Genomic DNA, 63,672 nt, shown 5'->3' on the forward strand with positions numbered 1-63,672 from the left:
TTCATATTATAACTAATTATTGTATGTTTAAAAATTCTTTTCGAGAATCTTTATTTACAGCAAAACAATCAGAACAAAGACACGTAATTATTGTTCAAACCATTTTTTTAAGTTGGGGTGCATGCAACCAAGTGAAAAGGAAGATACGTAATGAAATAGTGTAAATCTTAAGGATAGAATTATTCTATATCAAAACTTTCAACATCATTACAACTCCATTAAATATGGTATCGATTTAGCTTCAAACTTCTTTGGCCTCTAAATAAAAGTCAGATTATATCATGCAACGAATTGATTGTTTCCATAATAGTTATTACATTGCCTATTTATATCTGTCAAAGATACCCATTTATCCTAAAAAAAAATTATTTCAACGGAAAAAAAAAAAAAAAAAGAATCGAAGCTGGGCTTTCACATGTGATTGACCCAGAAAAGAAAAAAAGGCGGAAAGAAAAGAAAGGAGGCGAAGAGAGGGGGGAGTTACACTTACCAAATCAATTTTGAGACTGTAAAAATCTAGTGTGTGTATATATATATATATACAAATTGCAGAAGTGAGTAAAAGCAAAACAAAATCAAATTCAAAATCCAAAGTATCAACTATATACTCTATTCTTCCTACCCTTTGATGTGTATTAGACAATGAACAATGTCACTGCCAAAACTATACCAAAAAAAAAAACATTTTGTCACCTTGTATGGTCTTACACAAGAAAGTTGGCTAAGTTAACACCTAAACATCGTATACAGGCAAGCGCTCTGCTATAGAGACGCGGCAAATTGGACACTTCTTACACTTCTCCGAGCAAATACTGCAGTTCATGGAAATCAAGCATAAGGCCAAAGTATGAATACAATGCAAGAAATTGTCTCATTGACCATATCATCACATATTTGATCTTACCTGCAAAGCACACGATGCCTGCATGGGAGCAATACAACGCCAATCTCTCCCTCAAAACAAATTCTGCATAACACTTTCTCCTGGAAACAAAAGACATATATACGAAAATGTTGGCTAAATGAAACTTAATAATGAATCAAATCAAAGCAGTGACAACAACATTTCCATTTTAACCAAATGAATTTGGCTCCTACAAACCAAATAAACGGCTGAGATTATGATAAAATACATTCTCGTGACCATGTGAATAGCGAACAATGAAGTTATAATCTACTCTGTTATTTTTTCAATCAACGATTATAATTTCCTCATAATTACATGTTAGCTCAGCTATTAAAAAGTGCAACTAATAGTACTGTGTAATAGCTGCCACACTTTAATGATACACTAATGATAGTAAATAGAATTATAATTTATGATCATCAACCCAGCCATATTTCCACCATATTCATTAGACTAACAGGTTTTGATTTACAACACCAAAACACGGGCATGAATGTATAAAATAATACTTTGCTTCATCTGTAATATATAGTGTTTAGGCAACTAATCACTAAGATTTACTCAAGAGGACTTCTAATATAAAGAATATTGTTAGAAATAATATTAATTTATTATTATTAGAATAGTCTTGAATAGTCTAGATTGTGGGCTTGGCCCATTAGGTCTTTTAGTCTCTATAAATAGAGAGCCTCCTTGTACAGACTTACACACTTGAATATACAATATATTTCAGATTCAATTTGGTATCAGAGCTCTCGATCTGAGGGCTCTGCTTCCGCATATATATCTTTTCCTTTCTTTTTACTGCCGCGCATCATACCGGCAACCATCCTTTCACACCTAACCCTTATTTAGTCACAAATTTCTTGTCCTCAACCTCGTATCATCAGGAAAAAGATCCTCAGCCTCCGTTCATCGCCGGAAACCGCCACAAAACCACCGTCCGCCACTGTTCACCGCCGTCAGACTGCTTTTCCGGCGACTTTTTCAACCAACCACCACGCGATCAGGAGCGGCTCAGGGAGGCGACCCTGTCTGTCCAAGCCGCGTGTTGATCGGAGCATCCACGCGCCGCCACGCGCCGGTGGAAGTCTCCGGCGGCCGAACCACTGTTCCGACGCGTGAGCCACCGTCCGGCCACCGTTCCAGGCCGGACCACCACCATCTTGCTCGCCTCCTCACCCTCTTTCCAGATCTGGTCTCCGTTCGTTGTGGGTCCCATCCGTTTGAAAGATATCAGTGAAAAACCTGCTGTTTGGACACTTTTGTGCAACGTTTTTGCGCGATTTCTTGCTTTCTTGTAGTTCTTTGCTATTTTCTGGTCATCTCCTTTTTATTTTGTGATGGAGGGCTCAAATAATGCGTCCAAAAACACGACTGGCATCATCTCCGGTACTACCCCATCTCCATTCTTTTCTCGGGCCAGTGATTCCAATTGGAACAGTGGACGCGGTCGCAGACGTGGCCGCAGACAGAGGCCTCGTTGCAATTATTGCCAGAATCTTGGGCATTTTGAAGAACGCTGCTATAGGAAGTACCCTCATTTGAAGCCACCGTCTGTCAAATTTGCTCAAACTGATGTTATGCCACCTTCAACTGGATTAGTAACTCTTTCAAGTGCCGACTATGAGGCACTTCTCAAGAAGGTTTCTTCTCAGCATCCTACTCAAGACACTGGTAATCATGTTGCTTGTTTTTATCAATCATCTCTTGGACCCTGGATAATAGACTCAGGTGCTACTAATCATCTTTGTGGTAATAAAGATCTCTTCACTTCACTTTCTTATTCTAATAACCTACCCCCTGTCACTCTTGCTGATGGCACTAAGGCTCCTGCTCGTGGAATTGGGGAAGCCAACCCTACTCCCCTTTTAACTTTGAGTTCTGAATAACTAGAGATCTCTGAACTCCCTTTATTTGTATATAATAAACCTCTTCCTGGCGCCTTTTTAATATATCGGAGAATTCTAATAACTGCATCCCAATGGGAGTCACAGGGAGAATCAAGAAATTGACTTGCAACACTCACTGCGAAGGAGATATCTGGCCTTTTTATATGGCCTGAAGCAATCTCCTCGGGCCTGGTTTAGCCGCTTTAGTTCAGTTGTTGAATCCTTTGGATTAATCAGAAGCAAAGCCGATCATTTTGTCTTTTACCGGCATAGCTCTTCTGGCCAGTGCGTTTATCTCCTGGTCTATGTTGATGACATTATCATTACAGGCAGTGATCAGACCGGGATTGATCAGTTGAAAGAGCATTTATTCAATCAATTTCAGACCAAAGATCTTGGCAGACTTCGATATTTCTTGGGGATCGAAGTTGCACAGTCTAGGCGGGGCATTTCCATCTGTCAGAGGAAGTATGCACTGGATATCCTAGATGAGACTGGCATGTTAGGCTGTAAACCCATTGATACACCTATGGACCCCAATGTTAAGTTATTACCAGGACAGGGGGAGCCACTGCCAGATCCTAGTCGCTACCGCCGACTAGTTGGAAAATTGAATTATCTTACTGTGACAAGGCCAGATATCTCCTTCGCAGTGAGTGTTGCAAGTCAATTTCTTGATTCTCCCTGTGACTCCCATTGGGATGCAGTTATTAGAATTCTCCGATATATTAAAAAGGCGCCAGGAAGAGGTTTATTATATACAAATAAAGGGAGTTCAGAGATCTCTAGTTATTCAGATGCTGACTGGGCAGGTTCTCCTTCAGATAGACGATCCACCTCAGGGTATTGTGTTCTCTTCGGAGGAAATTTGATCTCTTGGAAGAGTAAGAAGCAAACTGTGGTCGCCAGATCCAGTGCGGAGGCAGAATATCGGGCAATGGCAAGCAACCTGTGAGCTCATCTAGCTGAGTCAATTGCTGAAGGAACTCCATCTCTGTGAACAAAGGCCTATGAAGCTCATTTGTGACAACCAAGCCGCTTTGCATATATCCTCTAACCCAGTCTTTCATGAGAGGACCAAGCATATAGAAATTGACTGTCATTTTGTTAGAGAAAAGATCCAGTCAAGGGAGATTGAGACAGCATTTGTCAATTCCAATGATCAACTTGCGGATGTATTCACTAAAGCTCTTAGAGGTCCCCGAATAGATCATATTTGTAACAAGCTGGGAGCTTTTGATATATACGCACCAGCTTGAGGGGGAGTGTTAGAAATAATATTAATTTATTATTATTAGAATAGTCTAGATTGTGGGCTTGGCCCATTAGGTCTTTTAGTCTCTATAAATAGAGAGCCTCCTTGTACAGACTTACACACTTGAATATACAATATATTTCAGATTCAATTAATATTATAAACGAATGATACCATTTACCATGTCAGCAGCATCCTAAATTGCATACGATGGTGACCCGTGCCATTGCGGATGGCTTCTTAACACATCATATAAGAACCCTTGGAAAATACACAGCGCAAGCACATGACTAAAAAAGTACGCAGAAGTTAGAAGTTTTACATTTTTAAGTCTTTCATACTCCTGTTGGCTGTATTTTGTAATTTCCGTCTGCTCACCAAGAGCTGCCTGAAGTCTCCAAACCTGACATTAGATAATTTTAAGCATGCTAATGAAGGAAATCATAGAGTTATTGACTTACTAAGAATTTTTGTGCATACTATTAAATCGATGAACATAATGAACTAAAACCTATGCAGATTGTTTCAACTTTCAACCATACTACACATGTCCATATCCATCTATATGAATAGATAGGAATATATTCCACCATAAATTTATATCTATATATATTATAAGAATCGTCATCACCTCCTCAGCAAGATCCTTTTTAGGCATTTTCTTAACAATCTCAGGAGGATAACCACAGAATGTATTATACCTGTGCAGTGGAAAGCCAAATGTACAAAGATCATTAGAAATAACTACTAGGTGAACATATATCAATAAATTGAAAATAGCTTAATGTATCTGTGTATCATAAGACAGAGCAAAAAGCCCTTCCTTGAATATGAAAACAAAGTTGCCAAGATATACCGAAAAATATGAAGCAAGTATAAACCAAATGTTAAAGCTCCTTTTAAGGTCAAAGCTTTTGTTTGGACAGCTATACTCAATAGTACTAATGACTAGTTGCGGGTTAGATGGCCTCGCATTGCTCTCTCTCGTGACATGTGTGTCCTGTGCAGATCTGCATCTGAAACCACGTCTCATTTATTTCTCCATTGCCCAGTTGTGCATTTCCTTTGGAATAAACTTGATTGGCATTTTTTGTGAGCAATGGATTTGCCATGGTTCATTGGATCAATTTCTACAAATTTACAAGGGTTTGGTAAGAAGGATAACAAAATCTTGTGGCAATGTTCTGTTTATGGTATTTTGTGGTTGGAAAGGAATACCTCCATCTTCAAGGGTGTTTCCTCTCCTCTGAATTTGTTATGGGATTAGAATCGTTTTCATGGTTTCTCTTTGGTGATCATCACGTGGTTTCTTTAAGGATATCAGTATTTCAGATATGCAAAGGGATTGGACAGCTCTCCTACAAAGACTGGCTTTTACTTGTTTCCTTTTTTTCTCTGTTTTTTCTCCTTTTGTATTATATTCGTTGGGATTTCTTATCCTCCAATCTTTTGTACTTCTATTTCTTTCTTTCTCTAGTAAAATTTCTTCTTTTAATAAAAAAATATATATTAAAATATTGACCATGGAAGTACTATCTGCTCCCATCAAAGCCGCTAAATCATAAGAGTTTCCATGCCCTCTAGTGAATTCCATTCTATCAAGGTGGTTACTATGAATCACATCTTTGTTGTAGTCACCTAAAATAAAATCCTGATGCAGCCTTTTGGGGCATACTTAACAGATTTTGTATTTCCTCTTTTTTGCTATTTTTCAAATATTATTCATATGTCAGATATCACAGGAGAAAAAAAAAATTACTCCAAGAGACATTGCAAGGGAATGTATGAGACACAACATATTAATTACATCAGTGATGGTACACGCTTAGGTTGCAGTCATGCTTACCCAGATGCTCCCTCATGGTACAATTGTGCCTGTTCTTCCCGACTCCCTTCATCAATTGACCACCAACCTAATAATCTGATTCCATGATTTGTCAGATGGAGTTTTAGCACATTACATGCGTATAGTAATTCAAGATCACAGCTGCTCTTTTTGAAAACTTTGATCCCAATAGACATTGGATTTGTCATCTCCAATCAGATAGCGGTAAAAATAACAAGGAAAGAAATTCAGATAGCAACCTTGAGGTTTGGAGATATTATGTTCAATTTGTGTACTGAACCAATAAGAGCATCTTTTTGAAAAATTTGACCCCAATATACATTGGATTTGTCAACTACATTCATAGTAGTGGTAAAAATAATACTATAGAATAAAATCAGATTACTCCGTGTCCCTTGGGGTTTGGAGACATCCTTGGGTAGACATCAATGACACATGTTCAGTTCGTGAACTGAACCAATAAGAGCATCCAGTTGGTTTGACCAATTCTACATGAAAGGACCCAAATTCAAAAAATTCAAACTACTTGTCACATTCTATTGGCTCAGTGCACAATACTTGGTATCTACCCAAGAATTTTCCCAGGGTTTGACACGATACCGCTTTGCAACCTCGTGGTTCTCAAAGAATCATTCTATCTTTGAGCTTCATATTCTTACCATATAACTGAGCTGTTTTTATCCAAATTTAACATAAAATAGCTTGTGGTTAATATCTGAAATACTAAATATTATTACTTGAATATTCGTGTATAAATGTTTATAATATATACTCTAAAGCAAATAATGACTTTCTTAATAAAGAGCTGATTCTAGGGAAACATATAAAAAGAAAATCAGACTTGTAATCTATCACATCTTCCCTATAATCTAACCTATCATAATCTATCTAATAAAAGGAGAAAACGAATCTACAATAATTAGACAATTCTTCAAACTATATTTACAACATGAATAGAATGTGGTAATCAAGGATTTGTTCGATTTGAAAAAAGCTGAGGGAAAGCAGTTTTATGTAGCAACATGTGCCACTCACATGTTAAATTTAGTTATAAATTGGACAAAAGAGCTCACAATTAAGTGATGACAGAATAAAGCTCAGGGAAACAGAATGACAAAATGAAATCAGACCAAACAACAGAGTTTAAATCTAAAGTTTTCCCTAATAATAATAAAAGATTATTAATTACCTAGAACCATGGCGCAAGAATCCCAAGCAATCATGAGCTGTTGAAGAAAGTCTAAAATATATTCCTCCACCAGCTCCACTTCGTACAATAAGCACAAGTTTCTCCACCAATTTAGATGCAGATAGCAGTACACCAGCACCTTGCAGTAGGAAAAGGGGAGAGAAAATAACGGGAAGAGATATATATACAGCACAAGCAGGTGTTCCCTGAAATGCAAAACAGCTCAGATCTCCAAATTCAACATTTCAAAGGCTGGCCAAGCACACAATTCAGTAACATTGCATACCTCTAAATGCATACAAAGAAGAATCTGGAATACAATAACTGGTACTTTCATGAAATGACCTCCTACATCTTGCAGGCTACACATTCTCTCCTGGTGTTGATTTTCCTCAGAAGAAACCATTAAACCACTGTTCCATTCAAGATATCTAATAGTAGTAGAAGCTGAACTGCCTTCTCTTGAATTTCTATGAATGACCGGATTAGACCACTTTGTACATACAAGAAAAGCAAAGCACTCGGCGATACTGCAGAATAATAGGCCAATAAAAACCTCATAAAATTTCAAGTCAACATTCTAAGAAACATAAAGCTAAACACCAAATACATTTTAGGGCTTAAGATAGAGAAACCTACGCAAAGTTAATAAATAAGTCCCACCAGCCCAGAGCACCTACATCACCTGTATTAGACAAGAAAAACAAAGAAAAAGACGAACTTATGCGTAAAAAATATGTCAATCCTATAAAAACAAGAGTAACCAAAATGTATTAGTAGTCACTTATATGTTATCACATATTCCGAAAAGGAAAAATTTCATGACATGGACTCCATTGCATTCTTTAATTAAAAAAATTATCCTGACATTGCATGATCATCCAGTGCTTGTCTTTATAGTAGGTATATAGAACATCCAGTCCAAAATAGTAGGTATGTAACGAATATTTCTGTAAATTAAAAAATTAAATTGTATTTAAAATGAATAAAGTTTTATGATATATTTCCCTTTTCTTTGTGAAAGATAGACAAAACGTGAATTGACTATTTTACAACATTGTTAGTGCCACTCAAATGATATATGATAACATAGGGGGAAAATAAAATAAACTTCTGCTTCACTGTTGAGCAATCATACCTAATTAACTCCAACTCATTAAATGGGCACTTAATTCAAAGAAAACCACATTTTCAAGGAGACTCAAGAAAACTGAAATTTGGTATTGTTTATTCTTTCTTTTTTGTGCATAACTAAAAGTCTTATCTTGTCAGGGAAACTACTGAAGAACGATAAAACAAAATATACCGTGTCAACTTTACAACAGCAGTATAAGACAATATTTCACAAGGGATCACAAGACATAACATTGCTATCGTGACATAAAAAAATTATAATGACAAAATTTATAAATAATAAAACCACTCCCCATTAAACCCAGACTAGTGGGGGTAGGGGTGACGGCAATCCTTGTACGTAGCCTTACCCTTGCATATTTGCAAAGAGGCTGTTTCCTGGATTCGAACCCGTACCTTTCAATCACAAAGGAGTTATTTTACACTCTAGGCTCCCCCTATCGAATTTATAAAGAATAAATGAAAAAATTCATCTATCAAACTTCTGAAGAAAAAAAAGTTACCACTCAGTTTTAGGAGAGTGAAAACTGTAGCAGCAATGAAGAACACCATAGAGATTGCAACCCAAAAGTGCTACAAAAACAACATGAAAAACATTTTCAATGTAATTAAGCTATTATAACTTCCAGTCATAAAATACTTTAATAATTAAAAAAAAGGCAAGATCATACTGGAAATAACATAACAAACATCACAAATTTTTTAATTGACTGGAGAGGCAATTTGTAATCAGGTAAAATGTCTTCTATTAAATATCAATATAGAAATAAAATGAGATCACACAAATCAAAAGACATCAAGGGCTTAAATTTTAAATAAGATATGTTTTGATTTTATTCAAGTAAAGCTAAGCATGGCAATATCTGTTAATGAGAGAGACAAAAAAAAAGGACAGCAGAATGGGGGAAAGACCCTTGACAAGAAAGAATCTTGGTAGCAATGACTACATAGTTGTTTCAAACAATGGTTAGAGTATTATTAAAGTCCTCAAACACCTATATGACCAAAAACTGATATGAAAAAGTCAACCAACAACATAATCATTTCTGTCAACACCAAAGCTTCAGTTCCAAGAATTTTCCTCCAATATCTCAGGAAATAGTATTCTAAAAGAAAATTCAAGGCATTTCATGCAATTTAGAAAACAAAGGAGAAGAGAAAAACAATATTCCTGCTTGATATTTCAAATTGTCCTACACTCTTAAACTGGAAACATATTCAGTTTACCAAGAGATAAATTCAATAGGCGCTCATGAAAGCGTCAGAGCTAGCTGCTACAAGTGTGCAACGTCCATTAAAGGCATAAAACAACGGATATTATAAATATTTAGCTGTTAAATTTGTTGTCACATATCAGCAACAGATTAATTGGATTAATAGCACAGAATATTTCCTAATAAAAGCATTTTTTAACTATTTAGTGCATGTCACAATCAATTATCTAAAGAGAGTACTGCACTGGATTTGTGAAGCATGACAAAGATATTCTCAAATGCAAGCTAAAGCATACAAAGCTCTTCTATTGAACTACTTAAAATGGCCAAAAGTACAATTTCCAAACAATTTATATCGCTGAACTTAAAATTAGAAGTTTTTTAAAAAGGCAACAGCAGTTTCTCCACAGCATACTAAAATATCTAATATTAAAAGAGCATCAATAAGCGTTATTGAAGATGGAATTGACACTAAATTCATTTCAATTTCACTCTTTTGACAATATTTTAAAACCCTCAGCCATACAGCTTTCGCACATGATTTCTTGATGCAATTTTACGTGGCATCTACAATTAGATAGAATTACTCTGGTGTCTAGCCCACTTTTCCCCATATAAAATTAAATCATTAAATTATCAATCTTGAACACCACAAGACCAACATTGCTTCAATCTCTTTTATGTTTAAATTAGTTAATTACATTAAAAAAAACCAACAAAGACCATAAAAAACAAACTGATATTTAGGACATTTACTGAAAGAAAATACTGCACCCTATGCCTATCTTTTTTACAAATTATTGATATAAAAGCCTTACAGGAAGAGTTTCCCATATTGCCGTATCACTCATGTTTTCTTCATCCCCTGGCATTAGAGCCCTACACATTCTGCACAGAAAACAAGCATCCGTTGGTTACAAATGACTGAGAAATAATAGTTTAATTACTAAGGTTTATATTAGGAAAGAACGCAGAGAGCAATCAATGAGAATTGAATGGTTAACGTAACAGATTGCATGAGGGGGAATAAGGGAAATTAAGTGATTTGTTAACATATTTCCAGCAAGGCAATCAAGGGGAATCAAGGGGGATAGTTGACCTATATGGCTATATGAAAAAAGATGGGGAGTACATTGAAGCAGGCAAATAAGTAGACGACAGTGGCGAGAGTGCAAGGTCTCTTGAATACCCTGTATTATCTTTTTACAAGTTCAGTTTTTATCATGCATTGTAAGTCAACCACAGTGGTATTGATAGCATATTAGTCACTCAGAGGAATAATACAGTAGATTTACCCCAACTATGAGAGCTATCCTAAAGAAATTACCTGAAATTGTCAACGAGAATAATGATTTCAAATGTTAGTAAGGGAAGGAACACAATCTTCAGATTGACTGCGGCAATGCCTTGAACTGTGTAAGAACAAACGCATTAGTATAACTGGAGATCTTGCAGAAATATCACTACAGAAATTTAAGTCTTCTATCACAACAAAAGACAAAAAGGATATGCAAAATTCTCACATTTCTATAATAGGAATCTGTGAGCATCAATTTAACTAGATGAACAAATCATACCAACTTAATATTTCTTTAGAAATACTCCATGCACAAAATAATTGGAAATCTGTAATTATGCAAGGACGAAGGCAAGGAGTTGTAATGTACCATATAAGCTCTCAAGATATATACAAAGGAGCAATTCAAATGCAATAAGCAATGGCGTTGCAACGATGGCATGGCACGGTGCCCACTGTCATAACATAGAAAATCAGTACTGCATTTCATCATAATCATTGACAGAAAGTCAGAAACAAAAATTATACTAGATAATAGTAATCTATTTCTAGGTTTCTGTGTTGGACAGATTCAAGGCGGTGTTTAGGAGGTGTTTGACGGTGATGGAAGTGTTTGGATGGTTATTTCAGATTTGAATTAGGGTAGGAACGAACCCGCTCTGATACCATATTGAAAAGAAGTTTTTGTATATTGATATTGAATAAATTACATGAGTGAGTATTTATACAAGAAAGAATCGCTAAGAATGACTAAGCGATGACTAATCAATCCTATCACAATCCTAATCACAATCAATTCTAATCAATCACAATTAATCCTAATCAATCATAATCAATCCTAATTAATAGGAAATAAAAACGGAAACATGTTTGAATTCTAATTTTCTACACTATTAATATAAGAGAAAACAAGGAGCCAATAACCTTATTTTGAGGTTTTATCCATAATGGCCAAAGAACAATACACAGACTCATGGCTTCGAAGTCAAAAGGCCCAAAATCCACAACAACTAAACTAAAACTCAAAATAGAAGCTGTCTCAAATTTCAGTTAAGAATGATAATGGCATACATGTCGATTACGGGGAGCTGATGGCGCTGGTAATGAAAACCTTCCTCGAGCCACAACGGCATGGAACATCCAAAGAGGCGAAAATATTATCCTGTGTATTAAAGTTGAGGTCAGTAATTAATAATCACCATCTTGTCAAAACCCAATACACACTACACCTTCCCATTCATCTTTATTATCACATAATTTTCATATTAACAGAATTTTTAGACAACACCATCAACCCCACCATCTTTTTTCAAGCCCATTTTAACATTTTATTATTTATTTATAGGGAAAGTGTTTGTCCATTTAAATGACAGAATATTGTGTCATTTTAAGTGAAACGGTAGTATTTTACTTAATATTATCAATAACCTCCCACGATGATCTTCCATTGTGTGACAAGTCTCTCTCATGATAAAACACAGTCGTTTTATTTAGAACGAGACGATGTTCTATCCTTTAAAAGGACAATTACTTTTCCTTTTATTTATTTGCTTAAAGACTACGAGTTCTACTGGACTTACACCAAACTAGAATCATAATATTTTCTTGATCATCCCCTACAATACAATGAAGGGTGTTGAGAATAGTAGACTATGTAGCTCAATTAATAACTTCAGGACTGGCGTTGCAATTATTTAAATTGAAAACCATAGTAAATTCCAAATAGTATTGATATGTTAAGGATGCGTACAAGAATCGCCCTCACCCCGCACTCGCTAGTCGGGTTTAATTGGGGAGTGGTTCATTTTTTTTATTGATATGTTGAGGCACATCTCCCAACAATATGAAGCCACTTACATCCACCACCTACAGAGCCTTTCTAACCATTCAGTCTTTTGACTAAAGGCAGGGCCCACTTTTGGTAGCTTTTCAGCATGCAGGCTTTATATCAACTCCAATTGAAGCAAAAGCTTGTGCACTCTTTGATTATCTTGGTCCATAAAAAAATAAACCATCCCCCGTTAAACCTGGACTAGAGAGGGTAGGGATATCTTGGTCTATCAGGTGCTATAATACAAGTTCACAATAATAAAGTGTATTTGTTTTCACTCTAGGCCATAACTTTAATTAACAATCATCTTCACCCCATTCTCCATTTTCCACCTGCTCAACCAAGCAGACTCTTCTGCTTGTATGAACAAATTTATACAGCAGAAAACATGTCATTGCTGAATTAAAAACTCTCCAAGCACACAGCCTACACCAAAACTAGGGGGGTAGAACGGGATAAAATAAACACTGCTAATAATCCCCATGTTGCACCTTTATGACGGGAATTATATTCTTACCAAAACGGGTTCAATAGCGTCTTATTAGTAACACAATTCTTATGATTGTGACATTTTTAATGGTAAAATCCCTTACATATTAGCACCAGAATCCTCGGTTCGTAATCTGCATATGTATCCAGAAACAAAAAACACGTTTTGTTATTAATCAATTCGTATTAGCACCCATATTCGTTACTGAGAAATTTAATCACAGGGTAAACCTTGGAAATTTTGGGTCAACCACAGTGGCACAGTAATGAGAAAGAAGAACCACAGTCCAGTAGTGATTAACAAATTCACGCTCTTTAGTTATTTTCCCATTACAAAACATAAGTAGATAAGGCATTGCATGTGGGACCAAACCATCTTCTCTTTCTGGAACACACTCATTCGGGTAATTTCATAAACCCCACGACTTTAATAAACAGAACCAACAACAAGAATAAATACAGATACAGCTAAGAAAATTTCCGATAGCTTCACGCTTAAACAAAACCACCAAAACCAAAACTTTGTCAAATGATTCCCAAATTCCGCATTCAATTGAAGCAAAATCGAAACCCCTCGAACCAATAACGAAAATTTAAGAGAAGAGAGGAAGAAGAACTAACCACCAAGAGCACGAGAGACGGTGATCGAGCTTGAAAAGGAGGAAGAGAGTGAAGCACAAGAGAAAGGTGTGGGCAGCGAGTGCCTGTGCAGACTTCAAAACCCTACGCCAGCTCATCTTCCCAAAGTCGCTTCCTTTGTCAAATTCAAAGCACACAGAAACCAAATCCCAATCCTCCCAAAAAAAAGAGGAATTGTATTAAGAGGAAGAAGAAGAATTGGTGCAGAACAATCCAAAAAAAAAACCTAACTTTGTGAGGGATTTTGTGAGAGAGTTATATTTCTACGTTGGTAGATGAAAACCCATTACAGGGGGCGCCATTTGAAAGAGGAAAGCAAAAAGGGTTGAATTGAATAGGAAAAACCCCTTTTTCATTAATATAAAACAAAACCCATTAACACTCTCTCTCTCTCTCTCTCTCTCTTAGTCTTCACTGTTTTGTTCTGCGTTCAAAGTCTTCGCTTTTACTCATGCCAAACCAAAACCTCCGGGCTTTTTGACCCTTATAACCCTTTATTATTAATTAATTACCGATTTGACCTTGATTATAAACTATTTCAAAAATTTAACCCCCTCAGAAAACATAACACCAATCTGCCCCTGTTTGACCGTTGACCACCAAGCCTACCCGGGTACACCCCTCTGTACCCGGATATTTTTTGAAAATTTTTGTCTACCCGGGTAGGGAGGCGTGTACCCGGGTATTGTTCTTCGTACCTGAAAAATTGCTTGAATTATTTACCCGGGTAGAGAGGGGTGTACCCGGGTAAATCTTCGACCACCCATTTGGTATTTTCTCTCTCTTTTTTACAGCTAATGAGATAGATCAGTATTATCAAGTTAAGCATGCCTAACCAATTTGAAGAGCTTTTAGCTTTGAGAATGGATTTGGAATTTCCATACATCAACACTTTACTGCTCATCAAAGCGGTCCCTGTTCGTATCGATTATGATGGGGTCTACTTTTATGTACGTCAAAATCGCGCTCCTATATATAAATGTGGTACCGGGTCTATTGGGGAGAGTGAGACGGAAAGAAAATAAAGACAGGGTTCATGGTACAGAAATTTAGTGTGAGCATGCAGCTTTTCATTTTACTGGTAAATGACGAATTATCACGTTCAGGGAAGACATGCATGGGACAAGGTTTGTGGTTGTGGATTTATACTGTTAACTGAGAATTCTCTTTCTGAAATAATCATTGAAAAATATTTGTGTGCTTTACAGACCCAAAAAAGTTGCAGAGGCAGAGCACGTGATAGTCGGTGCCTCTATATTCAAAGCTTGGAGAAGAAGAGTGCATGAGAGATCCAAAGAGTAATCATACCGGGTGGTTGAAGATTTACCCGGGTACACCCCTCTCTACCCGGGTAAATAATTCAAGCAATTTTTCAGGTACGAAGAACAATACCCGGGTACACGCCTCCCTACCCGGATAGACAAAAATTTTCAAAAAATACCCGGGTACAGAGGGGTGTACCCGGGTAGGCTTGGTGGTCAACGGTCAAACAGGGGCAGATTAGTGTTATGTTTTTTGAGGGGGTTAAATTTTTGAAATAGTTTATAATCAAGGTCAAATCGGTAATTAATTAATAATAAAGAGTTATAAGGGTAAAAAAGCCAAAACCTCCGTGTTTTGATTTGGGCGCTTTCCTGGTTTTGCTAATTTTGAGGATTGAATGACTAATATGTCCCTCTTTTCATTTTTATTTTTATTTTTATTTTTTGTTTATATGTCATCGTGAAAAGGAAAGACGTTTGCACGAATGAGGAGTGATCTGAATCCGCACGCACACGCTAAGCAAAGCATATAATTATAGGTTTTATAAGATTTATCTTTTAAAGCATAATATTTATCTTGTAAAAAAATTGATGATGTAATGTTATAGAGATTCGTTATGTGTTTTAATTTTTTATTTTTTATTTTGCTTTAAAAGTGTGGGTCCCACAAAATATTATGTGTGTAAGAAAAAAATTTGTGTCATGTTAAAGGACAAACTAAAACCCCTATAATTATAATGGGATTCTATTTTTTCATGTTGTAGGAGATAGTTATCTCCTACTATAAACATATGATATTGTGGAACCTACCACCTATTATTAATAAGAAAAAAGAAAAGTAGTTATAAAGTAAAATGAGATAATGATTTTCCAATTATAATATACTTCCGTTTTATGAAGTTTAGCAGAGTTTACAAACTTTACATTAGGATAAAAATTTTATATTCTTGTACTATTCAACAAGAATTGGCGCGGGTGCACGTGGAAACGGGTTTGAGTCGAATTTCAATTTGAGTCTTAACCAAAAAATTATATATATATATTTATTTTTTTTAATTTTAGTTAATTCATATCATAATATATTTAAATTATATTAAATACAGAGCATCTTTGTAGGTAGTATCAAGAAAAATTATAATTTTATTAAATATTTTTTAATTTTATAAAAAATATTTTGGTTTTTTTATACAAGTGAAAATTGAATACATAACCTAATACAACTTATCCAAATCTTTCACCAAAAATATTTGAAGTTTTAGATAGGTCAAATTATAATTTTAACTCAAACCAAATTATAATTAATTATATAATTACATATAATAAGTATAATTTGTTAAAATTTAATCCGGACCGAGGTCACACCCAAATTATATGTGGCTCCGTCAGTAGGTTTAAGTTAAGTCCAATCTCATATATATATATATATATATATATATATATATATATATATATATATATATATATATATATATGAAAAAATATCTCTACAGTCACTTTAGATAAGATTATCTACAACTAGCCAAAAACTATGTCATTTTGATCAATGAATGATGTTTCTGTAATTTTAGATGAATTAATGAAGGGTGTTTCAGTAAAATATATATGATAAAATAAAATAAAAAGTACGGAAACACTCTTCATTAATTCACCTAAAATTACAGAAACACTCTTCATTAATCAAAACGACGTAGTTTTTGGCTAACTGTAGATAACCTTATCTAAAGTGGCTGTATAAATGTTTATCCCATATATATATATAAAGGTTTATATTTCTGCAGCTGTTGTACGTGCAGCAATCAAATACTTTCAGGGGATAGGATATTGTGACAACCAAGTCATGTTACACCCATGTGACAACCAGTCAATCTCACCGTTAAATTAGATATTTGATCTAACGATCCAGATTTAATCCTTATATACACCCTCACTTCCCCTTTCTCTCTGATCATACTCTCTCTTTTCCCTTCTCTCTCATCAGAATCTTTCTCTTCCCTTCTCTTTCATCATACTATCTACCACCGCGCCGCCGCGCACTCCACCGCCGCCGCCACAGGAGGAAGGAGAATGTTCCCCCAGAGCAAAATACAAGCGTGCCCTTGAATTCTTCACCTTGCAACGAATCAAATGTCCTTTAGTCCAAACCCCTATTGCCAGAAATTGCAGTTGATTCTAGTCTGTCAAATTGGTTGATTACTCCTAATTATAATGTCTCCAAGATCACAATTCATTGTCAATGATGCAGATATGTCATTGAAGAATCAGAGACTTGGAAGATATTAACCCCATGAATTTCACACAGGAAAGTGCAATATGATACTACCAGCCTATTATTGGTGGAAACCAATTTGAAAGGATAACGCATCTGTTTTCAAAAAAAAAAAAGGATAACGCATCAAAATTTGATTCTTATGTATAAGCCAGTTGGAATGATTTTCATTGTATTTGTGTGTCTAATTATTATCCTGTATTTTGTTTTGTTTTGTTTTTTGGAAGAGTTATGTCGTGATCAATGCAGTGTATTTGAAAGGATAACGCATCTGTTTTCAAAAAAAAAAAAAGAATAACGCATCAAAATTTGATTCTTATGTATAAGCCAGTTGGAATGATTTTCATTGTATTTGTGTGTCTAATTATTATCCTGTATTTTGTTTTGTTTTGTTTTTTGGAAGAGTTATGTCGTGATCAATGCAGTGTATTTGTCTGTGTTTATGTCTTTCATTTTGCAAAGCAATGTTTGAACCAATTTGGTGAGGTTCTTGCAAAAATTAGAAGCAGGGCGGAAGTTACAAACACATGATTACAGATAAGAAGCAGGGCGGAAGTTACAAAACCCGGAAGGTTGTAACAATCAACTACACAGATTTTGGTTCAGAAAGTTATTAATTATAGACCACAAAATCTACAAAATCCAAATTAAGCAGTATCAAACAATAAGCACCAAATGTTAGATTGTTCATATCAAGAAGATCCAGGTGATCGTTTTCCTGTGGCGGCGGCGGTGAATTAGAGGGGGAGGCGCGGCGACGGCGGCAGTAGATAGTATGATGAGAGAGAAGGGAAGAGAGAGATTGTGATGAGAGAGAAGGGAAAAGAGAGAGTATGATCAGAGAGAAAGGGGAGAGAGAAGGGGAAGTGAGGGTGTATATAAGGATTAAATCTGGATCGTTAGATCAAAAACCTAATTTAACGGTGAGATTGACTGGTTGTCACATGAGTGTAACATGACTTGGTTGTCACAATATCCTATCCCTTGATTTTATATTCAAGAAATAGGTATTAAGTATGGGTAAAGGATTTCTCTGCATAAGTTATCTCCAGTGAGTCCAAAACGATGTCGTTTTTGGGTAGAAATCAAGGTATTTTTGTAATTTTAATATATTGCAGGTTATATTAGTTTTTATCATTATAATTTTTTATTCTTATAACTCTAAAATGATATCGTTTTAAGTCCACTAGAGATAACTTTATCTCCAGCGACCGGAGAAATACTTTTCCCATTAAGTATTGAGGAAGGTGATACTAACAATTGTTTTTTTTTTTTGGTAAACGGTGATACTAACCATTTATTTTTGTTTATAATCTCTTATAATTATATTTTAACAATTAATTTTTGTCAATTAACAGTTATTATTTTTGTAAATTAAACTCATTAATTAATTATTAATTCGTAATAAATAATAACTATTGATTGATGAAAATTAATGGTTAAGATATAGTTGTAAACGAAAATAAGTTATAAATATAACATATTTTTTAAATATTTACTAAAATAGATATGTATTCAGATTTATTCTGGATTGTAGTGTTCAGAAATTAATTTTGTTGTAGAATTCTCCTTAGCAAAGTAATTCCCCTTAAATATACGATTAACCACGTAGATAAGCAAAACAGTCAAAATTCTCAGGTCTTCCTAAAATATATCCTATTTTAGAAAGTTGATTATCCGAGAGAACCAGATCAGATATAATTTTTTTTTTTTTAAAAAAAAACTATATGATGCTCAATTAATTATTTAAGGATTTTCGGTTTAACAAATTACGAATGGGAAAAATGTTTCTGCAGTTAATGCAGATAAGTTATCTGTATTTATTTTCAAAACGACGTCGTTTTAGTATTGAAATCTTAAAAAATTATAAATATAAAGACTATTATAATCCTGAAATAAATTAAAATTACAAGAACACCATGATTTTCTCTCAAAAACGACGTCGTATTGAATTTACTGCAGATAACTTATCTGCAGTAACTGCAGAAAAAATGAACCCATTAAGAATTGATATTAAGTAAATTATTTTTGGGTTTGCTTTTTTTGCGGTTACGACAGATAAGTTATCTGCAGTAAGCCTAATACGATATTATTTTGAGGCAAAAATCATGGTGTTTTTGTAATTTTAATTTATTTCAGAGTTATTATAGTCTTTATAATTATAATTTTTTAATATTTTAATCTCAAAACAACGTCATTTGGGAGTAAATATTTTTCTGATTGTATTTTCATATAATAAACGAGTCAAATTTTTACATCATTGCCCTTGCCAAGCGTTTGTCGGGTAGTTCATTTCATAGTTCTTCAATTATCACACTAGACTGACTTTGTTTTTAGGCACACACTAGGCTGAGTGGTTGAATTTTAACTATGTGACAGTTCATTAGTGGCAAAACCTTATTGGTTTAGTATAAAAAACAGGTACCTTAATGATTTGATGAAACCAAGCTTTATTGTTCTTCAAAATAAGTCGCAATCACGCCCCATCCCTTGCACAAAAATTATATCTGGTAGATAACACGAAGCATAGTGACAAGTGACTAGTGAGTGGCTATACGAGCTTGGAGTTGGATAAAAAGCACTTATGAGTAAAATGACAAATAAGGAACCACCACGACCAAGCAAAATGACAAATAAGTATGATGATATCTTAGCAATAAAAGACAAATAGGTGCCCAAATGATGTATCTGAGTGGCATTAACCTTTTGGTAAGATTTTCTTTTTCTTTTTTTTGTTCACTGTGGATCATCTTGTCATCTGCTCCTTATGTTATTCTTAGTGTCGGGCTGTCACATTTTCATTTACTTTTTTTTGCTTCTAAAATCAATATAAAGTCTTTACAAGTCTTTGTGATAATTTTAAGACGAATCGAGAAAAAGATATTTTTTATTTCCACTTGGATTTGCACGACTTGAATCCGATTGAATTGTTCCCTTTATTATCCGGTCATAAAATGACATGTCCTGTCCGCCTCAATTATAAAATAGATAATTATTAAATTGTAACTGTTCATTTATTTTTATATGATTATGATCGTCTTACATAGTTATATCATATTTTTTTAAAATATGAGAAGATCCATTTTCAGTTCTCTTACTTTCAAGGACAAATCAGAGAAATATAATGTGATAATCTGATGACCGGTATGATTTTGATAACATTGATGCACACCTATATTCTCCATGGAATGGATTCTTTCGCCCTGTGTGTGTGATTTCATATGATCAAGTCATGTCTCAACTACTGGCGGACAAATCAACGGTTGAAATAAATAAAAGAAAAATATATTAAAAAATAGAGTGGAAAAGAATAACCTATCAATAATTAAGAATCTTTCACATGAGCTAATAACGTAAAATCATGCATAATAGAATCCATTCCCACTGTCCATTGAGCCGCAGGAAGCAAGCCACAGTTTCCTGTACTTTCATTAACATTATAAAACTAAAATAAGAAGCAAGCTAGATTATACATTATACATTTTTCTTTTCTGGCAGGGTTATGCCAAAAACTCTAACCTCCCCTACAATCTGCACAAAAATGCACAAAACACCCTGCAACAGTTCTGTTTCTACCACAGCCCATTGGACACATCATGTACAGTAAGAAATTCTTCAAAATTCACAACATGCATGGGTACCATTACCAACTAACTACTTTTCGCAAACAACTACAAGAATTTTTGCAGCCAATGACAGTTTTCTGCATCCTTCTCTAATTTGTCCCTTAACTTCCGTACTTCTTGCAAAGCTTTCCCTTTATCCATGGTTTCTAGTGGCAAAGCAACAAATGCTTCAAGAATTTGGCGAGCCCTTGCAGCACCTTGAGACATGTCATCAGGTTCAAATACTCTCTTACGCTTAGAACCCACCTGCTAATTATAACGGCAAATCTTTAATGGTTCATTCTAACGAAGTACGTCTCTTTAAAATGATTAGAATTGTATTAAAATTTATTTATTACAATTTTGCAGAGAGAAAAGCATAAATTTACAGTAGATAACATTGAAGCAACTATTTACAACATTCTTTTTTTTTCAAATTCAGACAAGTCAGACAACTGTTTCCAACATGTTAACAAGAAAATATTGAAACAAGGGGGGAATAAAAGAAAAGTAGCTCAGCAAACAGTGAGACACACACAAGACAGTGACATCCTTTGAAGCTTGAACACGAGGGGTTGAGTACAAATGCAAGTGACATGCTCCCATATATTAGCACGGAACCAGTTTTATAAGGTAGATGTTTCCCCCTATACTGAATAAATAATGTTAGGAGACGTTTCATATATCAACCAGATACTATTTTACTTGAGCTTTCCAAATTAGATTCGTCGACTTCAACCACTAGAATCAGAGGAAAAATCTTATATGCCAGGAAATTGCGGAGACAACTCTACTGAATTTAGAAATTTGAGAAAAATCTGCCAAACATGGGTAGCATTGGAATTAAACCAAAACAAAGATATTTCAATTCAGGAAGCAAGTTCTTTCAAGAACTGGGGACACGTACAACTAATAGCTGAGAAAGGCAAACAAATAGAAAGCATATATAGAGAGAGAATATTTTATATCTCACTAGTTGGGATATAATAGGAGTGCTTTTTTTTTTTTAATTAGGAAAAATAATTCCCAGTCATAAAATAACATGCTACTAAGCAAGACCAAATTTTTGCCTTACTTTCCCATCCGTTTATTCTGAGAAATAATATTTTCATGCCATACTACGAGCCACAAAAAAAATGCTATAAGCTATACCTCATCTGTAGTACCAGCCAAGGATATTGAAGAAGGAGAAAAATCTTCCAATTCTGCAGCCTTTTCTCTAGCTAGGGAAACAACACTTTCAGGGAAGTTTGCAAACTCAGCAACATGAATACCAAAACTCTGATCACAAGCTCCTGGTTCAACCTAAAAAGTAGAAACACATGAAAAAAAAGAAAAAAGCAAATTATTATTTGACCACAGCACTACAGTTTTTGAACTTTATGACTTTTTGAGAAGGTAAAAATGAACAAGCTCATTGTTACACCAAGCTCATTTGGAATATTAACATCTTTTAATGGACGCAGTGCATAATAAACAATAACAAGGGTCCTGTAAGATTTATATGACTGGAACACTGCAATGGGACAGACTACAAACGATGAAATACATAAACAATATCAATGTGTTTGTGGGTAACAAAGATATGTAGGCAGAAGGGAGAGTCATTCAATCTCTATACATGTTCTTGAGGAACTGAGTCTCTTCTTTCCTTTCTGGAAGTACTTAGGTGATGATAAATATGACACCGGTTGGTTGTCGGATGATTGTTCTGAATAATTGTCAGTTTTTATTGAAGATATGTACTGTTGGCGAGAAACAAGAGGATTTTCCATTATAAACAAGTCTAATTATAGTCTAACCTTTCAAGGTTTCCCGTGAGATTTGTAGCCTTAACTCAGGCCACATGTATCTACTTTATTTCATTGTTTATAAAGTTTTGTTTCCTTTACAACTTCACATATCCTTCAATTTTTTGCAATATCACCTTCTAGTAAACTAGTTATAAAAGAAACATCATGAAAAGATATGCTGAAAGCGGAATATATTTTTTTTGGTGCAATGTCTGGAAACGATTTTACTGGTACATGTCAAGTGGATGGGGAGAAAATAAAAATTGAAGCATGAACAACTCTAAGAATTCTTGAATTAATTTTCAAGTTGAGAAATCAGGTAGAAGCGAAACCAATTGCACCATTATATCAACAGATTTTATCTTTTAATTTTTAATTATGTAATTTACTCTATCATTGAAGGGCCGGCTTGGCTCAGCGGTAAGCTTGCTTGCCGTGGTGTGTCAGGTCGCGGGTTCGAATCAGCCTCTCTGCAAAAAGCAGGGGAAAGACTGCCTAGAGTATTCCCTTCCCCAGACACTCACGAAGTGGGTATTTGAACTGGGTCGGCCCTTTAATTTACTCTATCATTAAAAGTCAGCTGCCTCCAACCCACCAAATCAGGGTAATACCATATAAAGATAATTACGGTCTTGGGCTAATCAAGCTTTAAATAGGCATTTTTCAAGGTGAAATAACACATAGTTGAATCCAGAAACAAAAAAATTGCAAGAAAATGAACCCCATGAAGTTAGTTTCAAGCCTCTAAGGTAATATTCTATGAGATAGGATATTGTTACTACCAATTAGTGTTACTACCAATGTCACTACACTTTGTTTCACCGTTACATATTTAATGCGACACATTAAATATGGGGAATCATAATCATACAAAGGTGAAAATAAATATAACCGTTGGATCAACATAATCGATCTAACGGTGAAACAAAGTGGTAGTGACATTGGTAGTAACACTAATTGATAGTAACAATATCCTATCTCATATTCTATTTCTTGTCACCTTCTGAAGATTTATAAGTTATAACCATAATAGGAGCTCTACCCCTTAAACACCATCTTCTATTTATTTATTTTTCAAGGGATATTGGAAAGAGTTAAATAATCGAACTAATGTAGGGCCCTTTTTTGTGCTTTTTTCGGAAGCAATTTTCAAATTAAGAAATTAAAAAACATGTTCAATTTTTTTTTCTATATTTATTTAAGTTTTTCAAAACAAGCAAATCCCTACCCTACCCAAAAAAAAAAATTGAAAGAAAGAAAAAGCAGTTTAAGTTCTTTTCTCATAAACTAGAAAGAGTGGCTTCTGAAAAAAAGATACATCAGAAAATCGCTTTTTTTTTTAAGTATATCCAAAAGCATCCCTAGTTCAATGAGGAACACTCTTCATAAAACCAATAGAATAAAGGACGTGTTATATGAAAAAGAATGTTTGGAATGCATATACCTTGTAAAGCATAGTTAGCTTGCGAGTTGATGTATCAATATGTGCACTAACATGATAGTTTGCCACCCCAACAATTTTCTTCTGCGGATCATCATTTACTTTTTCAAAAGCTAATGCAGTCAGTTCGTGAAAGTGGGTTGCAAACAAAGTAGGTGCTTTGATCACTCCAACAATGTGCTCACAAATGGCCCAAGCTAGACCTGCATATCACATGAAAACTTATTATAATGCACTGAATTGTTTATTAAGATCTTTTAATCAGCATTCTATGCTAAGCGAACTGTTTCAACCATCAGTTTATTAGGATACGTTGACGACAATGTCAAACATTATACCTTACACCACTTAATAATTTTTCACAGAATGTAATTCTCATCAATCCAACCTTTAAATTACAAACAGCCACCATGTTGACCTTGCACATAAAATTTAAGAAAAATTGGATATCAATAAACATTTAATCATATGGTTGTTTTTCACTCCTTATATTGACAAGCATATAATGTTGAGGCTATTTCATGTGATAGGAGCTTTTATCCAACAGTGGATTTCGTGAAAAAGACATCTTATACATACAATGGTGTTTGCACCAAAAAAGAAAAGAAAAAAGAGTTAAGCAATGATGTAAGATTGATTTTGTTTTATATTGGTGTCAACAGATGCTAACCCATACATACAAAGGCTCCTAAAGTTCTTACTTATTTCCCTTTTTAATCTTTAAGCTGAATTCTTATTTTATATTGCCTTACACATACAACTCTAATATATACATATACTATATCTTATGGGAGGGGGAGGGGGGACAACAAAAGTTCAGCCAAGTCTTTCAATCAATGATCTTTAGAACACCTTTATGAATAGTCACTTCAAATTAGCAAAGCTGAATTGATATTACCATTCATGATGAAGGACTCTATCACTGGCAGAGAATTTTCTTGACCATAAAATTTCCAGAAATGGTCCAACTATATAATGTGATAACTGACCAAAGACAGAAAAAGAAAACACAGAAATTCTATAACATCTAAATTTTAGAATTTGGATAGAAGATGAGGTTTACAAATGTTTTTTTTTTTTTTTTTCATCTTAAATGCAGCACTTAAATAGTTCGTGAGACCCAATTTTAGGTTAAGGCCGTTGTATGGGCCACTCATGAAGCACTATGTGAGAAAGTTTTTGTTGTCCACACATATTCTAACAATTATGATTCAGATTTAAGACGTTGGAACACCAACAAATTAAAGGAACTATTAAGAGTGAAACAAACCAAATCCGTCATAAGTTGATGTCCCGCGTCCCAACTCATCAATGATTATCAAGGACTTGTCCGTAGCTCCTTTTAATATTGATGCAGTTTCAAGCATTTCTTGCATAAAGGTAGAAACTCCACGAAGCTGTGGGGGGGAATAAAAAAATCCTCAGAATTCATATTAAGGATATAATAATAGATTTAATAAGCAGCATTGCATAATAACTTAAAATCGTTTTTTACAGATGAGATTCAAAAAAAGAATAAAATATCATTCTATATGGGCACTGGATAAAAGTGATGATTTGGCAGCTGGTAATACCATTACAGTCACTTTCAAAATTTTGACCAGTTTCAGGCAACTCCCAGTCTCCCAATCCCATTACTGTTATTATTTATTCTTCTTAGAATATCTGGTCAAATCAGTTAGGATATCATGTATACATTGTAGAATCAATTAGGAACCAATTTCGGATTATATGTCTGGGATTGAATCATTGTAATTAATAATAACACTAATACATATAGAGACTGTGTAGACTGTTACAGTCACACACATTCATCCCATAGGATTTATTTGCTGAACTTCAAGGATTCTAATAAAACAAAATTAAAGTGACATAAGAAGAAAAAAGCTCAATTTTATGCATTTTAAACACAAATAGCTAATCTTAACAGTATTATAAAATATCAATCTACAAGTTGCTTTATGTTGAGTAAAATTCTTAGACAAAGGGTGTGCAATTGTGCATGATAACATCCGGAAAAAAAAAATTCTAATTTTAATCTGGGGAATAAATATGGCTGAAAATTGAATTTGACAAAACTGGTTTATTTTTCAGTTACAGATAATGAACAGGTACACCAAAAACAAAAATTGGAAAAAAAGAAAAGAACATTTTTTAACTTGTTGGCTCCTGAGCACAGTAATAGACAATTATTATAATCCAGAAAAAGGGCCAAAGAACAAAATGGTTGTCATACACACCCAAAGCTATTAACAAGGAGAAATGCTATTAAAAGGGCAAAGAATATGGTATAGGACTCACTTGGCAGTCACCTGCACCAACGCGAGCGAAAATGCAATCACGAACAGATATGCTGGCTTTGTCACAAGGAACAAAGGAACCAACTTGTGCCATCAAAACATTTACGCCCACCTATATATAGAGAAAACTTTATGCTAACCAAATCTCCAACCTCAGGTACAAAGGATACAATAATCTGGATTGTACATGAAGACTAAAATGTCTATACAAATAAAGGCAAGGCACCCAAAATTGATGGTTATGCTTAACACCGGCATAAAAGCATAAGAATGAGGTCCCGACAATTGAATTCATAAGACAATAAGATGGTGATTATTTTTTCTTCTTCTAGTAAGCAGTTTTTTCCCCAATAAAGTGGTAGAGAAGATAAAAGTACCTGCCGGATGAATGTTGATTTCCCACCCATGTTAGGCCCTGTTATTATTTGAAACCAACTTTTTCCTCTGATCTGGTTTGTTACGAAAAGCAAAGAGAAACTCAAAAGTTACCCCAATTCAAAATAAAGAAAAGCTTGTTACTTTTTAGGGATCACATGAATACTTACAAGCTTACAATCATTTGGTATAAAATTCACCCAGTCTTGTGCCTCCACACAAGGATGTCTGCTGCCTTCTAAAATAATATCTCCTTTGTCCTATTAAAGCCAAGATGACAATGTTCAATGCTAATCCTCAAAAAGAGCCACCCCAACCAAAATGGGGGGAAAGCAAAAAGAGAGGGGAAAAAGCAAGAAGAATATGATGCGGTTATTATAAAAATAGCAAAATAACCGTTAACTGAGTACCGATGAAGTGATGTCAGGCCTTGTGTAGGGAGTAGGACAACTAGAAGCCAAATCAGCAAAGCTTAGTAACACATCCAATTCAGAAATTAATTCAGCTAATGATTCAAACACCTGCAGAAGGAAAATTCTTCAATCAAGAGCAGAAGAAACAAACAATCAAAATACACAATAAGTGTGTGGTTGGATAACTTGGATTAGATTATATTGAATTTAAAATGGCTTATAATCAAAAGCTTGCTGGGAGATTTTTTATTATTTTTATTTTTAGGGAATGGGGGTGGGGGGAAGCAATTTTTCCTTACAATTTAATCTAACATGCTATAAATATACCCACCTCAGAGAAAGTTGATGCAGTTTGAACTACTCTATTAACCAACTCTTTTTGACAACTCTTGTACTCCTCAAGAATCTGTTGATACTGGTCCCCCAGTTTTTTTAGCTTCGTGTTGGTAAACTTCACTCCATCTTTACGGGTTTCCAGTACAATAAACTGGGTGCTGAGCTTCTTCCTAATTTTTGGCTCTTCCTTCTTTGTGATTCTAAAAACATGTCCAAATTGAGTGCCTTTGTCTAACTTTAATGCCTTATCTATAGGCAGATCAAGATCATCAGCAGTTTGTCTATGCAAGTTATGTATTTGGCTCTCTAGTAACTCTTGCTTCTCCTTTAGTTTGGTTAGTGTAGAGTCATAACTTGAAGAAATCATGTATTCCCTGTTCTCTAGTTGATCAAGGTCAACAGAAGCTTCTACAAGACCAATGAATTTGTTTAAGTGATCACCGTCAGTCCATAACTCAAGAGGTTCCAAATACCTGCTCTTCATCATTGAGGAAAATTGTCCATCATATCTTTCCAAAACACTTTTAATGTATGGTAGTCTTATACTTGACTGCATTCAAAAGACAATAATGGAGTTAGAAGATGTCATATTATTAACCAAATGTGGAGAGTTCTATATAATAGATAATACAGTTGGAGTGAATGTAAAGTGAGCTCCTAGTCAATAAAAAGCATATTGCTGCTAATACATGTATAAAAGAAGAAAAAGGGGGGCAGAGAGATTCTCTATGACATTTATGCTGAAATATTCAACAGAGTGAAGAACATGTCTGATATTAAATAGTAACAATAATAAATAAAAGCTTACCAAAGAGAAAAAGGAAAAAGAAAATAATTAAAATTCTTGATTGATTCTTTATCCCAATTCACCTTTAAAAAAATTTAAAAAAAAACCCTATTGAATACAAAATCTGAACAATTAAGAACAGTATTACAGATTTCAGAGGTGGATCACAATGTAAGTACAAATACAATTGTAAGATAGCCATAGCAAGGTAAAATTCTAAATTTTCCATTAAACATAACAGTAAATACAGAAAAAAGTTTACCTGATAAAGTTTAACAATATGTTGCAGACCAGCTCTTTGCTTCTGAAGATTATGCACCAGTCGCTCAATGTCTGATATTCTTTTCAGATGCTGCCTCAGATCTTGGCGAAGCATGGTGTCCTCTACAAATGCTTGTACCACATCCAGCCTGGAATTAATTTCTTTTACATCTAATAAGGGCTGTTTTAGCCAGATGTGCAATAACCGTTTCCCCATTCCAGCTGTACAGGTCCTATTCATGAGACCAAACAAACTGAAATTTTTGTTTGCATCAGTTTTGCTTTCCAAGACATTAAGTGCCCTCATGGCTGCAGAATCTAACCTCATGTAACTGTCAAGATTGTACCTACGAAGAGTAAAATTTTCATAATTGCTTTCATCTGCAAGTAACTCTGCATAAGATAGTAATGCCCCCAGAGCACCAGGTGCAAATTCAAATCCAGACACTAAATCTTGAACTGGTTCAATAGAACCTTTAACCAGCCTGCCAAGATCCTGTACCAGATCCCTGGTTTTAAACTCAGATTTCTTTCTCTCAGTTAACATCACACCACATTTAGTCAATACATCACACAACATTCTATTTTCAATAGATTTGCCACAATCAATGGGCAGAAGGCATTCTTTGCAGCCAAGAGCAACCAATGCTGACTCCACATTTGTGAAGTGACTGTCATCAAGGAATTCAGCCATCCCAAGTACTCTCTTAGTTAGATCAACAAATCCTAACCCAATGGTGCACCCATTTTCACGAAAGTTAAGTGATAGTGCAACAACAACTGGAGAATCTTGCATTTCACTGTTAGCAAACAGAACATCTTCAAAACTGCCAATATTACCAGGTGTTCCACTTTTGACCAGTCTCCAATTAGAACTACTACCCTCATAGAGCTCAAGAGTATGGTCCGTTCTCTCCAAAAGTAGATCACGGGCAATTGTTTCAAACATGTTCCTACTGACACTTACACTGGAAAGAGCATCTGATCCACTACCTAGTTGTCTCAAAGCTGTAGTAGTGTGGTAGTAGGTCTTGGCAATGAATGTTGCATTCTCACCATGAGCCGTATAGTAGTCCTGAATAATTTAAAAAGGATCTCTAATCCAGTGATGATCATCATAATGCACAAAATGGAGGAAATAAAAATAAAGAATCTCCTTGTCACAATATACACAAAAATCTATTTAACAAGAAGCCATACTGATAATTTATAAAGAAAATTGTGGAAACTCGTCAGAAGATGAAATGAAACAGCAGCAAAATGGTTTGTAAACTGAAAAATTAGATAATAATTTTTCTAGAAGTAGTACTTTTGGGGTTAATAAGCTTTAACCATCATATTTAAACAATGCAAAACTAGTATCTAAACAAGATATCTTTTATTACGGCACATATTATACAGTAATGTTCCAGAATACATGAGCATTGAAAAATCTAGTACCTAGTCCCACCAAAATTACTTCAGGATTACAAATTTCACAAATTTTCTAAGGAATATATCTGAGGTGAAATAAGTCTCTTTATATACATTTATTCTTCTTCAGCAAAGCCATAGAAGTAAACTAAGTGAAGACTTAAGAAATAATGTGTTAGATCCTAATCCAAGGTATGAGACTTGGAGTCCCACATTGGTTATATGGGTGACTATTGTGGGGTTTATATGGACTTTGGGCTCTCCTACCTCTTGGGCTAGCTTTTGGGGTGAGGTTCTCCCAAGGTTCGTATCATAATGATATTTCAAAGATCAGAAACTTCCTCTCAAAACATCTTAAAGAAGTGCCTATATAGAAAATATACTACTTGGCATCTATTGAACAGGGTCATCAAAAACATAATAAAGAAGAGATGAATAACCAGCATTAAACTTACTCGGCGATCAAAAAATCGAATGGCCCTTGGGTCCTGTAACACATGTGAATAAACACAACAAATGATAAACAAATAATACTGATATATGATCTATGTCAAAACCATTAAACTAATGTAAGCAAAGGAATAAAAAATGGATTGTGTTCATGCACACCCACGTACATTTTCATCATGGCATTGGTTTCAAGTAACGAATAAGAAATGAAAAAATTGTTAAACAACAATGCTTTGACATTCCATTACATGTTAAATTATGAGTCTTGAAAACAAGTAGTATCAAATATTTGCTATTACATATATAAGTTGGGGAAGGGTTGACACCATTATAAATTTTGATATACCTACAACACCACTTAATAACTTCCGGTAAATAATTTTGATGGGTCTAAACAAATTTTAACTAATTATCAAGTTATAGCATGCCAAAATTTAGAAAAATTAAACAATAATAAGTATATGACAAAGTGATTGATATTTAATCCCTTTGAAAAGTATGTTATAAGTTAATATGTAGACACTTTAATGAAGTGAAAAAGAACAACGTTAGCCAAATATGAAATTTTATGAGCATGTTGGAGGTCATGAAAGAATCATACTTTTAGCAACCAAAGAGAAAATGGGGTATTCATATAATGCTATACCCTCCCAACAGAGCCATACCCAATTCTGAGAGAAATGATCGAAAAAGACAAAAAAGGAAAACACTTACATGGGGTAGGGTTTTGAAAAATGACAGAAACCCTTGTGCTTGCTTAGAATCTAGCAACAGTTATAAATAAAACGATAAAAACTATTAGCAAACTTGAACAAATCAACAATAATAAAAAAAGAAAACAAATTGATCGGCACATAACAAAAATAGAGCAATTTTTTTTTTTTTTTTTTTTAGAAGGAAATGGAAAATCGAGAATGATATTATACCTAATTTGAGCTCAGGGAGCTTATTATTGACATCGTCCAAGTTTTCACCCATTGCTGCAATTAGGGTTCTGTGAAGCGTTAAAGTGTGAAGGGTGAAGAGTGAAGAGTGAAGTGTATCTGATTATGAAATGAAAATGTCTCGGTTGGTATTCATGGCGGGAAATACTCGCGGGCTTTTGCTGAGGCCTCACAATGATCTGTCTCTGAAGCCCACTACTTTAACTGTCATTTGAACAAAGCCCGATCCATCCAAAGACGGAAAAAAATTAAATAGACGGTTTGTTTCTCACTACAAATTTTAAGAATTTATTTCATTTATAAATTAAAATCTTATTTCTACAAATTATAAACTATGAATTAATATAATTTTTTTATTATTATTTGAACCTGTGGCTGTTCTATTCACATTCAATTTCATTAATTGAATCTATATTCATTCATATATGTTTTACATTGATTTTTTTCTTTGAAAATTTAGGACAAGAAGCCTAAACAAGTGAAAGGAAATTACGCATAGCTAAAAGTAGGAGTATAAATGCCTAAAGCGTCAGGAAACATCAAACCCCCAGAAACTAGGAATTATTCTTTCCCTTATGTGTACATGATTTTTATTTATTATTATTATTATCAATATGAAAGTTTCGTGTGATTTATGTATGTGTGTATAAATTATATTGTATAAGTTTCTTAATCATTAAATTCAAGCTTATTTATACTTAGAATCACCGTAAATTGTGCGTTTGGATACCAGCTAGTTCAAGTAGTTCTCGATCACGAGCTATTTCAAACTATTTTAATAAATTTTTAAATTATACTTAATAAAAGTTAAGAACTAATTTAACGCAAAAATTTAAGTCATTGGATAAAAGTCACATTAATAATCTTATGTCATATTTCTCCATAGGTGTTAAAAAAAGGAACAGCGGGGTTTTAAAATAAATATTATTTTATTTGATAAAATTATTTTAGAAAATATTAATTTTAAATGCTTATTCTTGTAAGGGATGTCATTATCCTTGTTGCCCCCACCCCAAGTTAAATATTTATCTTTGAGCAGGCTATTCAGAATGATTCATGAACCTTGCATTAAGCATTTAGAGCTGCATGTGCATTATATTTGTGGTTATATAGTGGAAAATATTTCCAATAACTATATATAGGGGCCGGGCTGAATCTCATTGTTGTGAAAAAATCTAATATACTACCGTAATACTTACATTCAATTAATATCAATAGGAGTATAATATTTGTGCTAACATATTTCCAAAATTTTTTTTTTTTTTTTTAATATTATACTTATATATTCCCAAAATACATATTTTGTAATTTTATTTTTTAATAGAAGTCATAGCCACTACTCAGTATGACAATAGTACTGAAAATAATTCTCTAGGGGGTGTTTGGTACACGGCATTTGGCCGGATTCCCGGGAAACTGAATTTTTCTAAATTTTAAATTTCCAGATATTATCGTAAATTAAATTTAAAAATCATATTTTTGAAAATTGAGATTCCCGGACAAATAAAAATTTCTCCTGTACCAAACGCCCCCTAAGTGGTTTCTGTTTGTGACACATCATAATGCTGACACAATAACTCGTAATACAGTCCCTTTTGTTTTTCTTCTTCTGCGCGTAAAGAAACCCAATTTTCGGTTGCAAGATAATTTCCATTCATTGGCAGACATCATTCGCAAGCTGTTGTTAGAAAGTTGATGCATGTAGCATCATCTTTATGATATCATATGCAATATATATAATATTATTTGAATGTGACCTTTTCTAGCTATAAATAAATACATGGTCGATATCCACCAAAAGAAAAAAATACATGGTTGATATAGTTTTTGACATATATGCATATAAGTCATTTATTGCTTTGGATAACCGCATTAAATCAACAAAGAGCTGAATGTCACTTCAAATTTTATTTCTGGGATAAGAAGGATGAGAAAAATTATGAGAGTGAGCGAAAACTTTTGACTTTGAAAATGTTCTAGAGATATTTTTTGGGCCAGGCCATTTGTTTCCACTACGGCTTTTATATGCGTTCTACTTACATTTCATTTTTAGTGTTCGGCAGCATTTGGTGGAAGAGAAATATTTTTTTATTTGAGAATTTCGATTTTCAAAAATATAATTTTTACATTCAGTTTACGATAATATTTAAAAATTAAAAATTTAAAAAAAATCAATTTCCCGGAAATCTTGAAAAATACCGGGTAACAAATGCCCCAAATTTATCTTCTGTGATCTATCACTGTTATATCTATATCAATGAAAACTCAATCTCACAAACTATCCGATTAAACTTTTCTCAATAGATTGAATATTTTAGATAACTATGGTATATATTTATATGTATTTTTAATTTGCTTAATTTTAAAGAACAAAAATTACTCTCTCTTTTTTCAAAAACGTTCATAGTAAAATTATAATTGTAAGAAGTGATATAAAATAAGCTAATATAAATATACACGTAAGAATTTATTAATCATTGGCCTTAATTACAAGTATTATTAAGTATTAATCCTTACATATACCCTGCTGGGGAACATTGAAGAAGTGCCAATATTTCCAGTTTGACACTAATTAAGCTACGTGCCCAGTTATTTTATCAATCAAAGGAAATGTTCCAAGTTGGGTTTTATTTAACAATCAACTAATAATGATTTGCATGCTGATAATGAAACGCTATATGTAGAAGCCAATAGCTGCTAGTTCTTTCCTATACATATGTCTAATGTTGAAATGGTTTGAAACATGAATTAATGATTGTGATATCTTTATCTAATTAATTCTACCTATCCAAATTATTTTTCACTTGTGCTGTAATTTTTCTGCGTATCAGACCAAGCAGAAAAGAACAAGGGGAAAGACAAAATATCCTTTTGGTATACGACATATGAGAAGACAGAATTCTTTTAAAACAATCATGGTTGCAATTTACCATTTTCTTTTACCATCTTTCCATAAAGAATTTAGCGTGAGACGGTTATTGTTAGGAAAGACAGTAAGAAAAACCCTCTATGCATTTATTCTGGATAGCCCTTATTCTGAATAACCCTCTAATTTCCAAATTAATTACATCATTCCTTAAGCATCACAGATCCAATACCACATTAGTTGATAATAAATTAAGAGAAGATCATATAAATGGAAGGATCCATAAATTCAATCTCTTAAAGTTTTAGGTTGTCACATAATGTTGGACTCACTTGTCATGATTGGGCTAACTTAGCCCATTGATGATGATCCACCACCATGGCTCTCTCTGAGCCCAACTGACAGTGGTAATAGAATTGGTTGGATTCAAGCTAACTAGGTGATTGGCTAGAGGCACTTGAGAAGGAGATTGTTGGGTTATTCAAATACTAGTGAATTACCCGTGCGATGCTCGAAAAAAAAGAATAAAATTATTGCCGCCGTCGTTGGTTAATCATCGCACCGGTAAATCAACAGTTTCATCTTGCTATCGAGCTCTGAACGGTACTATGGTAGAGGCATAAACATGAAGGAACAAAAAAGAAAAAAGAAAACCTATTATTTGAGAATTATCTGAAATAAAAAAGAATTATCTTACTGTTTTGTGTTATTTTTGAACTTTAAAAGGCTACAATATTCACACAAAACTTTGTAAATATCAACCACACACAAAATTTTGCAATTCAGAGGCATTGATTATTATGCAAATAAAATATAATTATGTACTCAATAATTCAGTCTTCAAATATAACTACCAATGAACCTTCTCTTCTGCATTATTATTCAATATGATCCCGTTTTATTGATTCAACCGTACACAAAATTTGCTACAAACTAAAATCAATAATTATACATGAAGAAAAAAAACATTAAATGTTGTGCTGATTGTTCATTTTGTTTAGATGAACTTTTATTTATCACAATATGATTGTTCATTTTATTTAAATATTTGTTTATAAAATATTTTACAGCAATAAATTTAATTATCTTAACCATACAAAGACGGGTTTGTTAGAAAGTAGATATAGGGGAAAATGTGTTCGCGGGCGGGGTAGGACAGCCCTCCGGGCCGAGCCCATTTTGCCACCTCTAATTATCAACATTTTATATCAGCACATAATAGGTTTTCGTATTTATCCATAAAAAAAGGTTTTTATACTTGCGTTTAGATTACTATGTATTTATGTTTTCTGTAGTTGTGACATATATATTACATAAAGAGTTGAAAAATATTTAAGTTAGTATGTTTACTATTATAACAAACATTTCATAGTTGAAGTTGAATGTGGTAATATCAAAAGACCATTCATTAGCTTAATTGCATAAGTATAAATACTTATTAACAATATATATATATATAAGCATATATTTAATGCATCGTATTTAATCTAAATAGGATTAGTTTAGATGCTTGTTTATGAAATATTTACAACAGTAAATCAAATGATCAGCCACACAAATACGGGTTTGTTAGACGATAAACATAAAAAAAAACGTGTTGGCAAACAAACTCTTCTATTTAGCGGGCAGGGTGGGCCGGCCCTCGGGGACGAACCCATTTTATCACCTCTAATTGTCAATATTTTCTATCAGCGTGGGCCGGCCCTCTGGGCCGAGCCCATTTTACCGCCCGTTTGGAAGTTGGGGTGGGCCGGCCCTCCGGGCCGAGCCCATTTTGCCACATTTAACTGTCAGCATTTTATATCAACATGTAATAAATGAGGAGTTGTCTCTAAATTAACTTTTCTGAAATGTGTGTATTAGTGACATATATATTAGATGAAGAGTTTGCAAATATCTGAGTTGTTACGTTTGATATTCTAACAAACACTTAGCCACACAAATATGGATTTGATAAACAGTAAATATAAGAAGAAGAAAAATGTGTTGGCGGGTGAGGTGAGTCGGCCCTCCAGGCCAAGACCAATTTGCAACCTCTAACTGTTAACATTTTATGTCAGCATATAAAGTTTTTATATTTAAAATTAATAAGTTATGCCTGATTTATATTTTAATGTCACATATAATTTTTAAAAAAATAAATATAATTATAAGTGTAATTTTACTTTAGTTTAAGTATATGGGAAAAAAGTTTCCGATGTTACTTTAGATAACTTTATCTAATGTTTATCGAAACAACGTCGTTTTGGGGTTGAAAAATTAAAAAATTAGAGTGATAAAGACTATTATAACCCTGAAATAAATTAAAATTACAAAAATACCATGAATTCCGTCCCAAAACGACGTCGTTTTGATGAACATTAGATAAAGTTATCTAAAGTAACATCAGAAAAAATAAACCCTAAGTATATATATTCAATTATTTGATTTTACTTTCCTAAAACTTGGCCAGTATTTTTTCACAATTCGATATCATGATTAATTCTTTTGATTGTAACTTTGTAAGTGTACTAACAACGCCGGTTAAAATAAATAAATAAATAAATAAATAAATAAAACTCCTTCCATTTGTTTGTCTAGTAAAAATTAACACAAATCGTAAAAGTATATTGCTGCATTTTAGCTTGTGTTGTAGTCATTCAGAAATTACATAGTTTGACTCGGCTTCGTTCAGTATTTATCAAAGATGAACTTTCATTTATCACAATCTCATTGTTCATTTTGTTTAGATACTTGTTTATGAAATATTTACAACACTAAATCCAATTATCTTAGTCACATAAAGAAGGATTTGTTATACAATAAATATATATATATATATATATATATATATATATATATATATATATATGAGGTAGGATCCTTTGACACCGGTGTCAACTTTTAATTTTGACACCTCACTTGAGAGCCGTTAGATCAAAAAAGATCATTGGTGTCCCCTGCTTACAAATCAGATCGTTTATATTTTTTGATCTAACGGCTCTCAGATGAGGTGTCAAAAGGATCCTACCTATATATATATATATATATATATATATATATATATATATATATATATATATAAGGTAGGATCCTTTGACACCACTAAATTTGAAATTTGACACCTCATCTGTGAGCCGTTAGATAAAAAAAAATCAATGACTCTGATTTGTAAGCATCTTGCTATCATGCATGTCTAGTATTTTTTTAGTAAATAATTAAGCTAACTGTTTTTTTCTTAAGTTCCAAACATATACTTTTATATAAAATTCAGCTGATTTTAAAGTGGAAAAAATTAAAGTGTTTTGTAGTGTGAACACAAATTGGATATTGAAGGAGAGAGCAACACGTCAACAAACTTGCCAAAAAATATTTGTTTTTAATATAAATTTTGCAAATTACCAAAGCTTTCTTTGCTGTTGCCTATGATGTCTTTCCAATACACCATGTTAAAGTTGTAATCTTAAGCACTTATCCCACCTATTCATTTAAGATTAATATATGATTATCTCAAAATAAAATTCAAAAAAATATATAAACATAAAATTAATGTTAAGAATTAATTTTAATTTGTAGTATTGTTTGTAATAATCTCTTTTAAAATGTTTATTAAATTTTCCATTCAAATTCATTTTATTTTCCGTAAAAGTTATTTATCAATCAGGGGTGTTGAATTATACCTATTAATAGGAATTCATTATTGAAAAAAATTGAAATTGAAATCAGTATAATTAACTAAAAACAAACATGAAACAAAACGGTTAGCCAATATAAAATAAGACATGGTAAAGAAAAGAAAGATAAAAAGTATATGTTTGGCACTTTATTTATAAGTAATATATTAAGAAAATCAGCTGAATTTTATATAAATATAATTTTAAGTTTAAAGTATATAGTTTGAGTACAGAAACTTATTTTATCATTACATGAACCAATAGTTTACCAATTATAATTAAAAAGAACATGCGAGTAAATCCTGTGCTTTTAGAAGGGATTTTAATTTTTTAACGCGTCTTATTTGAATATAAATATATAACAATCAGCTATAGACCGCTTAGCGTTGAAAGATTTATAATAAATTTTTATAATTTTTTAAATTCGAATTTTAAACTTGATAGGTGAAAAAGTAATCCAACATTCTTTGGTGATAAATAACTGTATTAGTATCTCACTACTTTTTGCATAGGTAATAATTATTAAGCCCATTAATAATAATTATTATATCTGTGGGACTTAATTATTATACCTATTAATAATCAAAAAGTAAAACTGTTTCCAATACACATTCTTTGATGTTTACATGCTCCTTACGGTTTCCAATACTCAATGGATTAAAGATATTTCTTGAAAACAGCCAACTCTAGTTGGCACGAAACTATCACTGTTCAACCCAACTCCAAAATTTCTTATAAAATAGACATCCCCTTCGCAAATTTTTTTACAGACCTTCAGAGATCCTTTGACAGTAGTACGTATCTTTTCACTCTACAAAACAGATACATTCACATCAGGACCGTAAAAAAAAGACGAAGAACGAAAAAAAAAAAGCGTAACAGAACGCAAAGTATTACCTTCTCATCTAATAGAACCATGTCCAGATTGTCGTCAAAATATTTTCGCTGAAAATTAGGAACATTCCAACTCCTAACCACCCTCACCTTAATCCTCCACTTCTCCTTCGACAGATTAAGATCCTTAATGAAATCATACCTCGAGTACATACTTGGCACCAAAAAAGATTGAGGGATGAAGACGCAACAGAAAACAAAAGAGAACAGGATGAGGAGGGGAAGAATTACAAAAGGCGAAAACCAAAGGAAAGAACCAAGTAACACACATGTTATATATACACAACTTTCAAAGTGGACTTGAAAAATCTCTAAACTACTTTAAATTTACATTTTAATATTAGATGCACATAACAATTACCCATGTATAAAAGTAGTGGAACTTTAATCCAGCTTGACCCTACAAAGATAAGGATTCCCTTTTTTTTCCAATAATTAATATTAATTTTCGATTTAAAATTAATTTTTGATTTAAAAAAATTCTAAAAGAAGAAACTTTTCAAACTTTCTCAAGTGTGAACACATTGGTGAAATTAAAGGAGGGAGTGACACATCATCAAACTTTCCAATGATGTTTATTCCCTTAGTATATATAAAGTATATATAATGATGATAAAGTCTCACATTAATTGATAATGGGTCAAGAGAATACTGTATAAGTGGGAGAATTCATAATCTAACACCTTAAAGTTTTGTCCTTTGTTGTGGGCTTCTCTTGGGCCCACCTGATTATATTATCAATTTCCTTTTTATAGTTTATGATGCATTAATTATTTCTAGCACGTTTTAATAAAATATAATGGTAGATTTCATATTCAAGAATAACAAATGTTCTATCAACAATTTTTATGTATTTTTTAGTTTACGACAGATTTACTTATGCTTGTACGTATATAACATAAAAAATATTGAGAGCAAAGTCACTTTTTTATTCTCTAAAAGGGCCCGTTTGGTACGTAAGATTTTTGGGGTTTCTCGGGAATTTGAATTTTTTTAAATTTTTAATTTTCAGATAGTATCATAAACTGAATGTAAAAGTTATATTTTTGAAAATTGAGATTCCTAGATAAAAAAAAATTTCTCCTCTACCAAACGTCCCCAAAGAAAAGAAATATTGTGTCTAGTATAACCTTTTAGCTTTTCTAATGAGTAAAGTTTCGTGTGTCTCTTATGGTATTGAATTATTATTATTATCTCGAATTTATGCAGTGTAAAGCCTTCGAAGGTAAATATTTCTAGCTTTGTTTTTAGTTTTTATTATTATTAAGCCTTCCCAACTGAAGTCACTCAATAAATATATTGTCAAATCAATTGTAAATAACTTACTCAGCCTAATGGACTTTCATATTTTCCAACAATGGTATATATTAGAGCAAGTTTAATCATAAGGGCATGTGAAGATGATCGAAGACATTTACTTGATAGTTTTGGAGGAGGATGTGCGTTCCATTATTAATTACACTAACAGTGAATAATTTAGGTATAGATAAGTGCCATCCAGTTGGCTCTCTCTAAAGCAGTGGCTGCACCTGTATTTTGTGGAGCAAGGAGAGAAGATGACCATCATATTTTTGTCCCTTTTTCCGAAGAAAGGAAGAAGGTACGAAGACAAAAAAAGAACTGAAACCGCAACAGTAATCACGAGGGGGGAAAGAAGATGAAAAGTCAACATTAGCTGCTCCTAGCGGATATATACTATTATAAAGTAAAAAATAAAAATTATTGAATGCAAATAACATGCACATTTACCTCGGATAAGATATTCAAGTGTGATGAATTTTACATTGGTTGATAATTAGTTAAATGAATAGTAAATAAGTTAAAGGACCTATAAATTTAATATTTTAAAGTTTTGGGTTAAGATATAGTATCAGACTCATTTGTTACGCTTTATGTAACCTAGCTTATTGGTGGTATCTCCCACCACAAGCTTCTCCTTGGACCGCCTAACAACGAGTTAGATTGTGCTCGAGCTAGCCTGATGATTGACTAAGAGACAGACTTAAATACTTGGACACAGAGATACCCAATGCTGCTTTTCCCTGGACCACCTAACAACCTCAAGCAGATGTAATTTTTTTTATACAATGATCAGAATTAAACATGTAATTTAATATAATCTATCAAAATTTCTTATCATTAGATCAATTCTAATGACTTAGTGTGCGTGTAATTTTTATCCACTGATTAATAAACTCTCATTTTTTTATCCAAAAAAAAAACAAAAAACTCTCATTTTATTCTTCATCATATATTAATGTGAGATTGAGACATATTTACCGTGCACCTTACATTATGTACACAGCATTAATATTCACGAGGAGAAGGTATAAATAAGATTTTGTTCCTGTATGTAAAGCACACATTTTAGTTGTTGTTGTTTTTTTTATTTGAACCCATATATTTTTATTAATTTAGTCATATCTTGATTTATTAGAGACTAGTATTTTAGTGAAGTGAAAATTTCAGAAATTAATTACTCATGAAAGTAAATATTAATTAATACCCTAATAAATAGCTACTATAAAGGTATTAATATATGAAAAAATGTAATAAAGGTATATGAAAATATATAATAAATAGGACACGAGAGAGTTTTGTTTCTAACAAGAAACTATAAAAGTTATAAATAATATGTAAAGATAATTGCTTGTTAAGTTAGCCTTTGTAAGATATAAATACTTTTTCAATGGGATTTTTATTTTGGCACAGGCAAAAATTACCGAGTATCTAGCTTGGCGCCAATATGAGTATTTTTTTAAGAATAAAAAAGACTATCCCTTAGCCATATGAATATTAAGTAATTAATAACAGGATGGTACTCTGAGTTCGATATAGATAATTAATTGAGGCATACCAGTGACGGAGAAAATTGTGGGTTGTTATCATTTTCTCCTCAAAATTTGTATCAGAGAATTTTGTCCATAAAAGTTGCATTGGCAACATCGCACACAAAATTTGTAGTAACTTTGTCCATTCAAAATTGTAATGGTATTTATAGCTCGTAATTAGATCTCTTTTCATTCCTATATATATATATATATATATATATATATATATATATATATATATATAGGCAATGTTGTAAAACCCGGCTCGACCCGGCCGGGTTGACCCGGGACCCGGTCATTAGACCGGTTCGGGTCTAGCATTGGACCGGTTATACATTGATCCGGTCAAATCCGGTCAAAACCCGGCTAAACCCGGTCAAAACCGGTGACCCGACGACCCGGTGACCCGGTCAGGTCATGCATTTTTAAAAAATAAAATCAAAAAATCAAAATTGTTTCATCTTGTCAAAAAAAAAAATGTAGATTCGTTTTAAAATTTTTTTATAATTTTATTTGCTAGTATACTCTTCTACAATGACCCCAAATTTCAGCTTCCAATACTGAAATAATTTGTTGAATAATAAATTAAGAGAATGTGACATATGTCATTTTAATGTAGTTGAATTGAAAAATATGAGTTCAATGTTTATTGAGAAGTATATTATGGAGATTCTGAGTTACAATTTAAATTGACATAATAATAGCGTGCATTTTTATTTATTTATGCTTTATGTTTTTTAGCATATTTAGTGAATCTTGTTTAATTCATTTTAAATATGGAGAATATAATTGAATTTATATGTTCATATTTATATATATTTTTATATATTTATATATATCCGGGTCAACCGATCTTACCAGTGACCCACCGGTCCGACCAGTAACCCAATGACTCAGTATCCCGACCGGGTCGATGCCGGGTCGGATTTAATAACACTGTATATAGGCATATTGAGTCAAATCACATTAGAAAAAGACTAGCAACACACTTTTTGACGCCCAATTTTCAATACACTCTTTATTATTGGGGTGAAATCCTATGCTATATCCTACTAAATAACTTGGATACGTTCTCTGTGAGTGGAGTCAGCATAAGATTTCATTAAACAAAAGAGAAATTGTTAAAAATAAAAATTAATGGGCTTTATTACTCTCCGAGATAACTTCTCTCATATTCTCTTACTTTAATTTTCACATCTTTTTGTTTATTTTTTTTATAATGATGGAATTCATCCATCTTCTTTCTATCATATAAGTAAGGTTGGCAAAACGGGCCAACCCTGCTCGACCCGCATTCAACCCGAAAAAATGTGTCGGGTCGGGTCGGGTTGGCTCGAAAAAAAAATGAGCTAGAAAACCCAACCCGGCTCGACCCGAGCCGGGTTAGGGTTGACTCGCGGATTGGCTCGATAATCAGCTGGGTTGGCTCGTAAAAAAGCTCACGGGTTGACTCAAAAAAAGCTCGCGAGTTAGCTCGAAATGATGCTAGTGGGTTGACTCGCGGGTTGGTTAGCTCAAAATATTGACTCGCGGATTGGCTCAAAAAATTTAATTTTTGTGGTTTGTTCTCCTGTATAAAATTATTGTATTTTGCAGTCCAACTACAAGTAGAGTAGTTTACAAAATCCAAAAACATTAAATGAAACACAAACCACTCCACGAAATACAGGAGTCAGTTATCATGATTTTCTGAATTACTCTAACTCACGATAACCATAAAATGTATATAAAGCCAAAAAATAAAAAATAAAAGGAATTCATTATATATTTCAACGATAAGCATATAGAATCGAAAGCCAATCATGAAAAAAAAGGACCTGCAAAAGCGACCAATATAGTAAAGTCCATCAGTGGAGAATCCATCAGCAAAGTCCATTGTATTTTATTAAAAAAAAAAAGAGTAACCCGCGAGCTGGCTCGTTCAACCCGCGAGCTGGCTCGTTTGAGCCCGGGTTGGCTCGGGTCGGGCTAAATCGAGCTGGCAGCTCATTTTTGCCAACCCAATCCGGCTCGTTTTGTGCGGGTTGGCTCATTTTTGCCACCTCTACACATAAGATAGCAATCTCCGATTAAAGGAGAGTAATATTTTTCAAAATTAATACGTATAACCACCAAAAGCAATGGGTGACCCACACTTATGCCAATGTCAAGTGCAGACATAAGCTTTGCTCGAAATCGAAGTTTGTTTTGTATATTGATCTATCAATTATAAGTAATGTAATTTGCTCGAAATCGAAGTTTGTTGTAAATATCTAAATATTTTCTTACTTCATTGTGTATGAAACGCCTCCTAGACACATGGCTATAGATACTACATTACTATCAGATGCATCCGGGCCACTGTAGTTTTTAGTGAGCTGGAGGTAGATGGTTGAGATCTAAAGCTTGGGACTTGTGACTTCTCTTTTGTAAATATCTAAATATTTTCTTAATTCACAGTGTCCAAAACGCCTCGTAAACATATGGCTATAAATACTATGTTATTATCAGATGGTTATATATATTTTCTTGATTATTATTATTTTTATCTTAAGTTGAAGTTTTTTTTTTTTGTTTATATTCTTTTGTTTTTAATGTATTTAAAACTTTCTTTAAAAAATAAAATTCGTAGGTGCTAGTTGCCCCTGAACCTCCATCACTAAATATTCAAATATAAATAAAATTTTCTGAATACGCCACTCACTAAAAAGAAAACATTTGGAGGCTAAGGTACGCCTAGTTAGTAAGATCGGATAGTAATATTACTAGTAAATGATCTATTAATAAAAGGGCAGGCCAGAAATCGAAATCAAGAACTTTTTGTCCATTCCATTTGATCATTCAAGCAATTGAGGTTACCCAATGGACTGCAATGTAGATTTTAATCATCAAATCATTGGGGCCCACCAATTAACATTGATTGGGGAAAGTTGTTTCCAAGGGTGTGAAAGAAACTTTAAGGCCATCTTATCAAATCATAGCAGAAAAAAAGATACAGCAATACAACAAGATGTTGCTCTTAATCAATTAATTAAACTCCAGGTATATAGCAGACAAGTTTCTCTCGTAATGGAATAAGATGGGTATGCTTTTATGTCAAAAGCTATAGTTGAATAATAAATACAGCTTCAGGCAAGAAAATCCCAAAAGAAGAACCAAACAATTGTACCTTGGTGTCTAGCTATTTCAAAGAACATATGACAACAAGTTATGATGTTGAGTGGGAAAAGCCAAGTTAATACTCCAATGAAAAAAATCTATGTAGCCACCTCAGGTGTTAGGGCGCACTCCTTTATGTAAAGTTTGCAGAATAGCTCATGTAATGCCCTAATTTAATAACTAGTTGTGTCCTTTCTTCTGACCCACATGTATCATACATATTTCCTGGTTGGAAATCAAGAACTTCAGATATTTTCCACTTGAGGAGAAAATGCATTATGGGCTTGTTGGCTGTTGCCAATAAGAATCTGCAATAAATTCCTGAAAAGTTAGCACAAAACTAATTTCCGAGTCAATGGAAATTGTTTTTTTTATTTTTTTTAATATGACAAATACCTCACTATCAACGCCTTTGTTTAAGTCCGCACAAAATTAGCCAGAATTTTGTTTTGAAGAGTTTATATTAATTAAACAATATATATTGTTATATAATACAAATAGCTGCACCAACAAACTATTGGTGGAAATGGCAAGAGTTGTTATTCTTAATTAGAGTTCTAATTAAGTTGGTAAATAATTAATTCAATTCAAAAGATTAAGTTATTTGATTTATTTTGTGTTTATATAATTCTATTAGAAAGTAAGGAGCGTTAAGGATCGAACTTGTGATTTTGTAGTCAGTGAAATTATGATATTATATAAAAAATTAATTCCACTTAAAAACTTAAGTTATTGAGTGATGATGAGATTTGTAATGATTTATATTATTCTTTAACATTTGCAATCAAATTAAATGAGATTAGATAAAATTATAAGTTAACTTTATGTTTATAAATGGTTGATCTCCTAAATCCCACAAATACATACGTTTCTTCGATAAAAAAAAAGTTTTGCATTTGTCATGTTGCATAATAAAATTTGAGTTTTTTACACATACATAAATACTTGTGTTACATTTTATTTTCTTTTATTTTTATTTTAAAAATAATGAATCCCACAATGGTTATCTCTGTAAAATTATATAATAATTGTCATGCAATATTTTTCTCAAAAAAAAAAAAAAAATTAGCAAAATTTTAAGATAAAGGAGTTGAAGGCTTGCAATTTCAACCACAAGTTTTTTTTTTTTTTTGGTTCCTTTATAGTTTTTCTATTTTCTGGTACAAACAAGAAAAAAGAAGAAGAAGAAGAAAAATCATCAACATAGAAATGAAATTAAAGCACTTGGAGGTTGAACAATGACATTAATTTGTAGAGGAATTTATTGTGGTCTAAGAACCAAGCATGCACTCCCAGATATTTATGTCCTCATTATACATATTCATCACTGCTTTTTTGTTGTCATAGTTATCTCCTGCTTGAAAGCAACGCCAGAACAACCCTTTGCTCTTTGCCATATATCGTGTGTTCCTAGTAATTATTCCAGTCTAAAGTGGTTGCGATCGAGACTGCTATAGCTATAGAAAGAAAGAGAGAGAGAGAGAGAGAGAGAGAGAGAAAGGGTACTTGAAGATAAGTGGGGAGAACGGCATGTATAAATGGAAAGATAGACAGCGAAAGGGGGGGAAAAACAGAACATTTTTGGTGTTCTTGTGTGCTTTCAAGTGTGGATGGACTATTCCCATTTTGACGACAAGTTGAGATATATATCATGTGGGGTGTTTTCGATCCATGGCAACTTTCAATTGGTTATTAGGGCTTGGAATATATACATACATATATATATATATATATATATGTCAGTGGCAAGTACAATAGCACAACTTCACAACTGCACAAGCAATTCAATCTTTCTTGCTAGAGAGGTAGAAAGCGAAATAGAGAAAGAAAAAAAGTGCCTACTAAGCTATTATCATGTAAGCGAAACTGATAAGCACGCAGCACGCATGGAAAGGAAAACCAACAACATTCTCTCTAATAGACTTTGATAGACAGATAGATAGATAGATAGATGGATAGATACATGGACATTGATCTACCACAAGAAGAGAGAGAGAGAGTTAGTGAGTGATGGCGCATCTCTTTTTGGTGAAAGTGACGTTCTGAGCAACCCCAGTCAAAGGGATAGCGTTGTCTACCATTGCAAGCCCGTTGGATGGAAATAATTGTACTTCCTCTCCACCATTATCTTCTTTTAAGGGTTAGAGACACACATACACGTGTAGGTTTAAAACAGTGAATGAAAAATTATAATTAAAGGTGATAAAGGGAATTAAATAATAGTAGCTTAGTTAATGCATGGTAGTTGAATTAATAGGTGAGGGATGAAAATATGTGTTTAATCATTTTCAGTATTATCTTTGAGAAGGATTTAAAAGATTAATCCTGGATCCGTCCCGAATCGGATTAATCGCGAAATGATGAATCAATTAGAATATATATATTTTTTTAAAAAAGATGACAAAGGGAATAATAAGAAATGATTTTTTTTTTTTTTTTTTTTTTGTGTTGTATGAATCTTCCCATAAAAAGTGACATCCCACTTTCGTGCCTTATGGAGTGAAAATAATGAGCTGCTTACATAGTGAAGATAGATATGCTTTTTTCTTTATGGGTAAAGTATGTCAATGTAATAGTGATTTAGTGTGACAAATATATCAACCTAGGTTCAATAAGAGAGTCACTTGGAAAAAGGCTAAGAATATGAAAAAAGAAAAGAAGAGTGGTGCCTCTCTTGACTAGTAATCATAGTCTTGTTGGGAAATGAAACGAGGGAGCCCAAAACCCTTTGCAAAGGGTACATCCACCAATGGGCTAAATGACAAACCATAATAAGTGGGCCGACACCACATCTTAACCCAAAACCTTAAGGCTGCAGGTTTATGGGTCTTTCACACTTATATGGTCATCACTTGGTCTATGTCTAGTCTATGTGGTACTTCTTTACAACTCATACTTGATTATTTTCAACATCCTCCCTCAAGTGTGAGACCCAATATCATTCTTACTCTAAGGTCAACTTCTGCGGAAGTCTTTTTTTTCTCTTCAAATATTAGGGTCACACTAGCCTTCTGCAGAGGCCTTCCAAACACACTTGGCCCAGCCCAGATCATTGGCTCTGATACCACTGTTGGGAATGAAACGAGGGAGCCCAAAACCCTTTGCAAAGGGTACATCCACCAATGGGCCAAATGACAAACCATAATAAGTGGGCCGACACCACATCTTAACCCAAAACCTTAAGGCTGCAGGTTTATGGGTCTTTCACACTTATATGGTCATCACTTGGTCTATGTCTAGTCTATGTGGTACTTCTTTACAACTCATACTTGATTATTTTCAACAAGTCTTGGCCGCCCCCTCTCTCTTCATCTCTTCCTCTATTATTACTCCTCTCACCTAACTTCAAGACAACATTACAGTCTTAGAAAAATAATGAAAACACTTGAAAACCTCCTTCTTACCACTGCCTAGCAAGCTTCCAATAAAAGAAGGACTCAAGAAGAAAGTGTTTCTCACAAACAACCAAGAGGTAGCTGTATATGCAATTAGTGGGAGTTTCTTAAAGTTAGAGGGAGTTTCTTAAAGTTATATTTCAAAAGAATAACAATAAGGTTAGTGTATATGCAATTAGTGCCTCTTTAATGGAAGAAGAGGAATATATACATGGGCAAGATCTCCAATTAGGAGTGAAAGGGCCCTTGTAGGACTCACTAAGTGTTAGGCAAACATCCTTACTTGATGAATGAGGTGCGCACGCATGAGAAGCCAGATTAAGTGTGGTGATGAGAAGCCATATTAAGTATGGTGAAGTAATATTCATCTCAATTTAAGAATGTAAGGATATGACTCTTTATAAGAGCCTTGATGACCGACCCAATTGACTGGGCATATGTGTGACAAATTCTGAACAAAAGTATCTTCGATACTTATACATTAATTAAATTTAATACATCACCTATTAAAATTTAGAAAGTAATCCACTTAATTGTGATTATTTTACTTATTCTTTCATGATTAATGTAACATATGGATCCTATTTATTTATTCTCTTAGAAAAGGAATATGTACTATGGGAATACTAAAGGTTTATTCCTACGCACCACTCTTTGTGGGACAAGGATGAATATGAATTTAGTCCATGCAAGGTCAATGTAGAGCTTGGTAGACTAGCAAATTAAAGGTATATGGTGCAGGGGAAGCCAATGTGCGGAGAAAATTTTCAGTGGTGCAGGAACATCAATAATTAAGTGATCCCTTTGAAAATTTTAGGATATAGATAAAAATATAAGTGAAGAAAAGAAGTAAAGTGGAAGAAATTTTTTCATATTTCCAAAAAAAAAAAAAAATCACCCAATTTTTCCAATGTGAGGGATGTGTAGGGTGAAGAAGTTGGTTTTAGTTTTCAGTCAACTCGAATCTCTGTGCCCACCACGTGAAGTGGCACAAATTATAGCTCTTGCTATCCACTCACATCTCCCATTTTTATCATTCTAAAAGAGATTATAACTTTATGCTCAAAAGAAACGATTAAGAAAAAGCATAGCCCTTTGTCTCCAATAAATTGCTCATGTTGGGGTTCTTTATCTCTTACAAGTATCTTTACTCACCTCTCTTCCTCTCTCTCTCTCTCTCTCTCTCGGCTCATAATTCAACCCTCATGCCTACATAAGGTATTATTGTCTCTGTGTTGTCCTTCTCAAACTGTACTACTTTACTCGAGGAAGCCAATTGTACAATACAATCACTCCACACACACAACACAAGAACAAAAAAACATACACACGGTGCATCATAGCACCAGCCATACCATATCCCTCTCACTCATCCTCGAGGTAAAAAAAACAGTAATTAAGGCGTGTCTTCCTTTCCTTTGCAGGGAACAGGAAAACTAAAATGAACTGAAAAGGATGGAATAGCTGCTCTTGTTCATGAACATGTCGTTCTCAGGCTTTGAAAGTCCCAAACAGCAACAGCAACAACAAGACTAGGGTTATTTTTATTTTTATTTTTGGGTGCAATCTAAGCTTAAAGAGATTCTCATCATGTATTCGTCAAATAGCTCCATCAACGGCAATGACCTAATCTCCTACTCTAACCAACCATTTTTCTATAGGCCTTTTTCCATTGAAAGCAACACATCTTCAAAAGAAGAAAACAATTGTGCCCTTCTTCCTCTTCCTCCTTTGTCCTTTCTTCAATTCCCTTCTCCCTTTGAAGACAACGAAATCTTCCTTGAACAACAACACCATGATGATCTCTTACCTCATCATCACCAACAATCTCTAGCTGAGATGGATGCTGCAATTATTAACATCAAGAATCCTTGCCATGTAACAACAACAACAACAACAATGGAGCAGATACCAAGAAAAAGATCTAGCAAGAGAGATCGACACAGTAAGATCAACACAGCTCGAGGACTCAGGGATCGGAGAATGAGACTTTCACTTGAAGTTGCAAAGAGGTTTTTTGGCCTTCAAGACATGCTAGGCTTTGATAAAGCTAGCAAAACTGTTGAGTGGTTACTGAACCAAGCAAAAGTTGAAATCAAACAACTTGCTAGAGAGAAGAATCATCCCAGTTATTATTGTAGCAGTTTTGGTGCTAAGAGTGCATCTTCAACTTCTGAATGTGAAGGTGTGTCGAGCTTGGATGAGGTTGCGGTTAGTGGAAATCAAGGTCAAGAAGGGGAAAAGAAGAGAAGAATTAAGGTTTCTAGAAAGAGTGCATTGAATCCTATTGGTAAAGAATCAAGGGAAAAAGCAAGGGAAAGGGCAAGAGAAAGGACAAAAGAAAAGCTTAAAAGTCGAAGACTAGTTCATGAATCAAAACAATGCAATGAAGGAACAAACAATAACCTTAACCGATTGGGTTCATGGAACCCCTTTGAAACGGTAGAAGAACCTGCAGGTACACAGAATCAAAGCTTGGATGTGGTGGCTGAGGCTGAAGAACCATGTTCTCACTCAAAGGAGCATTTGGGAACCATAGAGGATATGACACATGAAGATTCTTTGGTGATGATGAACAAATGGAGCCCAACTACTATGATGTTCAATTCTCTCAATAACTCTGGAATTATCCTTCAAGAAGTAAGTTCAAATTAATCACTGTTAATTAGTTAACTTCAAGAAGTTTATAAGGTTTCAAATTAGTTCATATGTTATAATATGGTTTTGGTCTTTCAATTAGCATGTTCTGTGTCACTGACAACCATGCATAAGATCAAAGTGTGCATAGGTAATATATTTCTGATCATTCATTCATAAAATTGTTTGCAGCATCAATTTGCAGAATTCCAGTCATTGGGAAAACCTTGGGAGGCGTACAACAATCACATCTAATCTATGCTCATCATTTGCACCAATCATCATCTTTTTATGTGTCAGATGAATAAGATACAAATCATGCTGTGTATTTTCTTTACTTTCCTTTTGGCATGTAATGTGATAAGGTATCTTCCATCTACTAGCATATGGAAAACAATGTTTCATAAATGGTTGTGTATTTCATCTCTATAAAATGTTACCTCTTTCTTGTTTCTGCTTATTTTCACCCCTTAATATATTTATTCACTGACATATGGTACAAATTCATTAATATATATCTTATAATAGTCTTAGTGCCTGTTTTTAATTAACAAAAATAATTAATTGAATCTTTTCTCCAACCCTGATTACAATGCATTAATTTTATCAGATTTAGCATTTTAGCTTTGGCATGAAGAGGATTTCAATTTATGCTGCTATTGCTGTCATATCCATTTACATAATAGTCTTGCTACGCTACTCGGCATATATTTATTTCCATGTTGTAGGTTTTTTTTTTTTTTTTCTTCCTCAATCCAACCATTTATCCCTTGGAAAAGGGTTAGGGTTACTTATCAGATGTATGTTTTTTTGTAATTGTTTGTGGGTAGTTTTTCAAGTGTATTCCAATGTGTAAATTCAGCTTATCTTTATAGATGTGACTGAATATGCTCTTGGGTGATCCACTATATATCCACTTCCAAGACATAATTATTTAGCTTGATTAACACAGATTTAAGGAAACCAAACATATAAAGGAATGTTAATTGAGAATAAAATATAAAATACATTTAAAATATCGAATTATGACAATTGACATGAGTAGTAAAATCAGAAAGTCTTGGTGGAATAAAACAAGTCCAATAGTTAAAAGTATATATTTTGGGGAGTGTTATTTACACAAAAATTTGACTACACATATTACTTGAGGGTTGTTGATGGAAAAGAAGAAAAGAGAGAGAGAAAAAAAATGATGATTTAATTCTTCACAAATTCTATACTACTATAAGTTTTCCTTCTAATTCTTCAATTCAACTAGCATGCTAATTAAAAGGACTTTATTTAAAGTTATAATCAATGAAATCAAGATATGAAAAGGAAATAATATGGACATAACAATCTAAAAGACAAACAAAATAGAAAGAATAATTCAGAATAAATTTTCATGTAAAGAGGAATCACATACCTTAAAATGCATTTATTTATTTATCTATTTTCTTTTTCCTTGCTACGAATATATATACTTTCTCTTTTTTACATTGACCACCCTTTCCTTTTCGCTAAGATTATGACAATGTTCTTCTATTCCCTAAGCTTAGGTAGAAATATTGTTTTTCACTCAAGGCTTGTAATTATTGGGCTGAAAATAAGAAATGGTCAAAACTCAAAGGGATTAATAAAAATAATAATAATAATACGGTTGGCTACTTTGCTAAGTGATTATTTCAAACAAGAATGCTTTAACCATGTTTAAATGTGCATGTGAAAAATGTAACTTTAAATAGAAACAAAATAAGTTCTAGAGTGTCAAAAATCACACACAAAAAAAAAGAAAGAGACTGACATAACTATATATCCCATTCATCGATCAAAGGCTCAAGATCACACTAAAGTATAATTCTATCGTATGTAATCTACAAATTCAACTTTTACCATCAAATTAACTTATGCTTAATTTGGAAAAGAAATACAATATATTTATTCATGTTATTATACCTTTACACTCTATCGTTTCCTATTCACAACTTTTATAAGTCTAAAATCAATTTAATTTTTTTTTTTTGAAATGCATATATTTAAATTTTTTTCATTTTGAAGTATCAAACTCATTACTGACAAGAAATGCATCTAGAGTTAACAATAACTTTTTCCTAAGTCATCTTACACAGATAATGAATTTTTTACTAGCAACCTTTTAATTTTAGGGACAAGTTAATTACTTCTATATCAGTGTAAGAATAAAAAGTCATACATTAATCTTTGTCATTAATTTGCTTGTAGCTCACATATCGAATAAGTTGAGCCATTATATATAAATAAACTTAATAACCAAATTCGAAAGTGTAACTTATACCGGTATAAAATCATCAAGACCCTTATTTTTATTGAGAATCAAGTTCATTTCTAATATATGCATGAAGAGTTATAATAATAAATCAGATAATTTTACTAATATTTTTTTTGGAAGAAAATAAAATAAAATAAAATCTAAATTTATGTAAAAAATATCGAAGGTAGAGTCAAAGAATATTGGTGGTAACAATAACCACGAAACGACAATATTCTTATTTTTATATTTTGAAAACTTGTTAGGTATTACTAGTTATTACATAGAGAAAAATTATATCGCTGAATGCATTCTTGGGGAGGGGGCTGAACCTTTAGCCATCACTGTTCCCCCGCACTCCGGATTAGTCCCATAGCCGGCTCAAAGAGTCGAAGCTCGTGGGGATACCGGAGGGAGCCAACTCGTCTCAAAGAGATCATTAGGGTTGGGTAACTTCAAAAAAAAAAGAAAAATTATATTTACAATTTTTTTCAAAATAGATCATCTTATGTGAAAAGAAAACATATAATATGGTCACTAAAAAAGTCGCAATCATACAAAGGTGAATCAACAATTTTGATTTGTTAAGTATCTATTTTAATTTTTTTTTCTCTTTCTTTTTTTGGAGATATTTCAATCGGTTCATCCCTTCGCGATTAGTCCGATTCGGAGCGAGTCCTGAGATTATGGCTTTAAACCCCTCCCAAATAGAACACATACTTTCACCTCCATCTGTTCAGTTCCCTGGCCCCAACTGAGCTACCATCATTAAGTTTTCTCTCTCTTTTTTTATTATCATTACTCTATCTTTATATGATTATGATTCCTCACACGAACATATTATGTTTTTTTTTTTTCACATAAGAAGATTCATATCCCAAATTTATTAGTTTACAAACTACATAATGTACTAAGAGTAATATATTCTAGCATATATTACACCTAATAAATAGTTTTATTTATAAGAATTTGTAAAAAAAATAAATACATATAACCCTCCCCGTTAATATAAGTTAAAAGTTATAGGTGAATAAACTTATAAAAGATTTTGCTACGACTACGGGTTTCGAAGTAAAAGGAAAATATCTTCTCAATACTTAGCAGCACATCTTTCTAAATTTAACATGGTCAGACATGAAGAATATGCTTAATTAATGAATTATACCATACAGTACTTTGTTGAGCATTTCAACAGAATTTATGACTTGTATATTTATCATTACTTCTTTAATTACACTTATTTTTATGGAAAAGAATTCATTTATAAAATTTTTTATAAATTTTTATAAATTATATTATGTATTATCGAAAATATATAATATAACCTAATATATTTCTGAAAGTATATAGTGTAATTTGTAAATAAAAAATTTGTAAATATAACTCTCATTTATTTTTATTAGTATTCATTATTTTTGACACCCTTTGGATGGAGAATTTATACTTACCTATCTTGATTTATTATTTATGATGAGAATAATTTAATTTTTTTATATAATAAGGTTGGTAAAAAACATCAAATATAAAAATAATATATAAAATAAGAAATACAAATATAATTTATAACACAATAAATATCAAATATCATAAGTGGTAACTAAAGAAAGGTTACTAGCCCATATACAAGTTTTGGAACCACAACAAACTTTGGGGTGTTATGTCAAAAATTTAGAGTTGCGACCCAATATGGGTATTCTCAAAATTCAATTCCATGTGGTCAAAGGTCAACAATCAACAATGGAAAAGAAAAGAAGAATCGGATACCATACAAGCAGTACTACAACTATTACATAGCAGCTAACAAAAAAAGAAGGCAATGTTTTACTGTTTTGGTTCAGAATATCAACTGCAGTGCCCCTTCAACCGGTTTGGCTTTGCTTATTTCATACACAGAGACAAGGAATCTAAAAAAGTTTCAACTTTTAGTTCAGTTTCATAACGGGAACTTCTTTTTGAATCGACTTCTAATTTACTGAATAATATACCTTTACTTCCAATTCATATATTAAATAAAAATTTCTTTTCATTTCAAACCTATCATTGTCTTCAATTCAAATTGTAATCTACCAATCATTTTCTTTTATTTTAATTTATAAATTTTAGATGAGATTTTCTAATTTGTTTGAAATTTGTGAATTGTAAAGTTTTAGGATCGATACACAAGAACTAAATTCCATTTTGTTGAAAAACTTCAAATTTATTCAAAAGTCTTATATGGGGTGTTAGAATTTGAAATCTCATTCCAGATTTCTTTAATTTTCTCTATTCTATTTCTTAGTATTCTATGCAGCAGCTAGCCCAGACATTAGAAAGAAAGTTAAAAGGGCAAATTTTTTTGGCCGTATCCTAATCTGCCCTCAGAACAGTGTTTTCTCTTATAACTTCCTGTTACTGTCTCTCTCTCTCTCTATCTATTTATGGATCTCAGAAAATTTATGTAAAGGTTTAGCAGGAAGATATTTTCGGTGTTACTCTCATCTCATTGAGTGTTCGGTACATTATTTATTTTAGGGATAAATTATTTTATCTATTTTTTTTTTTGTCTATTTTTACTGACCACTCTAAAAGATTATTAGATCATAATTTTAATTAACATTTATCTTTCTCTCTCCTCTTTATATTACAATCTAACGATGTTGAAAAATAATAAGTAGAGATAGACAGAAAAAATAACCTATCTCTTTATTTTATATGAAAAAAAATAATACTTTTACACTACCCTTCTCTTTATAATTATTTTCATCCATATCCTTTATTTTTCATTTTTTTGCAAATATATATATATATATATATAAATATATATATATATATATTACAGAAAATTTGCATTTATCATTTAACATAACACAAGAAAGTTTTCTACACATATAACATTTTGTGAGACCCACACTTTTTGAAGCAAAAACAAAACTACTGCACGCAAAACGAATCTCTATAACATTGCACAATCACTTTTCCTATCAGGTTACTCTTATAAAACCCATATCACAGATGTACCAAAAATGAGCTCGATTTACCAGAAACAGGAAACCTAAAAAATGACAACAGATCCATATTTATCCTAAAACCAGAATCAAATAATGACTAATTTTTAAATTTTTCTAAAGAAAAAAAAGAAAAGAAAAGCAAGAAGAAACTGGAACAAGAGAAAGGAACCCTTGTAGAATGCCCTAAAAGAGTAAAGAGTACCATGCTGCAGCTAGCTCTTCCATGTATTGTAACTTTAATTGATAGATCAATAACATTTCCGCCAGATTAATGATCAGATAATGAGATCTTGAGCAGCAAAAATATTTAGTTCATATTATTGATTGAATAATTATAGAAGAACATAAAAAAAATTCCAGAAACAGAAAACCCACCCAAGATACACCCATATATGCTGCTACCTTAGGATCGAATCCCTAAAAGTTCAAAAAGGTATCTTCACCATTTTCAGTAAACAAATATGGTGTACAACATCCTTAACCTGAAACCCTTTTTAGGGTTACTGTAAACTTTAATCGGTAGATAATTACAAAGAAGGAAGAAAGAAAGAACAAATCAGAAAAACAAAAAGAAGAGAATATATGTATACCCGGGGGTCCATAAATCAGATATAATAGCAAATCCCATAAAATATTCAGATATGGTCTAGAGAAGGTTTTGTTGTGAGTGATACAAACATTGAGAAGCCCTAGCTAGGAAAGAAAGAGAGAATGACATCTCAGGGTTGAGAAAGAAACCCTAATGGCCACGGAAAATGGGAAATGATTTGTCTTTGATGAGTGATTGACACAAAGATAAGTTGCACAAATGGAAAACACCAAATAAGAAGGGTTTGGCTGATCTCAAATAGCCACACAGCCAGTGCCGTCCTTTGGTGATAGAAAATGACCTTTTCTTTTTGGGATTGGATGCTATGCTTCCACTATTATTATTATTAGGGCATCAAATTATTGCACAAGGACAAGTGCCCTTTCTTTCTTTCTTTTCTTTCTCTCTTCAGCTTATCCAACCCTTTTATTAGCCAGTCTGTCACTTTTGTTTTTTGCCCTTCTTAGATGCCATTTCATTAACACAAAGGAAGGACCAAAAAAGAAAAAAAAGAAAACTGAATGACACAAGGCACATGTGCTACTAAGCCTGATATAGCCTATTATCTATAGATATGCTGCATAAGTACTCAATCTTGACTTCACATATAGATTATGTAAAAAAAAAAAAAAAAAAAAATTATCTTTACTACTAATTAATAAAATAAAGCTCTTGCGGTTTTATATATTTAAGTTGTGGCATAGATTTATTAATTAAATTTAAAATCAATATAGACATATCATTTTATTATTTATTACTTAAAAAATCTCACAAATGATAAAAATAAAGATATTTTATTCTTTTATATATAATTTATTTATCTTTCTCATACTATTTCTCCATTTAACACTCTATATCCCAAAAAAAATTTGACCTACTACAGTATAATATGTTAATTTATTAATCGTTTTTAAAAAACATCCATGAGTGTAGTATTATATGTTAATACAGAAATAATTACATACTTGTCAACAAAAATATATGGAATGAGTACAATCTTCAATATTTTTTCGCTCTAAACTTTTCAATTCTTATAAATCTTTTAAAAATTGTTTAATATTTTTGTATACACGCACGTGTGTGTGTATTTCTTTTTTTATGCACCAATTAAGCGTACACAGAAAAGTTAATTAAAGCGAACACTAAACATGCATGTATGAAATTTTCTTTATTTTTAACTATTTTGTTTCTACGCGGGCGAAATTTAAGTAATGAGTGATTGAGAGAGATAGAAAGCGACAATGAGGTCCTTCGTATCACTTTCAAAAATAAAAGGAGAAAACAAATTGGGCATAACATTCGTAGGAGTGGGTAGAAATTTGATAAATCTAATTACCCAAAAAAAAAAAAATTTGATAAATCTTGTAGGTAAAATCTGACTACACAGTTAATCGATACAACTTTTATTTTTGCCTAAAACCAATTCAACCAAATCCCCTTATTTGTTATGGCAGTACACTAACCATATACAAAACAATTCAAGAGATGAAAAATCAATTTCCTACCTATATAGGAGAACTGTACAGAAGGGTTAAAAGACTGAGGAAAAAGTGGTAGGATTGATTTCATGACTTCAACCTTATTGATTTTACCAAAAGTTGACAAATGAAAATCGATTATATTGATACCTTTCTGAATGACTGAATTAAAAATCGAATGAGCCCTCTATTATCAACATCTAATCAGCAATATTCAAATTTGTTACAAAAAATAAAATAAAATAAAAAATACTCACCTTACCACTGACCAAACCAACTCAACTAGGGATTCCATGAAGCACATTCAGGAGGCCAACAGAGTTCAGCAATCTGACAGAACCTACATTCTCGTTCATTTCAAAATGCAATTAAGCACACAAATTCAATGAGAAAAGCAACACAATAGTATCTCATCAACAAGTAAGGATATTTTACTATCTATCATAAAAATAAGAAATAAAACTTTTAATAACATTAAATAAACGCCACTACTAATGTGCATGTACCAATATTGGATGCTAAACCGGCTAGGCAAATGATGATTATAAATGGAATAAACACACTTTTGTTTGACGAATGGAATTGGCCACTTATGAATCTTCCCAAAATGATTTTTTTTTTTCAAAACAGAAATTTGTCACAAAATATCCGCGTAATGATTAAAGAGTTTGTTATAAAAGGGGAAAAAATTGAAAATACCTGTTTACGACTAGATTCACACGAAACATAATGATTACGTTGTTTAATGAAAATTCTCAAATATAAATAAATAGAATGAATAAAATAAATTCTTCTTTTATAATATGTTATCACTTTTATTTTGTTACTTTTACTCATCAAAACTTTTGTTTTATGCATTTAAACATATTTTTTCTGCAGTGACTGCACATAATTTCTCTATATTGTATACAAAACGATATAGTTGGGGCAAAAATCATATGTTATTTTTGTAATTTTTATTTATTTCAGAATTATAATAGTTTTTGTCATTGTAATTTTTTAATTTTTTAACTCAAAATGATGCATTTTGGTAATAAATACAGATAACTTATTTACAATCACTGCAGAAATATTTTTCTCTTAAAGATATTATTAATTGTTTCAATTAATAATGAATAAAAATAATATTTTATATTTTTAGTATATTTTGTAATATTAAGTATCACTTCTCAACTTGATTTTATTAATAGACCAGTTTCATAGAATCAGTAAAAGTTGAGAATTAACATACAATATCTAACGTGAATAATCATAAATTGATAAGAAAAAAATCACATGCAAAACTAAAAGTATCTTCACTGTGAAAGAAATTGCAATTTCTCTATTAGAAGAAAAAACTTACATTCTCACTTCGAAATAATAAAAATAGACTTTTCTCTATATAAAATGAGAGAAATACTCAAAATATACTACGCTTTTTTTATAACATAATAAAAAATGTTATGGATCTAATTTATGGGCCTATGCTTTAAAAAGCTCAATATGAACACATAATTAAAAGAGAAATAAGGAAAAATTCTCGTCAAGAGATTAATCTCATCATTTTTTAACGGATTAAGCACTAAGCTCCAATATTCATAAAAGTTCTATAATTTCATTACCTATAAATAAACTCTATAAATAGGATGTTAGGCCTACAATTATGTATTTTTTAACTCTCTCTCTCACTTGTTGTTATACATACCTCACTCTCTTATTATGCTGATACTCTTAATGAATAGTAATGTGCTACCATTTAAAGTATCTCTTCTATGAATACTGGGACATCACCTATCCATCAGTATCGAACAAAAACAAATGGGAAAATCTGTATTTTTAGGCGAGAGCTTTCCCTTTTAAGGAGTGGATCACGCTGCTCCACCAAAAGCAAAAGAAGAAAATTGTATTTCTACTACCCCTCAACACATGCACAATAATAAAGAATGAAATTTTACTTCTTTCGTTATGCACTGTAATTCTGTCAAATCCTCTCTTTTTTGACTCCTTCAAACTCAAAAGTAACTCTTTTCTCTTATCATTCTCATTTAGATATCTACGTTAGCTATTTTTCTATTTTTTATTTATTTTTTAAGGTGAATTTCACTCTCTCTTTTTCTATGTAGGAAAGCTTCATCTTGTCAACATGAGAAATTTCAACTTGCAAGTCCTTTATATATATAGAGAGAGAGAGAGAGAGAAAAGAAGGGAGAAATGTTGTTATAAAATGGTTTACATTATTGTTCCCTCATTCATTAGTAATTGGTCCCGTTTGATAATATGATTATATAAAATTAAATTCACCAGTTTTGATTGGGAAAGGACTATAATTGGGCCCTGACAGTGACGAATTCCGTTGAAAACGTAAATGTATCTATCTTGAGGTCCATGTCTCCACAAGGAAAGGAAACAATATTTTCTATGCAAAAGACGGAAATCACTTTCCATAATACAAAATAAAAAATATTATAAATTCACCCAAAAGAAGAAAATCAATGAAAAAATAAAAAAAATCTTGAATATTAAAAAATGCCATTGGGCCACTTGGTCCGCCGTATCAAATTGATCCAACTGGTGTTGTTCTGTTAGGGAAAATAAGGTATAATGACAAAAATAAAAAATAATTATTATTATATTTTAAGAATAATATTTTATCATAAAAATATAAAAATCTACGTACATCATTTTATTTACACGATTTCATTTGTTTAAACTAAAAAGTTAGTCTTTTTGAGATAATTAAATTGACAAAATTCTGAAACACATAACAGTAGTGCAATGAAGATTGTCATTCAACAAACCCCATTCTTTCATAATTAGGAGAAGAATAAATTGTGAAAGAGAACATGTTTGTGAAGAACTGACCTGAGATCCATAGAGCCTTTGAACATTTTTCTCTAAGGCACTTCCATTTCCTGAGATCTACAGAGCCTTTGAATGCAGCTTACGAAGAAAAGGGACAATGTATGAGGGAAAATGAATGGAACAAATTAATACATTAAAAGGAGGATTGCATTTATAACCATGATCATGAAAACTGATACTTGATCATAGATACAAGTATACATACACAACACATAGTACATAGTAACATAGGCCTATATATATATAGGTTGGCTAACCGTAGCTAACTAATTAGCATAGTATGGTTGTGCAGAGATGGCCTGTTGAGTAGCGAGTAGGGATACTATTAATTAATTAATTTATTAAAGGCTCTTGTCACGTAAATGAAAAGACTATAACAGTAACCTCTCTACAACTACTAACTGTTGGTGATATTGTGTTGTAAGTATCAATAAAAAAGAGAGTCCTTCTTCATCTTACTGTGGTTCAAGTTTGTGTGTGGCTTATTCTTCTATCACTTCCTCACCTCATCTACTTTATAATTAGATACATATATCTAAGGATATAGAGTCATGCAGGGGGGGTAATTAATCAGCCCCCTTTTTTTTAGCTAGGTTGAAAGCTTTCCCATCAGTGCACAGCATAAGAACAATTACTTATTACCTCTTTGAGCAAAGGGAACAACATGCCTTCGATCTCTTGTAGATATTACCAATTTGCTATCCATTTCATGTTGTTGGTAAGAAGGACGCGAGAGTAGAAGACATATATGATATGGGTTTTATAAGAGTTATGTTGTAGGAAAAGTGATTGTGTAATATTATAGAGATTCCTTTTGCGTGCAGTAGTTTTTTCTTTTTTTTTTCTTCAAAAAGTGTGGGTCCCACAAAATGTTGTGTGTGTAGAAAACTTTGTTGTGTCATTTTAAATGACAAATACAAACCTCATATATGATATATGTATACTTCTTTTTTTCTTTTTCTTTAGTTACGTACGAATGTTGCTTGAGTTTTATTCATCTCCTTCCTATGAACAGATTGCTCGTTGCTGCCCCGTTTGTAGAGTTAGAACAAATAAAAAACACCTAGGGGTTCTAAAATTGTGAGCTGATGATTAATGAGCCATATTTATGTATTTTTAAACCTAATCTAGACTAGAAGTATGGACCGCAAAATACTATTAGAGGCCCAGTAAACGAAGATGAAAGTTCATCACGAAATCAAACCCAAAATAATAATTAATTAGTAAGAAACACATAGGATGCGTGTATACCTCATCCTCTGAGATTACTTAAATAATTTAAAATTGGTCACCATCTCATTTCGCCATTCGCCAACTGAACGAGTGAGATATGTTTTTAGCTAAGTCTTAATTATGTAACTCACCATGAGATATATCTCGCATACAAAGGTAAGTTATAAAGACCACACAAATAAACCAAATAAAGGACATATTAATGAAATCGTCACACAAAAATGATCGGCTAAACTTACAAAAGTAAGTCACGTCGCACACTATAAAAATAGAGGCAAAGATATGCATTCATCTTTCCAATACTCAATATACTTATTCAATCAAATACTGATTTAAGCGCAGAGTATCTTCAAAATACTCATCCCCTCTCATGCATGCCAAATTCTTCAACTTACAGCATCCAAACATTATCTCGGGATACCATCCGCTAGAAGATGAATAATTCTAGTATTTGCAAACTTAAGCACAAGAACCCTTCTACTTAAATTAGACTGTGTGATTAGACTTCGTTCCAACCGGTCTAATCAAAACCCAACATTCTTCATGAATCTAAGGGTCCCAATGTTCTAAGAATACAAAGGGTTAAAAGTCTCAAAAGTTACTTATGCTTGGTCGTCATTGATAAAAGCATTTTATTTAATCGTTAGATATATAGTTTATGTATAATAATAAATATAATTATATATATTCATTATCAATACAGTAAAACGTACAATGTAGTAATGTACACATAAATTTTCTTTCTATCACGCAGAAGATCAGTTGTCCGTACCTTACTCCCGTTAATCAGGATTTAACTGTAAATAGTTTGTTTTGTATCACAAAAAACACATTTTGTTAGCATAATATTTAATTATAAAAAAATTGGGTGAAAGAAGTGTTTTTTTTTTTTTTTTCTTGAGCTGAATTTTTTTTCCTGTTTCCCTGAAAAGTTCGAACTGACATATTTCTGCTTGCGTATTACCTAGATAATGCACAAGCAGAAAAACATGAACATGGTGTGTTTAATCAAATACTGACACAGGAATTCAAGTATACCGAAATAGTGAAGCAGAAATATACGTTATCGATTGGCATAAATTGAGAGAATTTATATTTCCTATATATCAAAACTAACAAATAACAAGGGAAATCTAAGCTCTATGTGGTAAATAATCATTTCCATGGTACTTCATTCGTACATCTGTTGCTTAAAGACTTCAGTCCAGTGACTGTTGATAGTTGCGTCCATCATCTCAGCATTTCTGGCTGAGCGTTGTGACTTAATTATGTACACTCGTATGACCTTATTTCCTAGAGAAATCATTTTCAACACACCCTTTAAGTTCAGTAACAGTACTGCCTATTTAACTGATGATGATGTATGTACACACATGCTCACTCTGCCCGCAACTTCGTTTTTGTATTGGATTTGGATGATCTTTTACACCCTCTTCTTCCTCTGACACCAGTGTTATTATGACTTGGACTGTTTTGTTGTTTTTTAAATATAATTTTGATCCTTTTTTGTTGGGTTTAAACTTTA

At 32.7% G+C, this 63,672-nt stretch overlaps 3 protein-coding genes across 5 annotated transcripts; 1 reads left to right on the forward strand and 2 right to left on the reverse strand.

Annotated features, from left to right (window-relative positions):
• Positions 1-509: 509 nt before the first annotated feature.
• On the reverse strand, positions 510-14,010 carry LOC133305917 (uncharacterized). 2 transcript variants are annotated; one of them, XM_061506172.1, is made up of 15 exons: positions 13,676-14,010; positions 11,806-11,896; positions 11,105-11,189; positions 10,765-10,849; positions 10,256-10,325; positions 8,727-8,796; positions 7,729-7,774; positions 7,581-7,619; positions 7,376-7,502; positions 7,090-7,295; positions 5,901-5,975; positions 4,686-4,755; positions 4,377-4,457; positions 905-984; positions 510-812 (listed from the first exon to the last, which is right to left on the reverse strand). In XM_061506172.1, the coding sequence occupies exons 1-15, from the start codon at positions 13,789-13,791 to the stop codon at positions 734-736; spliced, it is 1,320 nt and encodes a 439-aa protein (XP_061362156.1). In that variant the 5' UTR covers positions 13,792-14,010; the 3' UTR covers positions 510-733. The 2 variants fall into 2 exon arrangements, with proteins under 2 accessions (XP_061362156.1, XP_061362155.1); XM_061506171.1 differs by having other exon boundaries at positions 7,376-7,619.
• Positions 14,011-20,613: 6,603 nt separating this feature from the next.
• Positions 20,614-31,428, reverse strand: LOC133305925 (DNA mismatch repair protein MSH2). Of its 2 annotated transcripts, none has more exons than XM_061506186.1 (13): positions 31,322-31,428; positions 31,110-31,159; positions 30,401-30,433; positions 28,534-29,607; positions 27,480-28,034; positions 27,146-27,256; positions 26,906-26,995; positions 26,738-26,809; positions 26,362-26,472; positions 25,331-25,457; positions 24,064-24,263; positions 21,979-22,131; positions 20,614-21,093 (listed from the first exon to the last, which is right to left on the reverse strand). In XM_061506186.1, the coding sequence occupies exons 1-13, from the start codon at positions 31,371-31,373 to the stop codon at positions 20,893-20,895; spliced, it is 2,829 nt and encodes a 942-aa protein (XP_061362170.1). In that variant the 5' UTR covers positions 31,374-31,428; the 3' UTR covers positions 20,614-20,892. The 2 variants fall into 2 exon arrangements, with proteins under 2 accessions (XP_061362170.1, XP_061362171.1); XM_061506187.1 differs by having other exon boundaries at positions 20,614-21,096.
• An 18,278-nt stretch (positions 31,429-49,706) lies between these two features.
• On the forward strand, positions 49,707-50,771 carry LOC133305913 (transcription factor CYCLOIDEA). Its single transcript, XM_061506164.1, has one exon. It carries the CDS (start codon positions 49,707-49,709, stop codon positions 50,769-50,771), a length of 1,065 nt encoding a protein of 354 aa, XP_061362148.1.
• Positions 50,772-63,672: the final 12,901 nt, after the last annotated feature.

This window comes from Gastrolobium bilobum, unplaced genomic scaffold (assembly GCF_033153095.1).
Source record: "Gastrolobium bilobum isolate Gb01-03AN ecotype WA unplaced genomic scaffold, APGP_CSIRO_Gbil_v1 utg22961, whole genome shotgun sequence".
NCBI lineage: Eukaryota > Viridiplantae > Streptophyta > Magnoliopsida > Fabales > Fabaceae > Gastrolobium > Gastrolobium bilobum.

What these genes read in the sequence shown, in the direction of transcription:
- LOC133305925 (XM_061506187.1), bottom strand. Translation starts at nt 31,373, where the DNA reads ATGGGTGAAAACTTGGACGATGTCAATAATAAGCTCCCTGAGCTCAAA. An exon ending in GGCCTGACATCACTTCATCG is followed by an intron (nt 26,996 to 27,145) that starts GTACTCAGTTAA and finishes TGGCTTTAATAG; the next exon opens with GACAAAGGAGATATTATTTT. An exon ending in TTGGTGCAGGTGACTGCCAA is followed by an intron (nt 25,458 to 26,361) that starts GTGAGTCCTATA and finishes TCCCCCCCACAG; the next exon opens with CTTCGTGGAGTTTCTACCTT.
- LOC133305917 (XM_061506171.1), bottom strand. Translation starts at nt 13,791, where the DNA reads ATGAGCTGGCGTAGGGTTTTGAAGTCTGCACAGGCACTCGCTGCCCAC. An exon ending in CACTCTCCTAAAACTGAGTG is followed by an intron (nt 7,775 to 8,726) that starts GTAACTTTTTTT and finishes TGTCTAATACAG; the next exon opens with GTGATGTAGGTGCTCTGGGC. An exon ending in TACCATGAGGGAGCATCTGG is followed by an intron (nt 4,756 to 5,900) that starts GTAAGCATGACT and finishes TCCACTGCACAG; the next exon opens with GTATAATACATTCTGTGGTT.
- LOC133305913 (XM_061506164.1), top strand. Translation starts at nt 49,707, where the DNA reads ATGTATTCGTCAAATAGCTCCATCAACGGCAATGACCTAATCTCCTAC.